This window comes from Pan troglodytes, chromosome 3 (genome assembly GCF_028858775.2).
Source record: "Pan troglodytes isolate AG18354 chromosome 3, NHGRI_mPanTro3-v2.0_pri, whole genome shotgun sequence".
NCBI lineage: Eukaryota > Metazoa > Chordata > Mammalia > Primates > Hominidae > Pan > Pan troglodytes.
Window position 1 is genome coordinate 110,166,499 of NC_072401.2, and position 72,089 is coordinate 110,238,587.

Consider the following 72,089-nt stretch of genomic DNA (forward strand, 5'->3'; position numbering starts at 1 on the left):
AGGACTGGCAAATTAGCTTTACTCAACATGCCCCGAGTCACAAAAACTAAAATACCTCTTAGTCTAAGTAGACACTTTCACTAGATAGGTAGAGGCCTTTCCTACAGGGTCTGAGAAGGCCACCGCAGTTATTTCTTCCCTTCTGTCAGATATAATTCCTCAGTTTAGCCTTCCCACCTCTATACAGTCTGATAACAGATCAGCCTTTATTAGTTAAATCAGCCAAGCAGTTTTTCATGCTCTTAGTATTCAGTGAAACCTTTATATCCCTTACAGTCCTCAGTCTTCAGGAAAAGTAGAGCAGACTAAAGGTCTTTTAAAAACACACCTCGCCAAGCTCAGCCACACACTTAAAAAGGAATAGACAATACTTTTACCACTTTCCCTTCTCAGAAGTCAGACCTGTCCTCAGACTGCTACAAGGTACAGCCCATTTGAGCTCCCGTATAGACGTTCCTTTTTATTAGGCCCCATTCTCATTCCAGACACCAGACCAACTTAGACTGTGCCCCAGAAAAACTTGTCATCCCTACTATCTTCTCTCTAGTCATACTCCTATTCACTGTTCTCAACTACTCATACATGCCCTGCTCTTGTTTACACTGCTGGTTTACACTGTTTCTCCAAGCCATCACAGCTGATATCTCCTGGTGCTATCCCCAAACTGCCACTCTTAACTCTTGAAGTAAATAAATAATCTTTGCTGGCAGGACTATGCTGAATCTCCTTAGGCACTCTCTAATCAGAAGTCCTGAGTTGTCCCAATTCTTAGACCTTTTATACCTGTTTTTCTCCTTCTCTTATTCCATTTAGTTTTTCAATTGATACAAAACTGTATCCAGGCCATCACCAATAATTCTAAATTACAAATGTTCCTTCTAACAACCCCACAATATCACCCCTTACCACAAAATCTTCCTTCAGCTTAATCTCTCCCACTCTAGGTTCCCACACCACCCCTAATCCCGCTCGAAGCAGCCCTGAGAAACATCGCCCATTATCTCTCCATACCATCCCCCAAAATTTTCGCTGTCTCAACACTTTACCACTATTTCGTTTTATTTTTCTTATTAATATAAGAAGACAGGAATGTCAGGCCTCTGAGCCCAAGCTGAGTCATCATATCCCCTGTGACCTGCACGTGCACATCCAGATCGCTGGTTCCTGCCTTAACTGATGACATTCCACCACGAAAGAAGGGAAAATGGCCTGTTCCTGCCTTAACTGATGACATTGTCTTGTGAAATTCCTTCTCCTGGCTCATCCTGGCTCAAAAGCTCCCCCACTGAGTACCTTATGACCCCCACTCCTGCCCGCCAGAGAACAACCCCCCTTTTTCCTTTACCTACCCAAATCCTATAAAACGGCCCCACCCCTATCTCCCTTCGCTGACTCTCTTTTTGGACTCAGCCCACCTGCACCCAGGTGAAATAAACAGCTTTATTGCTCACACAAAGCCTGTTTGGTGGTCTCTTCACACAGACGCGCATGAAACACCCGACAACAAATGTCTACTGTAGAATGTGTATCACTCTGTGGGAGATAAAAATATGAATCAGAGGACCTCCTGCTCTCAAGGGCCTCAAAGAGAGAAATAGTTAAGATATATTCCCTGAATATCTATACATCAATGTGCTTTCACTGCAGCATTTGCTAACTTCGAGATTGTAATCAAAGCCTCATGAAAGAGCATTGTTATGTTTTGCAGGACTCTGTGGGGCACTGCAACCCTGGATTTACAGCACTTACATAATTAAAGCAAACAAAAATTGTAGTGAAAACGTTGGATAAGAAGAGAAAAAAGCTACCACATTCACAATGTTAATTCCTATCACCTGAGTATATTTGTTGATGGTCTGCTCATTTGTAACACGTTTCTTTTTCTGCATATGGGAAAATAAAATCAAATGTTAAATTTTTCCTTCCTAGAGCTCCCTAATTCTAAGCTATTCCCTTGTATTTTGTGGCTTCATTTGACTTGTCACTTGGAAGCTACCACTGTGACAGGCTGAATAATGGTCCTGGGAGATGTTCTCATTAGAATCCCTGGAACTGTGAATGTTGCCTTATTTTGCAAAGAGATTTTGCAGATGTGACCAAGTTAAGGATCTCAAGATGGGGAGATTACTCTGGATTATCCAGCTGGATCTAGTGTAATCACAAGAATCCTCATAAAAGGGAGGGCTGTCATTGTGCTGTTTACCTCTGTTCTCCTGGTAGAAGCCAACACTGCTAGGCAGGAACATGGGAAAAATCCAAAAAGGAACTGCCGAAGGCATGGATGATCATGCCTTTGTCACCTCATCTTGTCTTCAGGTCTCTTGTGAACCATACCATCTCTCCTTTCCTCCTCTAGTTTAGTGTAGATGGGCTCTAAAATCGTTCCGCAGGGTTGACATTTACTAAACATGTCTACACTGCAGTCACAGGCTGGGGTTAGAGAGTCGGGGTATTGGATACTCTCAGCTTGAACGTAACCCTTGTACTTAGGGACACAAATACAGCAAGAGCAAGCCCAGCTTGGTAATATTTTTAGAAAGATATACAAAAATTCTAAATCATGGGGAGTTTGTTAAAATTAACATTTAACCTTTCATTAATGACCTTAAAGTACTTTTTAAAAAGACATAAAAATGAGAGAAAATAAGGTGCTTTGGCCTGTCACCTTGTAGACCCAGGACTTTGTCTATTGCCATTTTATTCTGACCCTTTTGTTCTTTAGTCTGAGGCACAAACGTGGTCCTCGCTACCACCCTTTCTTTGTCCCCATCTCCATGAAGACCTAGCAAATAATAGAAAGAGCCCGAGAGAGCAGGAAAGATTGAGAAAGAACAGGGAGGATAAAAATTAAGATCAGACAATCAAAAAGGAATAATAATTAAATCAAAGTTTGGAAATTGTCATGATGTAGTCCCAAATTATACAACCATGGATGTAGGTGCAAATCCAGGTTGTGTGGGTCCTAAAACTTATGCAGTCTCTGGCCCTCTTGAAGAAAAATACAAATGTCTGATCTGCTAATGTTATATAAACAAATGACCAAGTGAACCTATTGGCAGTGAACCATTTAAGGCCTTGGAAAGGGTCTGTGCAAGAGGGCCCCTGAAGCTTAAGCTTCATTTTACAGTAGATGCTCCTTTGCAGGGCCAAGGATCAGACTGCAGATGGCACTTGTGACACAGGTGCACATACCCTTCCATTTTCGTTGTCTGGTCCCAGGGCAGAAGCCTGATGCCTCCTGTTAGTGATAGCATTAGTGATGCTTGTTGGAGCATAAATTGGCTGTTGAGGACTCTGCAAAGGCTGGTGTCCTGGAAAAGTTGAAGGGATTTGGTTGGGTCTCAGGACTTGATCTAAGCAGGGTGGCTGTGCCAACAGCATCAGTCTCACTCAAAGATGAGGGCTCAGTTTCCTCAAAAATATAGCTTTTGGCTGGGCACAGTGGCTCACGCCTATAATCCCAGCACATTGGGAGACTGAGGTAGGTGGTTCACTTGAGGTCAGGGGTTTGAGACCAGCCTGGCCAACATGGTGAAACCCCGTCTCTACTAAAAATACAAAAATTATCTGGGTGTGGTGGAACACACTTGTAATCCCAGCTACTTGGGAGCCTGAGGCAGGAGAATCACTTGAACTTGGGTGGTGGACGTTGCAGTGAGCTGAGGTCGTGCCATTGCGCTCCAGTCTGGGCGATGGAGCGAGACCCTCTCTCTATACATATACATATACATATACATATACATATACATATACATATACATACACATATACATACACATATACATGTATATAAATATATGTATGTATTTCATTCTTTTCAAAATTCTGTTTGTATGTTTAGACAGGGCCCTCAGAAAACTTTCAGTGGGCCTCACTTCATCAAACACTGTTGATGTCCAGTCTCTTGGACTACTGAGTTCACCAGGATGGCATCTGTGGGCTTTGGGAGTTTGCTTCAATGCAAGCAGATGCAACCCAGAACAGTGCGGGCATTAACATCACTGGGGCAACCCTCAACCAATGGGGGAGTAAGTGAGTGGAAAAATGCTCCTCCACATTTCCCCTCCTGCAGTGGGACAATGCTAAAATGTGTCCCTCAAAACTTGTTAGACAGCCCTGTTCACCCAGGGTGGTGATTCACCCAGGGTGGGATGGGTGACTGCTTTTCTCCCATCCCAGTCAGTTCCCCACTTCCTCATTTCTGCTTCCTGGGATTATCTCCAGTGCAAGCTGTCTGCTTCCAGAAAAACCCAAAGTAAGGCCTTACTTAAAACCACATGGCTACTCATTAGGGAAAGTCGAGACTTTCTTTACTTAATTATAGGGATGGAGATAAGAACATTTTTCTACCTTTTATTTTGAAATCTCGCTACCAGTCCTAATAATCTGGTAACTTAGAGGATACTCTGCTTCTCTTTCCTTCAACTGGCAGCAACTTCCTCTTTAGGGGCCATGTCCATCTGCACTCCCAAATTATAACACCCAGAATCAAGCCGGATCAGATACTACACTAATGCGGGAATATCTAATGCAAACATGACATTAAAAAAAAGAGACCGTTTTATATCAGTCTTGGACTTTACTTGCAAGGCTTTCAAAAAGTCACATGGAAACAATTGCAATGAAAGGATTTTATGCATTTTTTGGTGCAAAGTTTATTTATTCAGATTGTCTTTATAGTTGGATTTCATCATGTTAGAGGATTTTGCAGAAACTCTTCAGTTTCATTTTCAAAGCTATAGATGTCTTATTTGTATAATTATTACTTTTTGGTGGAGACAAAGTGACCCAGTTTGAGAGTTCAGTTAGAATTTTGTATTCTTCGCGGATTTTCCTATTGAATACACAAATTAATTCTTTTGTTTGACGATTTCCAAAGCAGTTCTTGGCAACAATAACTTTTCACATTTTCATGTAAAACCAAACCTTATGTAAATAACCAACTGCAGAATCTTTGGGCTTCATTCTAATCCATCAGAGTCAACTTGACTTTTCTGAGTTTTATTTTTAAAACTTTAAGTATCAGAGAAAATTCATTATCTTGACTCTCTTTTAAAATCAGACTAATCAGGGCCTCATTGGTTAGGATAAAGAGGATTAAATTAAACTCAAGTTGTCAGGCATCTGATTATGGACTTCAAGAGCTGGGAAGAGGCCAGGCACAGGTGGCTCACACCTGTAATTCCAGCACTTTGGGAGGCTGAGGTGGGCAGATCACCTGAGGTCAGGAGTTCAAGACCAGCCTGGCCAACATAGTAAAACCCCATCTCTACTAAAAATACAAAAATTAGCTGGGTGTGGCGGTACCTGCCTATAATCCCAGCTACCTGGGAGGCTGAGGCAGGAGAATTGCCAGAACCCAGGAGGCAGAGGCTGCAGTGAGCCAAGATTGGGCCACTGCACTCCAGCCTGGGTGACAGAGTGAGACTCCATCTCAAAAAAAAAAAAAAATTAGCCGGGTGTGGTGGTGGGCTTCTGTAAGTCCAGCTACTCAAGAGGCTGAGGCTGGAGAATCACCTGAAACCAGGAGGCGGAGATTGCAGTGAGCCAAGATCACGCCACTGCATTCCAGCTTGGGAGACAGAGTAAGACAGAGTAAGACTCCATCTCAGAAAAAAAAAAAAAAAAAAAAAAAGAGCTGGGGAAGACACTGATTTCCCTGAAAGCCAGAACTTCAACTCTTGAGTCACAAGCGATGACACTGAGGAGTAGTAATCTAGAGTCTCATCCTGACATCCTTTGACCTGAACAGGGCATAAGAAAACACCCTGCTCTTGTGTTGCCCACAGAAACAGTTGACCCTCACATTTCCCCATTAAGACTTGACAACAGGAGAATCTCTCAGTGCTTCTGTAGAAGTTGAGATTCTTTATTCCTACGCATGTCTAAGTCTGGAGCTCTGATCCTGAAATATGCTCTATGAGAATGCTATGAGTATGAGTATGCTATGGACTGAATTGTGTCTCCCAAAATTTATATGTTGTGCCCTAACCCCTAATGTAATGGTATTTGGGGACAAGGGCTTTCAAAGATAATTGGGTCTAAATGAAATCATGAAGGTAGGGCCCTCGTGATGAGATCAGCGCTCTTAGAAGAAGAGACACCAGAGAGCTTGCTGTCTCTCTCTGCCATGTGAAGACAGGGTGAGAAGGCAGTCAGGAAGAGAGCCCTCAGCAGAACTTGACCATGTTGGCACCCCAATCTTGGACTTCCAGCCTCCAGAACTGTGAGAAAATAAACTTTGGCTGGTGAAGTCTCCCAGCCTGTGGTATTTTGTTGCGGCAGCCTGAGCTGACTAACACAGTATATAAACTCTACAAGCACCATTCGGGTATATGGAAGACTCAAATATTCTCCTTGCCTCTCCCTTGGAGCTGTTTAATTTAACCTATAATTCTTCTCATAACTGTATTTCCTAGAATCACACATTGACTGTAGACCAGAAAGAAGGAGGTTTGGTTGCATCCTGACTTTTCATATATATATAGTCAAATATGAAATATACTGTTATCTATCTGTACACCTAAGAAGGGCAGATTTACTGTGCATAATTTTATACTTTAATAAATCTGAACTTAAAAAAGATCAGTGCTTGGGAAAATGGTTTCTATGAAGAAAGCCTTTAGCCAAAGATGAGAGATTGGGGGTTGGGGGTAGAAAACCTGAAATAACTGGGTTTAGTTAATTTAGAAAAAGCAAATTTAGCAGTGGTTTAATAATATCTGAAATCCAAATGTCAGTTTTTCTTCTCCACCTTGAGGGTCACTTTGCAACATTCTATTTGAAGAAAAAAAAAAAAACAGATTTAACTATGAGTAGCTGACTTGGTTGCACTACAGTGTACAGTGAGCTTTGACATATCATTCCAGAAGGCCCACGCTGGGTGGTTGTTGGTCTGCCCAAGTTCAATCCTTTTCACAGACTCCCTGCCTGAGTGAGTTTGCAGAAATACTTGTTTATTTTTCTAAGTGTCCAGGAGGTACGTGTTGGAAAAGAAATACACACACATACATATAATGCACACACACTCATTCCTATCTCCAAAGGACTAATATAAATCCTTAAAAGAAACAGACTAAACTGATAAAAAGAGAATCATTTTCCTAATGAACTCATAACTTATAAGGTTTACTCTGCCCACAATAAAATTGGGTGATAGTTGGAACTCTTAATTGTTCCATTACTGAGTCACTACCCCAATGGGAGCTTTCTAGTTTCAAACACCTCTCTTGCTTCAAGTCTTTAGCCCAGTATTTCTCAAAATATGTCCTCAAATTGCCGCTATCAGAATTATCTGGAATGATGGTTCAAAATCCAGATACTTGAAAAAGAATTTCTAAGGGTGGGCCTCAGAAATCTGCATATGAAAAAAGTCCCCTGGTAATTCATTTAGCACCAAAAGTTGAGAACACTTCTTTTAATTGCTATGATGAAAAGGTTTATTTATTTATTTTTCTCTTGCTCTTGGATATAAAACAAGAGCAAACTCTTTCTGCCACATTCTTAGTTTGGAGGTTGGTTAGTCTTAAAAATGGGTCGGAAAATTGGGTAGTTCATGTGTTCTACAGATTTTTAATGAAGGTTGATACTCAACATTTTGAAATGGCATGAAGGGGCAAAGAACTAAGAGAGGTGAAGAAATAGAAACCCAACCAACCTACTATGCATAAAGTACTGGTATAAGTGTTAAACGATTTGTGTTTCAAGTTCCCCAATGTTAGTGATTTCTTCCTTTCATCTAGCTTTCCATCTTTTCTTCCAATTTTCTTCCATTAAAAAAATTTATTTGTATATATGCACAGAATTGAATTCATCAAAATTGTTGGTCATATTATATCCTCATCATTGGTTCATGCATGGTCTTTTCTTAATTCATTATTTAATTAGATATTTTAACTAATGCAATAAATACCTGAGAAAGCAACACCTAAATCAAATGCTAGTACCTTGACAATAACTATAAGCAGAACACCAAAACCACTCTGTTCTTCTGGAAACCATAGTCAAGGGAACTCAGGACCTGACAAGCCAGCAGAAGGTTAAGAAGTTCTTACCAGCCAGGCTCCTGGCCTCTCTTTCTGTGGAATCTGGTCAAGCAGATGGTAAAATCACCATTTGTCCCCTTTTCCTCTCCAAAATCTTGATTCATGAGAGAAAAGGACTTATGTGACTAGTCTTGGGGGTATAAACTCTGGTGTACTTTTGGTATGAGTATTCACAATTGTCTAATCATTTTCCTCCCAGAAGTAGACTTTCCCTTTGTCTTTGTTTTTCTGTGTTTTTCTATCATAAAGAGGGGTACCACAGGGTAGAACATAGGCCCAAAACTTCCGAAAGCCCGTTGTTTGAACTGGTCCTGCCAATTGGTCAGTTTTTTGGTTCTGATGAGACAAATGTCTATTTAGACAAACTTTGCTGTAGGTGCCTGAAGTAAAAACTGGATGAGGTTCCCCCTCATCCTGTTTGACATCCTTGACAGCTTAACTTGTGACCGAGTGGGAGCACTTTCTCTTGGTCTCTGCCATCCAGGGGATGTGATTTTCAGCTCATGTCTGGTAGCCAGTCAGAAAATGGCTGGGAACCCGAGACAAAAGATTTTAAGCAGCACACTCTGTTCCAAACATGTCAAGCTCTCAGGGGAGTTTGTTTTAAGGGGTCCCATCCTTAGAGACTTTTTTCATCTTAACAGTCTTTGGCTGGTTAGTCCTGGAAAAGTCCAATACCAGGAGGGGCTACCTGGCATCACAGACCCAGGGGTTTGTGACTAGTGACTGCCCCCACCTCCCAAATCTGTGGGATACCAGGACAACATAAGCACAAACGCCACCCTTAACCATCTGTGGCAACAAGAGTTTTTTGCTATCTTAGCCTATTCCTGGAATGAATTTTTGGGGATTATGGGGACTGACTCTTCTATGTCCTCTCCATATAACACCCTTTGCTTATATGGTAAAAACTTACTCTAAACCTGGAAAATTACCTCCTGGGCTTTCTATCAAGTAGCTTATTGGATTGAGCTGCTATTGGAGTAAGTACACCATTGGAAAGTATTTGTGTGACTCTTGACTTTTTGGAATAACCATTTGTTACTGACCCTTTTCCCTTCCATGAAGAGCTTTCGATTTCCTATCTTCTTCTATCTATGGGCACACCGGGCTTTTAAGTCTTTGCGTGTAGATGGTTAGCTGAGAAGCTGAGACCCTACAGAATGTGGCTGAAAGAACTGTAAGTTATACTTCATTTGCAACTAGCAAAGCTTTTTTTGTTGTTGTTGTCTTTGGGGGTGGTTTTGGGTCTTGGGAGGATTACTTTGAACCACTTGGGAGGTCTCATGCATCCTTATTTAAGCCATAACCTTGGTGAAGGCTTACTGGTTTCGGTGAGTGACTTGGGAAGGTACTTTTGTTTTAACAAAACAAAGCTCAAGCTAGGATGGCTGTTTTTCCTGGCTGAAATCTGACAAGAGATTTGAGAAAATATGTATATATTTCTTAAGAGCTTTATAGTCAAAAGTCAGCTTAACTAAAAGCTGATATTCAGGCTTTTTTTTTTTTAATCTTTCTGCATTCTCTTTTGGATCCTGTTTCTGGGAATGTTTTTCAATTGACTGAAAGCTCTTTTAATATGTTTGGTGTCTGTTTTCTCTCTTTCTTTTTAGCATGATTTTTGCCTAGAAAAATGTAAAGCTTTATTGGCCTTTTACAAAGCTTAAAATCTCCACAGATTGTTTCCTCTAAGGCTTATTCTTCCATTTCCTTCCACTTCTTCTCCTCCTTCCTTTTGCCGTCTTTGATAGCACATGAAGAAACCTAGAAGAAATTTCTAGCAGCCTTGAGACCCCTTGAAGAACACAAAAAAGGCACTATACACCCCCTTTTTGGAGTCTTTTTTCTTTATTTTTTTAAAATTGGAGACAGGTTTTTGTCTTGTTGCCCAGGCTGGTCTTAAACTTCTATGCTCAAATGAACTGCCCACCTTGGCCTCTCAAAGTGTGGGGATTACAGGTGTGAACCACCACACCTGGACTATATTCATAAATTATTGGTACATGACTGATAATTAAAAACTGCTTACTTCATAGGTTGTCACTGTGAATTAAAGTTACTCAGGTTTAAAATTGTAGGTAATATGTATAATTAAAACTACTAGATATAAGAAAAATAATTCTATGTACAAATATTATAATATATAATTCTAATTAAAAATAATTCTATATGCAAATATTAAAGTCTTGTGTCTTCAAGGAGGTTAAGGGAAAGGATAAAAAGACTCTGCTAGGTAATCTGAAATACAGACCTTTGCTTATGACCTTGACATCAAGGAAAGTAGGATGTGTTTTGGAAAGGAAGGTTATGAGAAAATCATGAAAATGTAGTTTTGTTAAATAAAAAGTAATTTTGTCTAGTTTAAAGGTTGTTTACAAGGTGTTTTAAATTCGAGGAATAAAGTAAGAATAATAGATAAAACTGAATGAATATAGAAAGTTGGGGAAAGAAATAGAATGGGAAAAATTGTGAGAGGTTATAAAAGATTTATGAAAATCTTATCTTTGTGGTTAAACATGATTGAGATTAGACAGATCTGCTTATAAGGTTTTATTAAAATTATGTTTAATATTAATAATACACTGATTGATAGAAGGGTAGAGTTTGGTTTTCTCTTTTAAACAAGATTTTCATTTGCTATTAATAAGAGATAGTAAAAGATTTTCATTTGCCTTTTGAGTAAACTTCATAAAAAGAAAGAGACGAAGAGACAGACTTTGTTAGTCTCATGCTGTCTATATCAGGTGTTTTGATTGTTTGAAAAATAGTGTCTTCTCTCTATCAAAGAGTAAAATTTTTGCTTTTTGAAATCTTTAAATTATCATTTTGGCTAAATTAGTGACTATTATTTTATAGTGACCTATGATCCTCATGACCTATGATTAAGTGTCTTCAATCTTTCATATTTTGATAACAAAATAAACCTTAGGTATTCAACAAACTTCCCAAATCAAAGTTTCATGTTCTAAATTAAGCCTTTTTTTTTTTTTTTTTTTTTTTACCTTGAACTGGTTTTGGACATTCAAAAAGGGCCCCTGGATATCTAAGACAGACATATTAGGCTTATTTGTTATGTTAAAATCACATAGGAAGCATTGTCAAATGAGAAATGATATTTAACTCTGAGTTACATTTGTATGGATGTGTTATTAATATGTGTTTCAAAATTATATGAGAATCTTAAAAATCTGATGTCTTGGTGTATGTGGTAAATTGCTTTATTCTGATCTTTTTCTAAAAGCTCTTTGCAAATATTAAAGCCTTGTGTCTTCAAGAAGGTTAAGAGAAAGGATAAGAAGACTCTGCTAGATAATCTGAAATCCAGACCTTTGCTTATGACCTTGAGATCATACAGTTGAACTGGGTAGGAATTTCAATAACACCATTGGGGAAAAACTGGACTCATAAAACTGCTAACTTAATATCAGACAGAATAACAATTAATTACATAGGACTGAACTGATGGAGGACTGAAATAATTTTTTTGTTTAAAACATTACTGATTCTTTTTGTTTTGTTTTCCAGAGTTAATAACACTTTTTTAAAAAGCTATTTATAGTTTTCAGCACTTGAGTAAAGTATACTTTCTTTTTTTTCACTCAAGACTTGTTCTGTCGCCCAGGCAGGAGTGCAGTAGCATGATCTCAGCTCACTGCAGCCTCCACCTCCTGGGTTCAATCAATTCTCCTGCCTCAGCCTCCCAAATAGCTGGGACTATGGGACTACAGGTGTGCGCCACCATGCCTGGATAGTTTTTTTTTTTTTGTATTTTTAGTAGAGATGGGGTTTCACCATGTTGTTCAGGCTGGTCTTGAATTCCTGACATCGTGATCCACCCACCTTGGCCTCCCAAAGTACTGGGATTACAGGCGTGAGCCACTGCACCCAGCCATGCCTTCCTATAATCTTTTACCAAAACACATTCTACTTTCCTTATACACCTTGCATGTAAAACTGTTTTTCCAGTAGTCTCGAGTACATGTTACACTGCTAACCCTTACCAACTTTTACTTTTGGTAAGTAAGTAATTCTAATTATGTACTAGGTGTGGAGCCTAGGACACCAGACAGAAGTGCAGATAATGTTTGAGTCTTCTCAGCATAGCTAGGGTACATGGCTAACTCTGTGTGTCCTCTGGCCTTACCTAGCTTTAAAGAAGGCGAATTGTACAGTTAAGAGTCATAGTAGCAGTTTATGAAGCATTTAGTAGGCCTAATAACCTTTAAACTATACAACATTTATTTCATAAATTTTTTCAGACTTACACAGACTATCTATGACATGCCTGGACTTTCTGACTTGCAGTAAACATCCCTCTTTTTTTAACAACTATTTTACTTTAGGACAATAATTTATCATACAAGGTCTTTTTTTTATATACAAAATCTCTTTTCTCTATAACATTCCTTACCAAAAATACCTCTTTACCTTTATAACCTTTAAGTTAGACAAAAGTCATTTTCCTTCTGTTAGGAAGTTAAGGTTTGTACTGCACGTTGCTGTGTGAGTCCTGTGAAGAGGGAGCAGATAAGGAGGTTATCTGCAACTGAAGAAGTTATTCCCCTTCAAGAAATTGTTTGGGGCCGGGCGCAGTGGCTCATGCCTGTAATCCCAGCACTTTGGGAGGCTGAGGCGGGCGGATCACAAGGTCAGGAGATCGAGACCATCCTGGCTAACACAGTGAAACCCCGTCTCTACTAAAAATACAAAAAAAAATTAGCCGGGCGTGGTGGCGGGCGCCTGTAGTCCCAGCTGGAGGCTGAGGCAGGAGAATGGCATGAACCCAGAAGGCGGAGCTTTCAGTGAGCCGAGATCGCACCACTGCACTCCAACCTGGGTGACAGAGCGAGACTCCATCTCAAAAAAAAAAAAAATAGAAATTGTTTGGTTAGATTTTTGCTAGAGCTTGTCTGAATAAGTGTGGGCCACTTCTAAACTCCTGAGGTAGGACGGTCCAGGTTGAAGTTATTGGTTAAAGATTTAGGTAACTTTCCTAGGAGAAATAGGGCTATAGGGAAACATGAATTTAGAGGTTGATTAAATATTAAGCAAGCAAGCACCTATCTTGAAAAGTATATTTTTGTCAAAAGCCATGTGAATATTTTCTTCTGGAGGGAGGAGGTGCCATTTGTCCCTACTACCTGACAGGATTTGGAGGAGAGTTGCTCAGATAATAAGATGAGCACAGAGTAGGCAGCTCTTGAAACCTAAAGGGAAATATATAATTTTACTTACTTTATTCTTATAAATAGTTCTAGTTTTGCTTTTACCTTAGCTAGTTTTTATGACAAGGTCAAACTTTTCCAAGGAATTTAATCCTCTTCACTTCATGTCTCTTGGAGCATCTTATACATCTATTTCCTGTTATTTAAACATTTCATCTAATACTGTCTTCAAAGTGGATTTTTGTATGCACAAACCAGCTAAAGTTCATGTATGCCTGAGAAAATGTTTATGATGCCTTCATATTTGAATGTTAGTTTGGCTTGGTATAAAATTGTAACTGCATTTCTTTCAAAATTTGAAAATATTATCTCATGTGTCTTGCTTATCATATTGCTGTTGAAAAAACTTGGTGTTACTCGAATTTTAATTTTGGTTGGTGATCTATTTTTCTGTACAGTGTATTTTAGAATTTTCTCTTCTTATTCTAGGAGTGGATTTTTATCTTGTTCCCTATGTTTAGTCCTCTATGAAGCCTTTCATTCTGAGGTCTTTTATTGTTTTCCCCCCTTTATTTTTGAAAATTTATCTCCTTTATTTTTTTAAACATTTTTATCATCATTATTATTATTTTCTGTATTTTTTTTTTTCAGACAGAGTCTTGCTCTGTTGCCCAGACTGGAGTGCAGTGGTGTGATCTCGGCTCACTGCAACCTCTGCCTCCTGGGTTCAAACAATTGTCCTGCCTCAGCCTCCCAAGTAATGGGGATTACAGGCTTGTGACACCACACCTGGCTAATTTTTGTATTTTAGTAGAGATGAAGTTTCACCTTATTGGCCAGGCTGGTCTCAAACTCCTGACCTCAGATGATTCACCCACCTCGGCCCCTCAAAGAGCTGGGATTACAGGTGTGAGCCACCATGCCTGGACTTAAATATTATTTTAATTTCTTTTTAGGACTTCCATTATCTGGCATACATCTTTGTCTTATCATTTATCCTTGTTTATATATTAGTTGTTCTCAAAGCATGGTCTTCAGATTAGCAGCACTGGCACCACTTGTGAGCTTATTAGAAATGAAAACTCATGTCCCTTCCCACACCTAATGAATTAGAATCTCTGGGATTGAGGGTCAAGAAACTGGTTATCAATCTCTCCAGGTGATTCTTATATATAAGTTAAGATTTAAGGCTGGGCGTGGTGGCTCATGCCTGTAATTCCAGCACTTTGGGAGGCCGAGGTGGGCAGATCACGAGGTCAGGAGATCGAGACCATCCTGACTAACACGGTGAAACCCTGTCTCTACTAAAAACACACAAAAAATTAGCTGGGCACGGTGGCGGACGCCTGTAGTCCCAGCTACTTGGGAGGCTGAGGCAGGAGAATGGCGTGAACTTGGGAGGCAGAGCTTGCAGTGAGCTGAGATCACGCCACTGAACTCCAGCCTGGGCGACAGAGCGAGGCTCCATCTCAAAAAGAAAAAAAAAGATTTAAGAACAGGACCCAGCCAGGCCCAGTGGCTCACACCTGCAATCCCAGCACTTTGAGAGGCTGAGGTGGGTGGATCACATGAGGTCAGGAGTTCGAGACCAGCCTGGCCAACATGGTGAAACCCCATCTCTACTAAAAATACAAAAGTTAGCCGGATGTGGTGGCAGGTGCCTGTAATCCCAGCTACTCGGGAGGCTGAGACAGGAGAATCACTTGAATCTGGGAGATGGAGGTTGCAGTGAGCAGAGGTCGTGACTCTGCACTCCAGCCTAGGTGACAGAGCGAGACTCTGTCTCAAAAAAAAAAAAAAAAGAACAGGGTCAGGTGGCTCACGCCTGTAATCCTAGCACTTTGGGAGGGTGAGGCTGGTGGATCACTTGAGGTTAGGAGTTTGAGACCAGCCTGAAGAACATGGTGAAACCCCGTCTCTACTAAAAATATAAAAATTAGCTGGGTGCAGTGGCATATGCCTATAATCCCAACTACTTGGGAGGCTGAGGCACAAGAATCACTTGAACTCGGGAGATGGATGTTGCAGTGAGCCGAGATCACTTGTACTCCAGCCTGGGCGACAGAGGAAGGTTCTGTCTCAAAAATAATAATAATAATAAATTTAAGAACAATTGTTTTATTTTTGTATTTTCTTCTTTTCTATGGGAGGGTTTCTCAGTCTTCTAATTTGCTGACTTTTCCCCCTCAGTTGCATATATTCTTTCAATTATCCCAACTATGTGTCCCATTCTTCTTTAATTTAACCTTAAATTGGGTTCAGTAGACCAGCAGCCTCACTATCACCTGGGAACTTGTTAGAAATGCAAAATCCTAAACCGGGTGTAGTGGCTAATGCCTGTAATTCCAGCGCTTTGGGAGGCCGAGGCGGGTGGATCACTTGAGGTCAAGAGTTTGAGACCAGCCTGGCCAACACGGCAAAACCCTGTCTCTACTAAAAATATTAAAAAATTAGGTGGGTGAGGTGGTGGTATGCACCTGTAACCCCAGCTACTCGGGAGGTTGAGGGAGAAGAATCGCTTGAACCTGGGAGGTGGAGGTTGCAGTGAGCTGAGATCACGCCATTGTACTCCAGCCTGGGTGACAGAATGAGACTCTGTCTCAAAAAAAAAAAAAAAAAAAAGAAAGAAAGAAATGCACAATCCCAGGTTCTCATGTGACACCTACTGAATCAGAAACTCTAAAGGCAAGGCCCAGCTATTTATTTTAACAAGCCTTCCATGGATTTTCTTCTGATCCATGCTTAATTTTCAGAACTATTGCCAGGTGCGGTAGCTCACTCCTGTAATCCCAGCACTTTGGGAGGCCAAGGCGGGTGGATCACCTGAGGTCAGGAGTTCGAGACCAGCCTGACCAACATAGTGAAACCCCGTCTCTGCTAAAAACACAAAACTTAGCTGGGCGTGGTGGAGCATGCCTGTAATCCCAGCTATTCGGGAGGCTGAGGTACAAGAGTCGCTTGAACCCAGGAGGCAGTGGTTGCAGTGAGCTGAGATCGCACCATTGTACTCCAGACTGGGAAACAAGAACGAAACTACATCTCAAAAAAAAAAAAAAAAATTTCAGAACTATTGCTCTTGTATTTTTTAATGAAAATATTCCTGGTTTTTTAATGTCTTCTTGTCCTTGCTTCAAGTCATATCTTCCCTTAGTTCTGTTAATATGTTTATTAAGCTAATTTAAAACTCTTGATTTATTTTTTTCTAATAATTTGGCCAATTTTGCTACTTGTAATCTTTTGTGTTTGTTTCCATTTTTGAAATGCTTGTGCTTCTCAAATGTCTTGCTATTTTGGCCTGTGACTGTGCTCACCCTGTGGGTTATTGGTTACTGGGTGGGGCAATGCATATGGAGGAAGGCCAGAATCCCCAAGCTCAGGCACCAGGGTGCAGCAGGTGGAAAACACTGGGCTTCAGAAATCTAGTCAAGCACACCCCACCTCACACAGCCACTATTCCAGGCTTTACACCTAGGAGAAGAGGCTTAGGACAGAGAGACCCAGTTTAGATCACCATTCTTGGCCAGAAGGCTTGGAGCAGGAGGGGTGGGAAAGCAACAACCTGAGGTCAGTTAGTCCTTACACACATTCCTCCCACAGACGTTACACTACAATATTACTCCTGAGAGCACCTGGACCTGAGTTCTGAAGACACTGTATCCCAAGGCAATGGCAGGGATGGAACCAGGGCAGAAGCCAGCAATTGCTCCTCCTGTTCTCTCTTAACACCAAGCTGGGCTGCCTCTTTCCCAGATGCACCCTTCCCCAACTTTCAGACACCAAGTTCAAAACACCCCCACCCAAGGATGTCAGACAGTATCCTCTGTTTTCCCTTGGTAGTTTCTGCTACCTTAATCTTTGGGGCAGAAACCAGGAGTTGTTCAGTATCCTGGTCAGATGTGTTGAGTTTTCAAAGTTGGTACTAAGAGCTTCCATTAGTACAGCCCTGGTTTCTAAGCACTCTCAAATGTAGTATTTCATTCTCGCAATCACCTATGCAGTAGCTTGCACGTGTGTTATTATTCTTATTTACAGAAGAAGAAATGGATTCCAAAAAGCAGTGACTCACTGAGGTCACACAGTAGTTGAGTGGCAGAGCTAGGAGAGAACTCTGGTCTCCTGCCTGGTTGAACAGATCTTGCTGTGACCTCTGACCTGTCAGCTAATGTGCTTGTGGTCTGGGAACAGGGACCTTGAGCCCTGCCCTGCGCCTGTGATTCTCTGGACTTGCCTCACTCATGCAGATGAAAGTTGACACTGTGGAGCGCATCTTACTGTTTCCTGCCTATGAGTAGATTTGTCTCTAATGGAAAGAGGGGTTTCTTGTTGTTCCGGGCCCACTGGACCTACTGCTAGGACACCATTGATTTTTTAAAAAGGATGTTTTTAAAATGTTTTCCACATGCTCAGACACCTTAGTGTCTCAAAAAATAAGAAAATATGTTAGAGATGTCAAAACAAATAAATGATGTTTAAAGTCTCTTCTGTGCTTAAAAGAATAAACCTTTTTTCACGGATGCTGTTGGTGCCCCACCCAGATCCCTTCTGTCAGGTGGTGCACTCAGTCCCCATTTGCTGTAAGCTGCTGATGGCCCACAGCTGCCCCTTTCTCTGGAGAATGGCCTTCTGCCCAATGGGGCTGGCTTCCCAGAGATGTCTGGAAATAGCCTCATCCTTCATTTGCAGCAACGACTGCCTAATACAATAAAGGCTCGGCTCCTTGTTAAGGAAGGTTAATTGTGTGATGTAATTTTTGTTCCAAAGATCCTTCTGAGGCCAAATAAATTCTTACACATGAATTCCTGTCTTAGGCTTTGCTTCTAGAAAACCCAAACGAAGATACTCTTTAATCAACAAAGAATGTATTAATGCACTCCAGGCGCTATAGGGCAACATTGAAACTTGGTATATTTAATGTTTGACATTTACCATTTCTAATGTCCCTTGAAACTGCCTCTTTGACCCATGACTTGTAAGTGTGTTGCTTAACTTCCTAGTGTTCGTACATTTTCCTGTTATTATTCTGTTACTGAGTTTTAGATTAATTCCATTATGGTCAGAAAATACTTTGATTAATGTATCAGAGTTCAATAGTAAAAGAAGAACCTCTAGGATATCTGTAGCTATCTATATGAGACACACACATTTATGCTTATACATATTTACATTTATAGGGATTTATGGAGAATTGACTTCATGCAATAATTGTGGTGCCATCGCTGTAAAGCGGGGCAAGCTTTGGGAAAGGGAAGATGAGTGTAAGGTGGATAGGACAACAAACTGGGATCCAAAGCATAACATGAGCCATGAGGACAGATTGAACCCCAGGTGAGTTTTTGCTGCCTCTCACCCTAGTGGTATGGGTGTTCTGCATGGGCTGGGGCCCACTGTCATGAAGCTTAACACATACCTCAGGTCCAGGAGTTGGAGGAGCTAAGGGGGAAGCCATGGGAAGTGGAGGAGTTGCAGGCTCAGTCACTGCCTCACACCATGGAGGTAAGTCAGTGACAATGTGTGAAGGCCACAGAATGGCCACTGCTTCACTTCCTCCCTCAAAATGTTACACCAGAACCTCTCTGGTGGCCCACTCTAACCACCAAAAACATGCAGGAAAAGGAATTCTTGGAAATTACAAGAATCTAGAATTTAGTCCAAGGAAGTTGACACATTACAAAGTCACCACAGTCCTTCCCACTTCAAATAAGAACCTATGCATAGCTTGTAAACCATATTAATCTCCAAATAAAAACAATAACAACTTTATATTTTCACCTAACATGATGCATCTATACCACCTACAACCAAAAACACATTATTTCTTTTCCCAGAACAGGATACAGAGTTCCCACAGCCCCTTAAAAAAAAGGTGATGTTTACTTTTCTCTTGCATTCTAGCCATACTTTTCTTTACCCTAATTGTGTACTAGTAACAACAATCTCCCTTAATGATCAGGATCAGTCACCCCAATGAGATAAAGTAACCACCTTATATACGTGCTGGTTCAATGTCATGAAGAGCCCTAAGTGGTCAGGTGGCAGTCTCAGCTTCTATTCTTTTCCTTTCCTTTCCTTTTCCTTTTCTCCTTCCTTCCTTCCTTTTTCTTTCTTTCTTTTTTTTTTTTTAGACAGAGTTTCACCCTTGTTGCCCAAGCTGGAGTGCAATGGCGTGATCTCAGCTCACTGCAACCTCTGCCTCCCAGGTTCAAGCGGTTCTCCTGCCTCAGCCTCCCGAGTAGCCTGGATTACAAGTGCGCACCACCATGCCCAGCTAATTTTTTGTATTTTTAGTAGAAATGGGGGTTCACCATGTTAGCCAGGCTGGTCTCGAACTCCTGACCTCAGGTGATTTGCCCACCTCCATCCCCACCACCATAAGCCCATTTCCTCATAAGCCAAAGTGATAGGATGGGCAGTGATAGGAGTGACTGAGTGATTGATTCTAACCATCATGGGGAAATTGGTTCTAGATTGCTTCTAGAAAAGCAATCTGCTAATGAAAACTCTTTAGAAAGGAGGAATTAAATAAAGCAGCAGTTCAGAAAGGGAAAAAAATAATTGAAAATCCTAAGATAGACATCCTAGGTCAGGAATCTCAATTATATCCCAGAGCAATATTAGGAGACAGTGAAAAATAAAAGCAAATTATTGAGTATTTGAAAGGAATGAGTGATTAGTTTTATCCCTTAATCTTCTCCCTTTCCTTCTTTTTAAATTCTGATCACACCAAAAACATGAACTATGTGTGAGGCATGATAAGGGCATGGTTCACGTCAGGGGACTCCTCAATGTGTCCTGAATGAGCAATGTTAGAAGACCTTGGCTCTCTGCAAACCCTTCTTGCTTTCTAAATCTGTGCTTTCTACTCTCACAATTCCATTTCCACTTTAAATCCTGTGCTACTGTTGCTCTCTTCTTCTCTCCAGGGGATGGAAAATGAGCTCTGGATTTCTACTTGCTTGTGGTAGCTATTTATTTCAGTTCACAGATGAGATTGCTATTGATATAAAAAGTAGCAAGGATGCATAACTCAGCATTTGGTGGCCAATGTTTCATTACGTTCAAGTCAATATTACCTGGTAGAATTATAGTGTATTTGTTACTGTGTTACTCGGGTGAGTTTTCCTAATTAACATTTTCATGTCTGTCACTGATTGATAAACAGTTTTGCTTCTTGCTTGCTAGTAATTGAGAATCAATTCATCAAAATAACTGGTTTGACTGCGTTTCATTAGGAGAGTCAACCATCCATGCCAGTTGATGACTCTTTCATGTGTCTAATACTAACATTTTTAAGTGATGTGACTGGCCTGGGAGTCAGAGTCCTCTGGGTGCCAGTCCCAGCTCTGCCTCTGAGGCTGTGGGGGCACTTCAACCGAAAAAAAAGCAATTGTGATATATGTAAATCTAATATAATACTGAGCATATAAAATAACACAGATAGAGATACAATACAGATATGGCAAAAACCATGATTACTTTTACATCAACCTATAGATTTACAAAATCTTAAAAGATACAAAAGTAACATTCCAGTTAGGGTGTGATAAGTGAAGTCAAAGCATTCTAAAGTCTTTGCATTAATCAGGAAGAGGACAAAAATCTCAGTCAATATTGGATTGTAATGAGTCAAGGATGTATGTGCTCTAATTTCTGGGGTAACCACTTAAAAATGTTAAAATGGCAAATAACTTCCAGATTCATGATGAGTAAGAAACAAATGGAATGATAAAAAAATACTCAATTTATCCAGACAAATTGGATAAGTAAAAGAAATACTCAAATATATTCCAAAGAAAGCAAGAAAGGAGAGAAAAAGGAGAAAGGAACAAATAGAACAAATGATCATTAATAAAAAAGATATATTTAAATTCACATGTATCAGAATTACATTACATAGAAATGCTCAAATTAAAAGACAAAGATTGTCAGATGGAATAAAAAAATACAACTCTATATGCTATTTGTAAGATGCCCATCTGGCCAGGTGCGGCGGCTCATGCCTGTAATCCCAGCACTTTGGGAGGCCGAGGCGGGCAGATCACGTGGTCAGGAGTTCAAGACCAGCCTGACCAACATGGTGAAACCCCATCTCTACTAAAAATACAAAAATTAGCCAGGCTTGGTGGCACGTGCCTGTAATCCCAGCTACTCAGGAGGCTGAGGCAGGATAATCGCTCGAAACTGGGAGGCGGAGTTTGCAGTGAGCTGAGATAGCACCACTGCACTCCAGCCTGGTGACAGAGCGAGACTCCGTCTAAAAAAAAAAAAAAAAAAAAAGATGCCTATCTAAACTCATGGATATAGAAAAGTTGGCAATAAAAGAGTAAAAAGTCTCTTCTTTGGGAATATTTAATAATCATACATTTGTATGCATGTAGTAATATACTCTGAATCCTATAAAGCAAAAATTAATGGTACTACAGAGAAATAAAAAAGTCATGCGTATTATGGGAGACTTTTACACTTATCTCTCTGTAACTTATAGACAAGCAAACAAATATTCCAATAAAGATATATAGAAGGTTTGCACATGATCGAAAACTTAATGACACACATAGAACAGAGAATTCATACTCTTTTCAAGTACACATAACACACTTAACAAAATTGACCACATGCTGAGTCACAAAATAAGTTTCAACAAATTTCAAAGGAATGATAGCACACAGAGTATGTTCTCTGACCAGAATGCAGTAAGAAATCAATTAAATTGATAATTTAAGACCTCCTCACAAAGAAAATACCAGCCTCAAATGACCACTCAGTAAATTCTACCTAACATCTAAGGAATAAACAATGCTAATATTCACAAATACTTTCAGAGACTAGAAAAGTAGAATTTGTTTTTTGAGGCCAGCCTAACCCTGGTACTAAAAATTGAAAAGGACATTATCAGAGAGAAAATTTTCAGGCTAGTCTCACTCGGGAGCACAGACGTGTAAATCCTAAACAAAATCCTTGCATACCACATGTATATGTAATAATGCATCATGACCAAGTGGGTTAATTTCGGGCTAGTTTAGCATTTGAAAATCCATTTGTGTACATCATTAATGTAATTTTCCTGCCCAAAATGTTTAATCTGAATTTAATCATGAGAAAAATTAAATTCACACTGGCATTTTTCAGAACAACTATCTTAGACTCCTAAAAAATGTCTATGTGATGAAAGAAAAAAAGATAGAAAAATATTCTGGATTAAAGGAGAATGAACAGAAGCAACAACTAAATACTATGCGGGATCCTAGAGAGGATTCTGAATTTTTAAAAAAGACTACAAAGGACATTATTGACACAATTTAGGAAATTTAATATAAATTATACATTAAATAATATAACTTAATGTTAAATGTTCCAAATATAATCATTGATTTGTAGGAGAATGCCCTTGTTTTTAGGGGAGACAAAGAGGAATACTCCTTGTTTTGGGGAGAGACAAAGACCGTGCTCTCCCCTGTGCTGTCCCCTCTGCCATGTTGTCCTGTCTGTCTCCTTTTGTAGAGACAGGGTCTCATTATGCTGCCCAGCCTGGCCTTGAACTCCTGACTCAAGCAATCCTCTCCCCTTCGCCTTCCAAAGTGCTGGGATTACAGGTGTCAGTCATCACACCTGATCCCAAAGAGAAATATTTAGGGATAAATTGCCTTGATGTCTGCAACTAAATCTCAAATAGCTCAGCCAAAAACAAATCTCAAATGGCTCTAATGGCTGAGCCAAAACCCAAACTGTGTGCGTGTGTGTGTGTGTGTGTGCGTGCACATGTGTGTGTACATAGATAGTAAAGCAAGTGGGGCAAAATATGAACAATTGGTGAATTCAGGTGAAGGATATGATGTGAAACTTCACTGAAGCTTTGAAATTTTTTAGCATAAAAACTTGGAGAAAAATATATAGAAAAAAATTTATAAGGATTTTCCTGGAGAAGGAAAAATTTAAATAACAAAATGTAAAATGGCTACTGATGTGAAGGAAATTAACAATTAAAATAAGGTGATAATGTAAAGTGACTTTAAGAGAATGCACAATGAAAAGGAATTCCTCAAAGAGGACCGAAAGCATTGATGGTCAGAAAAAGATCACGTGCTTTAAAAAGAAGAAAGAGAAAATCAATATAGTCACCACATGTACAGAAGAAAGAAGAAATCATACCATCCTTTAAACAGATACACATATCCTTTGATAAAATTTATCATTCACAGTCTGACCAACATGGTGAAACCCTGTCTCTACCAAAAATACAAAAATTAGACTGGTGTGGTGACATGTGCCTGTAATCTCAGCTACTCAGGAGGATGAGGCAGGAAAATCGCTTGAACCCGGGAGGAGGAGATTGCAGTGAGCCAAGATGACACCATTGCATCCAACCTGGGCAACAAGAGTGAAACTCTGTCTCAAAATAAATAAAATAAAATAAAATCACTTTCTAAATACCAAGAACAGTCAGAAAATGGAATTTTTAAAAGGATACCATTTGCAATGGTACCATAATCTATCAAGTACCTCTAAATAAAACTAACCAAATGTAGACCCATCAAGGCATAGATTCTTTGTTTCAGAAAATTGGAGAGCATCCTGGATTTTCCTTGCCTCTACTTCAGCTTGATGTCCTATCTTGGATATTGAGAATATTTTTTTTCTTGCTCTCCCTGAAAAAATATCCCTCCACCCTCTTCACAAAGTGCCCTGTTTAAAGCCTGCTTATGTGCTTGCCTGTACCGCCCCAAAGAGAGCCTTATCATCTTAGTCAAGTGAATGCGTGCCTTGTTGGAGGACGTGAGCAGGAAAATTCACTGCTCCTCAAGGCTTCACTAATCAAGACCACCTGTGTCATTTCCGCAGCCCCTGAATGCATGATTGGGATGGACATACAGACACTCCCTAACATACCATTGTTCGCTTGGAATTCTTTCACTTTACAGTGGTATGAAAGCGATACTCAATTCAGTACAAATTGTACTTCAAATTTTGAATTTTGATCTTTTCCTGGGCTAGTGCTATGTCATAGGATACTTTCTTGTGATGCTGGGCAGTGGCAACGAGCCACAGCTCCCAGAGAGCCATGGCATCACAAGGATAAACAAGTGAGATCTACAGTGTATTGTGCTGCCTGATGACTGTGCCCAGCTGCAGGCTAATGGAAGTCTTCCGAGTATGGTTAAGGGAGGCTGAACTAAGCTATGATGTTCAGTAGGTTAGGTGTATTAAGTGCATTTTTGACTTAGAATATTTTCAACTTACTATGGGTTTATTGGGAGGTCACACCATCATAAGTTGAGGAGCATCTGTACTTGGCAGTTGGAGTAACCCCCAAGTCCTTGGCCTGTGGAATAAGAGCTATCATGGTCGGGTAGGCAAGGTTGGAGCACCTGAAGCTACCTCTCCACATTCCTGTTCCCCCATCAACCAAGATGATAAATCAAAGACAACATCACATTCTAGGGAGTTGATGGGGGAGACTAGTGCCACTCTTAAAATTCTAAAGAATGCAGGAGTGGTGGTTTCTATTCCTCATCACATCTCTCCATTAGCCAGTAGGGCACAGAGACTAGATGACAGTTATGGAGAATGACTGCATATTATTGCAAATTCAGCCAAGCAGTAGCCCCAATTACAGCTGCAGTGCCAGGCGCAGTATTGTTGCCAGGGCAAATTAGTAAGACCTCACCTACACGATATATGGCTGTTAAATGGGGGGAATTTACTTATTTTTAAGCTAATCACAAAAGAAAATCAGAAATAATTTGCATTCCTATGGAATGGACAATATTATTTACACTTTTGTCTTAGAGCTATGCTAATTCTCCTGCCCTCTGTCATAACAATCTGAACAGATTCAAACTATCTGAGCATCCTGCAGAGTATCACAGTGATCCATTATGCTGATGACATCATGCTGACTCAGCAGGAGGAGTAAGAGGTGCTCCTCAGTATGACCCAGTACACTGGAGGCCTGGGTAAAACAAGCATGCTGGAGAGGGTGGGAGATAAACCCTATGAAGATGCAGAGTCCTTCCATTTTGGTAAAATAGATGGTGGCTGCTTTCTAGCCACACTCAGTGGTGGCCTTGAAAGAGCAGCAATGAAAAATCTTCCCATTGGCAGCACTTTGAGTAGCACACTTGGTCATCCACCTTGTGTGGAAGGAGGAGTAAGGTGCATATATATATGGAGTTATGAGCAGTGGTGAATGGCCTGGCTAGCTAGCCAGGACTCTGAATGTACTAGAATACCTGAGACAAAGGAGATATGGGATAGAGGCATATAAATCGGTATAGGGAGTAAATACTACTTGTTATTTTTGTATCACATGTAATGTCCATTAAGAAGTGTCCACCCCGGAAGAGAGACTGAACAACAAAGTAGGCAAAATGACTTGACTGGTTGACATTAGCCAGTTTTTGTCACCAGCCACCCCACAACAGGCACAATGGACTCATGAACAAAGTGGACACAGTGGCAGAGATAGAGGCCATGCAAGGAACAACAGCATGGACTCCCACTTACCAAGACAGTTTTAAATATTGGCCCCTGGCATAGCTAATCTACTCACAGCAGAGAACAACACTGAGCCTCCAATATGACACTATTCCTTGAGGAAACCGATCAGCCACTCGGTGGCAAGTTGACTTTATTGAGCCCCTTTCATCCTGGAGGAGCCAGAGATTTGTTCCCACAGGAACAGAGTGCCTGATGCACAGGCACAGAATCCCATAAATCAGATTGTCCAAAGAGCAATAGTGAAGATGTGCAGGAGTGGGCCCGTGCCCATGAGATTGACTGGTTGTATTACACTCTCACCCTCCAGAGGCAGCCAGGTTGGTAGAATTGAAGTATACTACTGGAGGTGCAGTTGAGGCACCAGCTCAGGGGCAATTGTCTGCAAGCATGGGGTGCCATCCTTCAGGATGCAGTAGCTGCACTGAATCAGAGATTTCCATGTGTCACTGGGTCTCCAATATGATCCTGGATCCAAGAGGCAAAATCTGGCAGTGGCCCCACTTACCTTCAGTGACTCACTGGAGAATTTTATTCTCTTCATCCCTGCAACTTTGGGGGGGTTGGAGGCCCTGGTCCGGTAAGGGGGTGCACTTTTGCCAAAGGAAAAAGCAAGGGTATTGTTAAACTATAAGCTAGGACTGACACCTGAGCACCTTTGACTCCTTATGTCTAGGGAGCAGCAGGAGCCCCTGTGTTGGCAGGGTTAATTGACCATGATCAGCAGGTAGGTAGTGCTGCTGTTCCACAGTAGGGGCAGGAAGGATATGTGTGGAACCCAGAGGACATATTTTTGGTGTCCTTGGTGCCTCTTGTCTAATTGTAGCTGTGAATGGACAAATATAGCAGCCCTGGCCCAAGAAGGGCATGGTCACCAGGGCTCAGACTCCTTAGGAATGAAGATTGGTGCATGTCCAGATGAGCAGAACTGTTAGCTGAGGGTGAGTGGAATTTCAATCATGGACAAGGGACATGATGAGTCCAGTTGTGGCCCTGGGATTATTTGCATGTCTGGGGTCCGAGAGGACCACGCTGACACAGCCTTGATTTTGACACCATGGAAACGAGGCAGCTACCTGAAACCTCACTCACAAGTGGTATGTCTGTTGTATTCAGGAAGGAGTCATTTCTTTCTATATCTTCCTTCCTTGTTATAAAAACCTAAATTATAGGTAATAAAGAAGAGTGGAGTATGTCAAAAAGTAAAGCCTTAGTTTTCAATTATTTTCTACTTGGAGAACTCATAACACAGGTATGAGGCTTTCTCCTTCCTCCCTCTCTCTTGCATATAATAACAACTCCGATAAGAGGCGGTGGGCACTCTCTGAGCATGCTAACAAAATATGCTCACAGGAGTGTCAATCTGTGAAAGGTGTGATTATCTCAAAATGCTCTTGCTCCCTGGAAGCAAACCATAGAGACCTCTCTTCCATCTCCTCCTCACCAGTTCCTGGCAACCAACCTCAGCATTATCCAACCGGGATCCAGAGTCACAAGTGTAGTTTTAGGAGCAAAAAGTGTTTAACAATAAGACCCTGCATTTTTATGATGAACTCAGGAAGGAAGCTTTTTACAATGAATTTTCCTCTCAACCTCCCCCTTAGCTATCATTAAACAGCTGTAGCAAAATTATTATCTTTTCTTTATGGAATAAAACATAAAACACAGGCTGGGCATGGTGGCTCACGCCTGTAATCCTAGCACTTTGGGAGGCTGAGGCAGGTGGATCACATGAGGTCAGGAGTATGAGACCAGCCTGGCCAACATGGTGAAACCCCCATCTCTACTAAAAATACAAAAGTTAGCCAGGCATGGTAGCGCGTGCCTGTAATCCCAGCTACTTGGGAGGCTGAGGCAGGAAAATCCCTTGAACCTGGGAGGCACAGGTTGCAGTGAGCCGAGATTGTGCCACCACACTCCAGCCTGGGCAACAGAGCGAGACTCCGTCTCAAAAATAAAATAAAATAAAAATAAATCACAAAGTTTAATAATTATTAGAAAGGCAATAGAGAGATAATGAGAAAAATCAACACTGAAATTCAAATTTCTTCCAGTTCGGTCTATTAGCCTCCGAATGAACCTCTCATGACAGCATCATGTAACTAAGGGATCCTTGATGTCCTACTTTCCTCCAACTTCCTTTTGCCAGTGCCGGGCTAGAGATTGTGTGTGTGTGTGTGTGTGCGCGCGCGCGCACGCGTGCACGTGCACTCATGTGCTCCTGCTTGAGTACATGCAGGGGGTGGGCATAAGTGATGATAAACTCGATGGTAAGAGGAAGATGATTGGTTAAAAGAAGATTTCTTGGCCAGGTGCAGTGGCTCATGCCTGTAATCCCAGCACTAGGAGGCTGAGGCGGACGGATTGCCTGAGCCCAGGAGTTCAAGACCAGCCTCCTGGGCAACATGATGAAACCCTGTCTTTACAGAAAATACAAAAATTAGCCAGGTGCAGTGGTGTGCACCTGCAATCCCAGCTACTCAGGAGGCTGAGGTGGAAGGATTGCTTCAGCTTGGGAGGTCGAGGCTGCAGTGAGCCAGGATAGTGCCACTGCACTCCAACCTGGGCAACTACCCTGTCTCAAAAGATAATTTCTTACCTGACAGGTAAATGACTTGGTTTGGGTGATACAATCCGTGAATAGACAAAGCAGAAGTCTCCTGACTCTGAATGCCCTGCTTCAGCTACTGCTGCTGTTCCAGAAACGTCTTTATGCGTGTATTTCTGTGTATATTCCTTGTTCCCTTCTCAATCCCCACGGGATGGTGATTAACCAAGTTCCTTGCTAGAGGCCTGAATTATTCTATCACTTTTTAATATTTGCTGTTTGTGATTTTTTTCTGAATGACTTTGCTTTTACCATCCCAACCCTTAATATTCCCTGCAAAGGGTAGGTAAACACTTTTCTAGTAATTTTTTTTGTTTACATCATATTTTATTTTATTACAGTCAATAAATACACTTTTATATATGAAATCACTATAGAATACATATTTTAAGGCACTAAGTCTCAAAAGTGAAGGCACCTGTTATACTTTGCTCTCTAATTTGACACATTAAAACATGAGAGGTAAATCTGCCAATTTATTTTGAGTTTGCAAGCTTACATTTAATAGAATAAATCAGGTAGCTTCAGAAATCAAATAAGAAAATTAACAGGCTAGAGTCTGAACTAATAATCTTGACATGGTTTGATTATCACTTGGTTTATTCTGATTACTCATTTACCTTTTCATTTATGAATCTAAACTGACAATTCCACCTTTAGAGGTATAATAGAGCTATTAACCGATGAGACACATCTACTAATTCTCTGTAACTCTGGACATCGCATCTTGCTTTAAAATGCAAATCAGTCATGTCTTGAGCCTCTTACTGAGCAGTGAATGTGTATCCGTGCACATTCCATTTCTCTTTCTGCTGGGATTTTCTTTGGAGTCAGTGGTGCTGTCCCTAAGCAGTTCTATGTGGGCTTCTTTCAGCATCTGCAAGACAGGCACACAAAGCTCCAGTGGGCATCCACCTCTAATCCAGCCTCCACAGGACTGACTTAACAAGCCCACACACAAACAAAGGACACAGAAAAACCAAACAAAACAACACTGCTTGCTCCTTTCTAACCCTCTCCTCAGTATCTTCAATAGACATTTGAAATGTAATGTCAACAGAAAATCCGGGACTCCGAGTCAACTTTTCATAAAATGTGTGCCAACTTTGCTAACCCTAAAGTGGGATTTCTTGTGCTGAACACTTCTTTTGTTTTGTTTTGTTTCATTTGCAGGACTCTTTTTAATGCTTGGGGAGCCAGTGGTTACAGCTGTGATTCTGTCTTAGACTTGATAAACTATTCTTGACATCAAAGAATAATTGATTCCTATAATTGGTTTGTGTTGTTAGACGAAACAGAAGCCATGCTGTTAGCGAATCACTTGCTCTCATTCAAACAGCCTGATGATTTTAATCATGAAAAAAGACTTTGCTGACTCCACTGGATGCGCAGGCGGGCTCGAGGCACTGAGTGTTCCTTTATGCATCGAACTCATAAACAAATAACAAATTATGCAACAAAGCCTCTCAAGTTTTTGCCTTTCTGTTTCCCAGCCCAGGGTGCTCTTTCTCACACCCTGGGCAGCTCAGGAGAGAATGGCAAGGCCCTCTGCTGGAAGCACATCAAATGCAGAAACTAGGCCAGGCAATGCCAGACAGTTCCCAGGCCCCACTGCCATTCGAAGCTTACGCTTTAGTTCGTTTTAGAACCAAACTCTGGCACTTCAGAACCTCCCTACTAATGCTTCTGCTGATTGTAAAGTCAGTGTGTGAGAATCGGAGGCAGTGTCAGGCAGCCCTCAGGAAAAGCAGGAAGGAGGTTAGGCCGTTTTAATTCTCTCTCTATATATTTTATAGGCCCTCTTTGCAGGCCCACGAGGCTGTTTTTGGAATGGGAATGATCCTGTAAGAATGGTTCTTCGGCTTTTGATGTGTCAAATGATGTGACACTTGCTGTGGAAATTTAATTGTGCACTCAAAATTGCAACAATAAGCCAACCTAATACAGGCTGGTATTGTTCTAATGGTCACTGCACAATTTTTTGAAAATTTGTATTCCTTTTTTAAACATTCCCCAAATTTTAAACATTCCCCCTAAAAATAAAGTAGCCAACCCTTACCTTTGTTTTGCATGGAGTATTCTCCAAGGTCACACTTTCGGTTTTGGTTCCCATGGCTTCTTCCAAAACTAAATCAAGGAAGGTATTATGGAGAAGACAAAATAACATAAAAACCTTAAGAAAAAAACTTTTTGGTATCTTAGCAATACCTTTAATGAAGAATGGAAGGAAATGTTATGTGTTAAAAGAATGGGCCGGGCGCTGTGGCTCATGCCTGTCATCCCAGCACTTCGGGAGGCCGAAGAGGGCGGATCACAAGGTCAGGAGTTTGAGACCAGCCTGGCCAATATGGTGAAACCCCGTCTTTACTAAAAATACAAAAATTAGCCGGATGTGGTGGCACACGCCTGTAGTCCCAGCTACTCGGAAGGCTGAGGCAGAAGAATCACTTGAACCTGGGACACAGAAGTTGCAGCGAGCCGAGATCACGCCACTGCACTCCAGCCTGGGCGACAGAGTGAGACTCTGTCTCAAAAAGAAAAAAAAAATCACTATTAAAATTACTTTAAGATTCTTTTGTAGTATTTTATCATTATCATTTATAAGTGGCACTAAGCCTATTTTACCTACTCCTCATTCACTTTATTCAAAGGAAATTCTTCTGGCCCACTATTAATAACACTCAAGCTCTGAGTTGATGCAGACATAGAGTGACAGATTGCCCCAAGCCACAAGCCACACTCTCTCCTCTACCCTGCCCTATGGGATCAAAGGACACATCTGCTTGTGAGGAATGCTTGCCAGGTCTGGGTGTGAGCATGCTCTCTGAGTCCAAAGACAGTGACCCTATTATTAATAACTTATGTGGACTCTCAAGTTTCCAAACATTCACTATTCATATCTATTTTGTATGCTATATTGATTCCTAGCTTCTTGGCTTCATCCTAACCCCAAAAGGCTGAGAAGCAAGTAGAGAAGTTGAAATTTTTTTTTTTTTGGAGACAGGGTCTTACTCTGTCACCCAGGCTGAAGTGTAGTGGCGCGGCTCACTGCAACCTCTGCCTTGCAGTCTCAAGTAATACTCCCACCTCAGCCAAGTCCCAAGTAGTTGGAACTACAGGCGCACGCACCACCATGTCCGGCTAATTTTTGTATTTTATTTTTTGTAGAGACAACCTTTCACCGTGTTGCCCAGGCTAGTCTCCAGCTCCTGAGCTATCCTGATCTCAAGTCAAGCAATTTGCTTACCTTGGCCTCTGGGATATTATAGGCATGTGCTGCCATGCTGGCCTGAATTGTAAAAATATAACTAAAGCAAAAACGACAATATCTATCATTTTTATCATGCTTTATGCTCTTCAACATGGTTTTACAGTGCTAATTTACTTTCTAATCCAATGTATGTTCATAACAAAAAAATAAATTAACCTAGTTGCATAATATAGGTAAACGAGATATATTTTTATGATAGACTATAATTCTGAATAACAAAAGTCCTCAAAAGTTAAATAGTAAAAGATATTTCAATATTTTAAATATTTTTAAAGAAAAAAGCAAAAGAAAAAAATAAAAATTAAGGCCGGGTGCAGTGGCTCATGCATGTAATCTCAGCACTTTGGGAGGCTGAGGTGAGCAGATCACGAGGTCAGGAGTTCGAGACCAGCCTGGCCCACATGGTGAAACCTGTCTCCACTAAAAATACAAACATTAGCTGGGTGTGGTGGCATGCTCCTGTAGTCCCAGCTACTCAGGTGGCTGAGACAGGAGAATTGCTTGAATCTGGGAGGCGGAGGTTGCAGTGAGCCGAGATCCCACCACTGCACTCCAGCCTGGGTGACACAGCAAGGCTCTGTCTCAGAAAATAAATAAATAAATAAAAATTAAAAAATAAAAGTTAAAAATGCAAAGTTAGGCTGGATGCGGTGACTTACGTCTATAATCCTAGCACTTTGGGAGGTCGAGGTGGGTGGATCACCTGAGGTCAGGAATTCGATACCAGCCTGGCCAACATAGTGAAACCCCATCTCTACTAAAAATGCAGAAATTAGCCCGGCATGGTGGCGGGTGCCTGTAATCCCGGATACCTGGGAGGCTGAGGCAGGAGAATCGCTGAAACCTGGGAGGCGGAGGCTGCAGTGAGCCGAGATCACAGCACTACACTCCAGCCTGGATGACAGAGTGAGACTCCGTCTCAAAAAAAAAAAACCACGCAAAGTTAAGCGATTCAGCATATAGCAAAGAACTGTCACACTGTAGCCTATATAATTTTTTTATTAGAAATGTTTCATGTATTAATCACACAATGCTGAAATACTATATACTGTAGTATTTGTGGTGCATGGCACAATGCAGACATGCACTTTTAAATATGTTAGTCTAAAGTAAAAATAAATGACAAAACTATGTTCTTTCAGCAAAAACTTATATTTGGAGTTATATGAATACAAACTGAAAATTTCAATTTAAGAGTCCATGTAGTTACTTTTCAGCTATCTTTTTCTAGTCCTAAATGGAAAGTTACACATTTATTTCTGCCCTGCCTCACTTCCATCATGAATAACAAGATGCATATGCTCATTATGACTAGACCAGGGTTTGAGGGGTGGGTTTGGGAGAGGGAACAAGAAGACATCTTAAAGATCCATGGACCCACCTGTTAGAATCCTATCAAGTTGGTCCACCATGAACTTTGCATCTTCTTCAGTGAAGCACATAGGTGGTTTTATTTTAAGTACATTTCTATGAGGTCCATCGGCACTGAGAAGCACTCGTTTTTCTTTCATCCTAATTTGTGTAGGAAATACATGTGAGTGTATGCAAAGGATAACTACGATTACTGAAGAATTATGTGAACATAGAGCAGTTTAAGTATTCTGCATTTAAGAAGCCCACATTATAAATAGGATGTATTTAAACTTTCCTTTTTCAGAGGGATGGGAGGAAGTCAAGCAAGCTTTCAAGTGGGTAGGCATCCTGCAGCCAAGATAACAAACAGGTGGGTGTGGGGGTGAATTACTTGTAGATGATGTGCTGAGCTTCAGCTGTGGCAGGGGTCCTTTTCAGATGGTCCTTCACTAAATCAATTCCAATAAATAGGCCAATGCCCCTGCGAGAGGTGAAGAAAAACTTGACCCACAATCTGTCCAACTCTTCACTGTCACAAAAAGTTAACACTATCACCAAACTTCCATTTAATTTCCAAGTTTAATTCTAACTAAATCAAGATACCAATCTATGTTCACAGTTGTTTCTACTTTTGGAAATAAATTAGTTTTTGTCATCCAGTTTTCTTTTCTCAATTATAAAAGAAAATGGCTTAAAAACAACCCTTTCATGCTATTTAGTTTCTCAGGATGTTAATGATGATAAATGTTAACATTATATATATATATATGTCAGTATTTCATACATATATATGAAAAATATCCAGCTTTTCAGAATAGCATTTTAAATAATTTTCAATAAATTATTTAGAGCTACATTAAGTTCCTTCTTTTCATCTTTTGGGTGCTGACATTATCCTAACTTTATTAAAAAAGTATAAAAGCCAGGAAAGACATATACCCAAATGTTTTTTGTTGTTGTTGGTTTATTTATTTATTTTATAGAAACAAGGTTTCTTGTTATGTTGCCCAGGCTGGTCTCAAACTCCTGGGCTCAAGCAATATTCCTGCCTCTGCCTCCCAAGGTGCTGGGATTACAGATGTGAACCACCACATCCGGCCCCACCCAAATGTTAACAGTGGTGATATCTGGATTCTGGAATAAGAATAATTTTTGCTATCTCTGTTTTTTGGTGTTTTCCAGATTTAGTTTTATGTACTTTATTATAAACTTACAAGATAAAATATAAGCTATTATTATTATTGTTAGAGACAGGATTTCACCCTATCACCCAGGCTGGAATGCAGCGGCACAATCTCGGCTCACTGCAACCTCTGCCTCCCAGGCTCAAGTGATTCTCATGCCTCAGCCTCCCAAGTAGCTGGGACTATTGGTGTGTGCCACCACACCTGGCTAATTTTTTGTAGTTTTAATAGAGACGGGGTTTCACCATGTTGCCCAGCCTATAAACTATTATTATTTTGAAAAAAATGAGTAACTACATGACAACTTCATAATGAACATACCTAATATCTCCTATCAAAGTGTGTTTAGCCTTCTGTTTTTTCAGTAACTCAGTGAGATAATTCCCTACTCTCTTGGCATTTCCTTGAAGGTCTTCATTTTCAATTATATCCAGGACAGCCAAACCAACAGCACAAGATACTGGATTTCCTCCATACTGTAAAAAAAAAAAAGACAAATGAGAAAATATACCAGTTGAATGAGTGGTATTCCCTCATCCATGAGAAATTTGGCTCATACATACATAAGTGAAGATGTAATTTGAATAAAATGTTCTCTTATAATATTAGTTTCTCATATTTAGAATAGAGCATGATTCTATTTATTCAGGATTGAGTGAAAATTCATTCTAAATTATATTATCCAAGCTGCATAACTGGTATGAAGGACTACCAGTGATTTTATTTGCTCATCCAAACAAAAGCAGACATTATGTTGGGAGTTCAGGATTTCATAGTGTTGCCCAGTGAGGGAAATAGGGGTTTCTGCCCTTGAAGAGCTGAGTAAAAGTAGCTAAGCAATGACATTTTCCCCAAGCAATTTATGTCCTCAGATTTGAATCTTACTTTTAGCTGTAACAAGTCATATTATATATACTGAACAAACTACAATAATTTTTCCAAGCTTAAAGCTTATGGGGATAAGTCAAAAAAATATAATATCCCAAAGATAAAAATTTAGTATCTCTTATGACAGCTGTATAACATTTACAGTACTGAGTCATAAAAATACTTTAAAAGTGTTTTGGAAACTTAAGTATGATATGAAACAAAGAAATGAAAATATCATAACCTGTAGAATTTAGCAGGGCAACCATCTATCATTGGAAAAATTAATAAGACTGTTTTAGGATGGGTAAAGATACACAAGCAGAAATACAAGGAGCATTTTGTCAGACAGAATAAAATCTGGTTAGATAAAAGTTTGGCCATATCTAATGCATGTGGGACTTAAAATCTAGATGACGGGTTGACAGGTGCAGCAAACCACCATGGCACATGTGTACCTATGTAACAAACCTGCACATTCTACTCATGTATCCCAGAACTTAAAGTATAATTTTATATATATATGTAAGTATTTAAGATGTTTTATTAAAATAAGAAAAACTTTGGCCAGAGTTCTGGGTGGTTAGCCGGCAATACTGAGCTTTATTCTTTACTACATTGGCAAAAAATATAAGAACATGCATTATTTTTCCTTCTTAGCATTGAAGTTGGAGACCAAAATGTACCGTATTAAAATATTCCATCCCAGAGCTGCTGAAGGCTTCTGCAATTTCTTTGGTTGTTACCACACATGCCACCGGGTGGCCATTGCCCATCGGTTTTCCCATTGTGACGATGTCTGGAACAAAGTCTTCACCATACATCTGGAAGCTCCAGAAATGTTTCCCAACTCTGCCAAAGCCCACTTGAACTTCATCAGCTATAAACACACCCCCTGCACCATGTACATATCTGAAAAGCAAAGCGGCAGTCTAATGCCTTCAGGTCACTGAGATCCCCAAACCCACCCACAAAGATGCAAATTATTGAAGACAAAAAAAAAAAAAAAGTTGTTAACCTGAAGCCTTAATTTTTCTTAAAAAACATTTCGGTACTCTAAACCCCACATAAATGTCATTGACTTTACAATATAATCACGTAATTTTTAGATTAGATATATTCCATACCAGTTGGGTTTGTGCTACTTAAAGTAAGGTATATTGCAGTATTTTTTTTTTAGGAGACGGGGTCTCACTCTGTTGCCCAGGCTGGAGTGCAGTGGTATGATCAAACTCCCTGTAACCTCAAACTCCTGGGCTCAAGCCATCCTCCCACCTCAGCCTCCCGAGTAGCTGGAACTACAAACGTGTGCCACCATGCCCAGATAATATTTTTAAAAAGGTTTTGTAGAGAGGGGGTCTTGCTATGTTGCCCAGCTGGTATTGAATTCCTGGCCTCAGGTGATCCTTCTGCTTTGGCCTCCCAAAGTGCTGGGATTATAGGCATGAGCCACAGCACCCAGTCCTATTACCATATTACCTTTTAAGTGGGAAGAGAAAGAATCAAACAAGTAGTTGTTAACAGGGTTAGTCTTCAAATATTTACTAATTGGGAAGCCTTGCGTAATGGTTAATACTGAGTGTCAACTTGATTGAATTGAAGGACACAAAGTATTAATCCTGGGTTCCTGGGTATGTCTGTGAGGGTGTTCCCAAAAGAGATTAACATTTGAGTCAGTGGGCTGGGGAAAGCAGATCCATGCTTAATCTGGTGGGCACAATCTAATCAGCTGCCAGCGAATAGAAAGCAGGCAGAAAAATGTGAAGAGGAGAGACTGGCCTAGCCTCCCAGCCTACATCTTTCTCCCATGCTGGATGCTTCCTGCCCTCAAACATCAGACTCCAGGTTCTTCAGCTTTGGGACTTAAACTGGTTGTCCTTTCTCCTCAGCTTGCAGACAGCCTATTGTGGGACCTTGTGATCATGTAAGTTAATACTTAATACCGCCGTGTGTGTGTGTGTGTGTGTGTGTGTGTATGATATGTGATATATATACGATATATATGATATGTGATATATCATATAGATATATATGATATATATATGTATATGATATATATATACACACACACATATCCTATTAGTTCGGTCCCTCTAGAGAACCCTGACTAATACAGATTTGGCACTAGCCAATCAGAGAGGATGCAGGCTGGAGGCTGGAGCAGAGTTCTGAACCCCCGCTGTTGGACCATGTGTAAACCTTGTACTTGCTGGATCTTGGGGAAGGCTGAGAGAGCATCCAGGAGTCCTGGGTTGGCAGGCACTCAGGTGTGGCTATTTACCAGCTAATCAGGAATTATTTTAATATCTTAGCAACTAGTATGGCCCTACAGAATTGTCACAGTGCTCTCAGTTTGACCAAGGAGGCCCAAGTCAAGTACATACTCTGCCACTTTCTGGAAGTAGCCTGCTGGAGGAATTATTTGTCCGCCACAACTCTGCATGGATTCAGCAATAAAGGCAGCAATCTATACAAGAGAAGATGGTGTCAAAGTCCATTAGGTCCCCCTACAACCCCCCTAAAAAGAGTATATCTTATAGAGCAGGTTATTTTTAAAATGGCTAGGAATAGACCTGTAGCAAGTGGCAAATTAGCCATTTGATTAAAGAAAAAGGAAAAGGTGTCTATGCAGGAAAAGCAATTGATTTAAAGCATTAACTTCTGAAAATCTAGGGTACCAATAAAGCTACCATGAGAAATAGAGGAGATGAGAGGGCAACTTCCATTTCTCCATCATTACATGCAGCAGTTTCATTAGGATGAACTGAATAGACTGCTATTTTTATTAGTCTTTGGTTATGAACCTGTAAAAAGTTACCTAGGTCCAAAGGCATTGTCGTGATGCCTGTTTCTTAAGCTTGGTGAAGCAGGGCTGCTTGAGGCTGGAATTTGCACCATGAAAATGGCAGGGTGGTTTGTGGCCACACACTGTAGTTCCTGTGCCGTATTTCTAGGTTTTGCCCTAAACCACGCTTAACTCAACAGTGGGCAGTTAACAATAGGAACTACAGATGAATCATTCTAGAGACTAAGAAAAGAGAAGTAGGAAATAGATAATGTTGAAGAGAAAGCACAAAGAATGTGAGATAAGAAATCAAGAGAACCCAGGTTCTAGTTCAGACTACCCCTTAGTAATTGTATGACCTTGGGTTAAATCCTTCACTTTTTAGATATTTGGTTTCTTAGTTGTAAAATGAGGCTGTTGGACTCAAGCTTTTTGCTGTACAATTCCATGACTTTGCAAGCACATCTCATATTCTGAAGCACTGATCTTATATTTGTTCATTGCTTTCAGCACTGCTAATATGATAGCAACAATCCAATAAATGTTGAATGCTAATGTTCTCAAAAAATTATTCAAACCCTCTTTTAGCAGCAAAGAGTCCGTAAGATCTTGTTAATGTAAATTTTTTCCTAAAAGTGTTGTTTGCCATTTGTTTAAACAGGTACAGACCACATTTGAAGAGGAAGAGTATGAAGCTTCCCACAACACGTAGAGCTTTAGGTCTACCTGCACAGATGTTTCACATAAGAAGATAAAAACAAATGGGTTGGGGGAAAAAAAGAAGAAGCAGTTAAGAAATGTGAATGGCTCTCTAGTCATGAAGACAAAAATATTTGAGTTAATTAGAAAAAGAAAAGGCCTCATTTTTATTTCAGTTAAGGTTTTTTTTAAAATAGCCAAGTCTATGCCATAAGCCAATTTTAAGGCAAAGTACTGTCAGGTTGCATTAAAATCCACATAAGTAACCTACAGATGGGCTGAGAATTGAACATTAAGCTGAAGACAGTAGGGTGAAGACCAAGAAAGTGAAAACACTTTTTTCCTGCTCTCAAGGATTTTGTTTCTGTCTTAGAAGTCCAGGCCCACATCGGAAGAACATTTTCTGCCTTGGCTTACCCAGGTGCAAACCAGCCCCAGGCTCCATGGCTTCAAGAAGGTCGAAGTTCAAGGGAAGCACCAAGGCTCCCTTGTGGGTCTGGAAATCTGCATTGGTCCTCAGGTCCCAGGGCTACTTTGTCTCTTCTCTTCCCTTCACCATATAATGACCCCTACCCCTCTAGACTAGACCCTGCATACCACTGAAAAGGTCAGAATTAGGCAATCAGTTCTGGAACCAGATAATGGTTGTATTTCCAGGATAAATACAAGTAGACAGTCTTAGAGGCATGATTGTAATAACGCATTTTTGAAATTTGAATCAAGTGAAAACGTAACTAGAGAAGAACAGAAAGGGACATTAGATATAATCCTTTTCCATCTCTTCAGTAAATCCCAACAGTTTTAATCCCTTTTATAAAAGATGTTGAGATGTTTCCAAAGCTATAAATACAAACCTTCCTTCCACTGTTATGAGCATCTTCAATGATTTTCTTCACTTCATCTGCATAAGCACTGGCTGGGTCTGCATGGTCTTCTCTATATTTTCCTCTGTAAGTATCTGGAGTTGGTGCCTGAAAACGTCAAATAATGCAGTTGCTTGTAATTTGCCTTTTCGACAAACCTTAAAAAAAAGGCATTTCCCCACAAGAACATGTTAGAATGGTGATCATGTGAACTTAAGATACTTTGGTTTTTTTTGTTCTTTTTTTCCCTTAACATTTCTAAATTCTGTGAAGAACTGACATCTTTGAATTGTGAACAGAAGTTTGGATTTGCTTCCAGACTGTTATAAATCAAGACTATATCCCTCCTCACATAAATAGAACATTCAAATCAACAAATGTGATGATAGTATTTTAAAATGTCAGTGAATGGAAACTGTATTAACTAGTCTGTATTTAAAATGAGCCAACACCGATCAACTATATTACAAATCGTAATCATTCAGAAAACTAGAGTGTGTTAGCACTCACTCCAGATCTTAAAATCTTGAAAATATTGATGATTCTCAAGAAATTTGGCCAGGCGCGGTGGCTCACGTCTGTAATCCCAGCACTTTGGGAGGCTGAGGTGTGCAGGTCTCTTAAGGTCAGGAGTTTGAGACCAGCCTGGCCTACATGATGAAACCCTGTCTCTACAAAAAATACAAAAATGAGCAGGGCTTGGTAGTGTATGCCTGTAATCCCAGCTGCTCGGGAGGCTGAGGCTGAAGAATCGCTTGAACACTGTAAGCGGAGGTTTCAGTGAGCCAAGATCGTGCCACTGCACTCCAGCCTAGGTAGCAAAATGAGACTCCGTCTCAAATAAATAAATAAATAAATAAATAAATAAATAAATAAATAAATAAAAAGAAAAGAAAAAAGAAATTATACTGTTCCTCAGTTAAGACAAACACACCAAATAAATTTCACCTTTTCAACAACTTGGTTGGTTTCTTTATTTTACTTAATAAAGCTATATAATAATTTAGCATTATTATACAGAGCAATTTACTTTTTTCTTTTCTTTCTTTTTTTTTTTTGAGATGGAGTCTCACTCTGTCACCCAGGCTGGAGTGCAGTGGCACGATCTTGGCTCACTGCAACCTCCACCTCCCAGGTTCAAGCGATTCTCCTGTCTCAGCCTCCCAAGTTGCTGGGACTGCAGGCACCTGCCACCACACCTGGCTAATTTTTGTACTTTTTTTAAGTAGAGACAGGATTTCGCCATGTTGTCCAGGCTGGTCTTGAATTCCTGACCTCCAGTGATCCGCCCACCTCGGCCTCCCAAAGCCCTAGAACTACAGGCATGAGCCACTGTGCCCGGCCAAGAGCAATTTAAAAACACACTTAGTTCAACTCTGAATTTTGAGTTGGCATTTGTGATAGAAAATGTAACTGAAGATTAAGGAGCAAGAAAAATAAAATGATAGCTCTGAACAACTACTAAACTAATTTGCCTATTGTAATACTCATCAATGTATTTTAAATAGATAAATAAATTTTAAATAACATTCTGTCATTATTTAGCCCTTTGACCTTAGCAAGCCACATAACTGCTCTTGATTTTAGTTTCTCTTTCATGGTTCATCTAGATGAAAGCATTGGCTGGATTATCATTAAGCATTCCTCCAATACAAACATTCTGATTTAGGATTTTAAGACACTTACCACATGTACAAATTCTTTTTTGACATCTTTTCCTTTCTGAAACTTATATGGGCTAATCTCAATTAAGGATGATAGGTGACCATGGTAAGCACTGAAGAGAGAAAGAAAAAAAAACAGTAATCAAAATAATTCCAAGAGAGATGTTTTCAAGTATATGAAAACCAGTGTTGCATTTCATCCGTATGCATCCATCCAGGGAGAATCTCAACACTGGTGCCAGATTTGACTATATGGGATCTAATTTTTCATGGCAAGACTGGCCCTTAATGTGTCCAATTCTTCTTTTACATGTAATAAAACTCATAGAAAGCCAAGCATGTGTCCTCATTGACAATTTATTTTTAGTTGGGAAAAACTGATGTATTTGGATTATATTGCTAAATTAGATTGTCTAAATGTGAAAAATTGTTTTCTATATCCTCATGCAATACTTTACGTGTATGTATTCTTTAAATGTGTTAAAAGAATATGTGTTACATTCTAGTAAATTTAAAAACAACTTTATATCATAGAATGGGCATCTGTTTCTGTTCAGGATGATTTCTAAAGCATGTCCACTTGCAAATATTAGGCAAATATTACTTGAGAAGGAAAAGGAGATCTTTTTAAGAACTAAGATTGAGGCTAGCCATATGCAGAAGAATGAAACTAGACTCCTGCCTTTTATCATATACAAGAATTAACTCAACATGGATTAAAGACTTAAATTTAAGACATAAAACTGTAAAAATCCTAGAAGAAACCCCAGGAAATACCATTCTGGACATCAGCCTTGGCAAAGAATTTATGAATAAGTTCCCAAAAGCAATTGGGAAGGGCATGAAATGAGGTGCATATTTAACTTCACCCTCTACATCTGAAGTTAGTGAGTGGGGTGGAGGAGTAGACAAAAATTTAAAAGAAAAAATATCCGTAGGCTAGCCTCGGTGGCTCACGCCTGTAATCCTAGCACTTTGGGGGGCTGAGGCGGGTGGATCACTTAAGGTCAGGAGTTTGAAACCAGCCTGGCCAACATGGTGAAAACCTGTCTCTACTAAAAATACAAAAAAAGTTAGTTGGGCATGGCAGCGGGCACCTATAATACCAGCTAATTCCAGAGGCTGAGGCAGGAGAATTGCTTGAACCCAGGAGGCGGAGGTTGCAATGAGTGGAGATCGCGCCACTGCACTCCAGCCTGGATGACAGAGCGAGACTCCGTCTCAAAACAAACAGACAAACAAACAAACAAACTCTAATAAAGATGGAAGTTGCCAGATTTCTGGTTTAAAATGTAATAAATTCATGTTTGACAGGTAAGATTAGATAGTGACTGTTAATAATTACAGGCTAATGAAAAAGTTTTAAATTTTACCTGGCTGCCGGTTTTCTTTAAAATTTGCTGTAAATTGTTATCTTTAAAATTAGTGACTGCGAATAATCACAATAGTGAAGTGAATGCTTGAACTTTTTTTGAAATTAATTGTATTCTTATTTGGAAAACAATTTAATTACTTACATGTTAATAGTGGCTCAATGAATAATGTGTGAAAAGTAATCCATGATTCATGCAAACTCCATGAAGCTACATCCCCCACAGTAACCAAGAGAGCCTCTCCTACTTCCTGGTACTTAGAAGGAATTAAGTATCCCTCTGGATTTAAGCTGGCCTTGATAGCTTAATACATAATTTTTAAAAACATTAAAACATTGCTCCATATATCTGTCCTCTTTCACATGCGTTCATGGTATTAGTAGGGATAGGATCAATACAATTTTGTCTCTGAAGAAGCTTCTTGCTTAAAAATCTTGTGTCCAAGACTTACTGGTCAAGAGTGATCACATCCTGGTGGCCTCTGAACTGCCGAGCCAGGCGTAAGGCTAAGTCGTTGGCTTCGGATCTATTAAGATAACATAGAGAGAGAGGACACTGTGACAGTCTCTTTTTAAAACATTTAGGATGTGCCAGGCACGGTAGCTCACGCCTGTAATCCTAGCTCTTTGGGAGGCCAAGGAGGGCCGATTGCCTGAGCTCAGAAGGTAGAGACCAGATTAGGCAACCCGTCTCTACTAAAATACAAAAAATTAGCCAGGCGCAGCAGCGTGCGCCTATAGTCTCAGCTACTTGGGAGGCCGAGGCAAGAGAATTGCTTCAACCTGGGAGGTGGAGATTGCAGTGAGTGGAGATTGCCCCACTGCACTCCAGCCTGGGTAACAGACTGAGACTCCATCTCCAGAACAACAACAACAAAAAACATTTAGGATGTTAATTACAAAAGTTGTAAGATTACATTTATTCAGAAACTTATAAAATAATAAGTTGAAATCCTCTCCTTCCTCTATCTTGCCTGCCCACTTTACCCTTCTAATATAAGGTTCCTTAGATGTTTTCAGTAAAGAATGAGACATATAGAAGAAACCCAATAAAAATTAAGGATATGCTGCCCATTCCAGACTTTAGTCTAGTTCAGCCACATAGTGACTGAGGACATGAAGAAGCCTTCATTAAATCTGATCTCCACAGGAGGAATGGGAGACTGAGGGCCCATTAGCTTGGCTGCCAACCCTATGTCATATTTACCCAACATTTGACTATCTTCCTTCTCTATAAAATGAGTATCAAATTTTTTCCTATATATTTCAATCTAAATATACTACCCAAAAAAAGGAAGAAAATAATAATAAGTGGAATGTTTACTATCTGCTAAACATCATGCTGAGGATTTTACTTGTATTTTTTCTCATAACAGCATTACAAGTATTGCCATCTCCTTTATATGGATAAAACAGCCTCAGAGAGGTAAAGTAATCAGAATAAGGTCTCATAGCTAATATGAGGTAGAGCAGGATTCAGACTGAAGACTTTTTTACTTTTAAGAGTATTTTGTTGGCCAGACATGGTGGCGGTGGCTCACGCCTGTAATCTTAGCAATTTGGTAGGCCAAGGCGGGAAGATTTCTTGAGGTCAGGAGTTCAAGACCAACCTGACCAATCTAGCAATACCTTGTCTCTAAAAATAATAAAGTAATTTTTTAAATTAAAAAAATAGAATATTAGTCTTGGCTGGGTGCAGTGACTCATGTCTGTAATCCCAGCACTTTGGGAGGCTGAGGCGGGCAGATTGCTTGAGCCCATGAGTTTGAGACCAGTCTGGGCAACATGGTGAAACCCCATCTCCATGAAAAATACAAAAATTAGCCCAGGCATAGCGGGCTATGTAACTCCTATGGGTTACAGGGGCTCACCCTGTAACCCCAACACTTTGGGAAGCCGAGCCAGGCACAGTAGTGTGACCACCACGCTGGACATAAATTGGTTTTAAAATATCTTAATGGAAAGTGAATCACAGAGAGTCATATAATCAAATATTCACGGAATGTCTAATAGTTAATTTTCATATATATTTCTTTTTTTTTGACGGAGTCTCACTCTGTCGCCAGGCTGGAGTGCAATGGTGTGATCTCGGCTCACTGCAACCTGACTGCAATTCTCCTGCCTCAGCCTCCCAAGTAGCTGGGACTACAGGCACACACCATCACGTGCAGCTAATTTTTGTATTTTTAGTAGAGACAGGGTTTCACCATGTTGGCCAGGATGGTCTTGATCTCTTGACCTCGTGATCCACCCTCCTTGGCCTCCCAAAGTGCTGGGATTACAGGCATGAGCCACCACGCCGAACCATATTTCGTTTTTAAAATGGGAGTTTCTACTATATATCTATAAAGCTTTCCCCAATATAATATTGCACTTTAAGCACATATTTAGACATGCGTTTGCAAAAACATACTTCTAAATATCTGCATAATAGTCTATAGAATGGATATATAATGATTTGAATTTACAGAATTTAAAAGTTGGGGCCAGGCACGGTGGCTCACACCTGTAATCCCTGCACTTTGGAAGGCTGAGGTGGGCAGATTGCTTGAGTTCAGGAGTTCAAGAGCAGCCTGGGCAACATAATGAGACACTGTCACTAAAAATCAAACAAAACAAAACAAAAAACTAAGTTAAAAAGTTGAGGCAGCCCGAGGTGCCTGCATGGAGATGGCCAGCCTGTGGGTGTTGGTGCTGGCCCCAGGGTCCCCACGCTGACCCCGAGGCGCTGCTGGTGGCCCTGTGCATGGCCTTCCAGACCAGCCCGCATCTCTTGGGGCTCCTTCTGGCTGGGCACGGTTGCTCATGCTTGCAATCCCAGCACTGGGAGGCCGAGGCGGGTGGATCACCTGAGGTCGGGAGTTTGAGACCATCCTGACCAACATGGAGAAACTCCATCTCTACTAGAATACAAAATTAGCTGGGTGTGGTGGTGCATGCCTGTAAATCCCAGCTACTCAGGAGGCTGAGGCAGGAGAATCACTCAAACCCGGGAGGTAGAGGTTGCAGTGACCAGAGATAGTGCCATTACACTCCAGCCTGGGGAACAAGAGCGAAATGCCATCTCAAAAAAAAAAAATAAATAAATGAAAGTTGAAATGTATCTATTTGAGTTTCCTTCTTTTTTCTTTTCTTGTGTTTGTATTGGGGAAATATGCTCAATTTTCAACAATCAAAAATCTTTAAAAAGTCTAGCTTGTTGCCAGGTGCAGTGGCTCATGCCTGTAATCCCAGCACTTTGGGAGGCTGAGGTGGGTGGATCACAAAAAATTAGCTGGGCGTTGTGGCGGGTGCCTGTAATCCCAGCTACTTGGGAGCCTGAGGCAGGAGAATAGCGTGAACCTGGGAAGCGGAGCTTGCAGTAAGCTGAGATCACACCACTGCACTCCAGCCTGGGCGATAGAGCAAGGCTCCATCTCAAAAAAAAAAAAAAAAAAAAAAAAAAAGTTTTAGCTTGTTTACTAGAGTTATTTCTTGGCTAAAGTTCCTCATACACTCATTGAAAGAATATCTTGGCCTATCAATCCTTCAGCTACTTATTGCACTGCCTGAGGAGGTGAGCATCATTTGATCAGTTAGATTCACAGTCGTAGAATAAAGTGGGAGAACCAGAAAGGCTGGCTAGGTCCCTAATGTGTGATCACTTAGTGAATGGCAAGAAACTCAGCAAACCCTTTTGGACAAGCTCCACCATGAATCAAAAGGAAAGATTTGTGTGCAAGAGTAGACAAAGTTTAGTGGGAATGGGGAGGGGTGGGAAACCATGAAACATACCCTGAATTTGTAAAATAACAAACAGAGAGTTTCTCCGGCAGAGTTGCTGAAAGGCGTTTGGCATACTCAACAATGTTGTCGTGGAGGAATCGAGAATTTGTATTTAGCAGTTCCATCTGTTTCAGGGCAGCTTTGACCACTCCTGGGTGACAGTGTCCCACTAAAATTTATGAAACAAAAGCCCAAGAAATAAGTTAGAATTCTAAGTGCCTGGGAATAAGAGGAATTATGAAGCAAGCAAGCAAGCAAACAAACAAACAAACAAAAGTTGAGTTCCTTTCTCTTCCATATTTTGCTGCGATTTTCCCCACTAGGACTACTGGCCCACTCAGCAAAGGAACTGCAGCCACTGCAATTCCCCAGACAAAGATTAAGTGTTCCAAGTCAGCTTTACTCCATGAACATTTCCTCCAAAGCACTGCAAGGACAGGACATTTACCATGGGCAACATTGTTGATGCAGTCCAAGTACTGTTCACCGTTCTCATCAAACATGTACTGCCTCTGGGCTCTCACTATTTTGATGGGATCCGACGCAAAGAAAACTTTGCATGAGGGCCTAGAAATAATCAAAGGAAACACTTTGGTCTGGTAGGACTACTCTCAGTATTTTTCCTTCTCAATGAAGGTCCCCATCAGTGGAAAAGTACAGTTACATAAAGGAAAGGGAAAACACAACCTGGATGACATACATTTCTTTTCATTTCATGTAAACCTGGAAACTTTTATGTTAATCCCCCATTCATGACATTGTTCACATTCCTTATGCTTGTTATATTAAATATGCCATGATTTGACAATTTATTAGAGGCACAGGAATCCACTCTCTGATGGTTCTAATCACACAGACCAATAACTAATTTTCCTTTGAGAAATTTTGTTCTATCAGAAAAAAAATAACCAAGTGTTTTTGGGGGGCTTAATGTGTCAGAAGCTGTTATATATTTTGTAAATATTATTTAATCCTGTCAACAATCCTATGAAAGAGAGGTTATTATCTTTCTCACTCTTATAGATGAGGAGGCCAAGGCACAGAGAAATTAAGAAACTGGTTTAAGGTTACACAGACAGTAAATGAGAAAACCAGAATTTGCAAGTAGGCTGTGTGGTGCTGTAGCCCAAGGTAGACATCTCTGTTTCCCCTTCAATCTAATGTATAAAGACATGAATAGCACTGAAAGCTAAATGCAAATAACCTAGAGTTAAATACTACGCAGGAAGTTTTATAGATTATTTTCATTTTCATGTATTTTGAGTGGTACTTGTCCTGTATCAAATGGATTTTCCATTATTAAATAGTGAAATTCAATTATTCTTCTAAGCATTTAATATGTTTTTTTGAGCATAATAAGGTCATCCATACTTTTATTTGGATGAATGGCTGGATTATACATTTTAGCACATAGAAATTTCACAAAGGCTTCTAATCTTGGCTTTATGAACATTTAAGAACTAAAGTTAAATATATTTATTTATTTTGGTGATTTTGCATACATACAAAAAAACCCTCACACACATTGGAGGTAGTTCTAGTAGTAGAAATATACTAAATTGATATGTAACTGTTTAGAAGGAATTTTGATTATTACAAACAGTAGGTAACCTCAAATTTTAAAATTGCATAAGGTTGTGTTATATATTGATTTTTTTAAGCATCATCAGCTGAAATGAAAATAGTATTTTATAAGAATTTCTTATTGGTTCAAACTCAGCTGTTAGTTTATACCTACAAGCTAAAATCCAAAAAAAAACTTTGTTAAGGATGTGAGCTGAAAGCTGCAGACTTCACATTGCCTTTTTAATACACTTTCCACCTTGCCCGTCAGACTTCAGGTAAAATTCTCCTTTTTCCAGTCAGCCCATGGCTACACTCGTGCTTTTAGAAAATTTGTTCTGCTCATGTCAGAAACCATTAGGCATTTACCGGAATCTAACTAAGATTGAAAACTAACGCAGTGAGTGATTAGAAAAAGTAGGGTAGTGATTGATTAATGGGGAAAGAACTGGATTATTTTGATCCCACTTCGCGGCTGAGAGAGATGGAACTAGTCTTCCAAACCACCCAGAAACCCCTCCAGTTGGGGTGAGGAGCTTCAGTCTGAGAAACTGTCCAGCATTCCTCCGAAGAGAATGCGGATTGTTTTCTTCCTTGTAACCCCAAGTGCTCTCTCATGCCCACTGGCCCGGCTGCAGTCGTTCATTTCAAGTGAATATTGCAGACAGTTGACTTTACAGTATTCGGGGTCATTAATCATCATTTATATTTACACGTATCTTTTTAAAAACCACGCACAAAACACTAACATATTAATCTCATCTTCTTGCTCCTGTGAAGTAGAATGTTATTCCTACTTTCATAGAAGAGACAATTAGAGTAATTTGACAGAGGTCACACAGGGAATATGACACCCAACGAGGGCCAGAGCCCCTGTCGGTCTTATATACTCACCATTATATTACTAAGTCGTTTGTGACGGGGGCAAGACAAGCAGGCTGGGGAGAACACAGCTTGGGAGACCAAGTTGGGTAAGAGGGATCTAAATAAAGTCTCTGCTTTTCTAACAGAAGGTGGTTTCAAGCTTTTCTATTGGCTAGATAAACCCTTCATCGCTTAACCAAGCATGCAAGAAGACAAAGCTCACTTTAAGTAAAAATTGTCAGAATTGGTTTGTTTGCGGAGCCATCATGAAAAAATATTTCTCAGTTCACAGTTTCCAAAAACTTTCGAGTTGTGTGGGGGTGGCGGAGCGCTATCCTTCTTCCACCCATCTCCCATCCCTGGAATGGTGTCTGCTAGGGCTACTGGCCGTCATCCACCAACCCCTCTAGCCGGCCGGCAGCCCCCGCTAGTCCGCCGGCTGCAGAGCGAGCCGGGGACTTTCGAGCGGGCAGGAAGCCCAGCGTTCCAGGTTCCAGGAGCGTTTCTGGGAGCCCGCGCGGCCCCTGCAGGTGGAGGCGCGCGGGGCGCGTGCACAGGCGCGGCGGGCACGGAGTGCGGCTGCAACGCATCGCTTGTTCCCTAGCCGGCTTTCTCTCTCCACCTTCTGCGCTCGTTATTGCCCCCTCTCTGCACTTTCTTCCGGGCCAGGGTGCCCTTACCCGATGTGCTTCTTCCTCAGCGCCAGAGTGTCCCGCTTACTGTACAGCTCGCACATAGTGGCGGGGTGCAGGGCGCTGCGAAGTTGCAAGATGCCCCTGTCTGGTCTGCGCGCCTCCTACGCGAGCCTGGGACTGCCTTGACGGCCCCGGCCGGCCTTCCTCCCGTTATCCCTCGTGGCGTTCTCTTGCCTGGGGCGTCGGAGGTCACTGGTGGCATCAACTAGCTAGGATCATCTCCCTTTTAAGTCTGGCTCTGGCGTTGCCCTTTGCCAAGCCCCTCCTCCTCCCCCGCCGGGGCCGCGGGCAGGTCGCCGGGCTAGCAGCTCATTCGCCACCACCCTGTCCTGCCAGGCCGGCTCGGCCCTACCCGCCCCTATCATTCCTCTGAATTCGCCTTTCATTCTCCTAACTTTGCCTCGTCTTTGCTTTTCCTCCTCCTCTGCCTGCGAATTCCCTCCTTCCCACGTTCTTTCTGGTTTCTTTTTAGTGTAGTCCTTTATTTTCTGGTAAAAATTCAGGAGTTAGGCGCTTCCCGGATCAAGAGTCACTGCGCAGTCCGATAAGGTAACCTACCATTTACTCAGCACAAGGACGCGTCCTAACGAGAAATAACGCGGACTCAGCCTGTTATCTCCATTGGCAGTGATGATATATGCAGTGTTTCAAACATCTCCTTTAACAATGATTACACTTCTAATTCCTCTAACTATACAACTTACAAAACACATTCACATGACTTATCTTGTTCAGTCTTCAAAACAACCCTGAGAGATGACCACGAGTGTTACCCCATTTAATAAACGGGGAAAGTGAGGTTATTCCCTGTTCTAATGATTACACATCCACTTGATGCTGAAAACGGGACTCATTCTTAGATTTCTTGACTTCCTTCAAGATGGTCTTCTCACACTGATCATATCTGAAGCTAAATATGTGCACAGGTAGAAACTTTTTTTGGGGGGGGAGGGGGGATGGAGTCTGGCTCTGTCACCCAGGCTGGAGTGCAGTGGCGCAATCTCGGCTCACTGCAAGCTCCGCCTCCCGCCCGGGTTCACGCCATTCTCCTGCCTCAGCCTCCCGAGTCGCTGGGACTACAGGCGCCCGTCACTACGCCTGGCTAATTTTTGTATTTTTAGTAGAGATGGGGTTTCACCATATTAGCCAGGATAGTCTCGATCTCCTGACCTCGTGATCCCCCCGCCTCGGCCTCCCAATAGAATCTTAATTAACTGTATCATTAAATCATACATTATTTTAACTAGAAGTCATCTGGTTTAACTTCTCTGCTCTGTAGATAAGAACAGTGAGGCACAGGAAAGGTGAAGGTTTATTCAAGTTCACACAAACACTTAGTCATTGGGTTAAGGATAGGTCATTTTATTCTCTCTGTGTTTTGAAAGGGCAGCAGGGAAAGCCTAATTTGCATGTATCAACACATTTGATAAATATTTGCAACTGATCTTTCTCTTGAAAAAAGTTATTAATATATATTCATGCACTGCAGGAGGAGTAGAATTGGATTGCCTAAGGTAGAAAGAGAAATGGAGTCCTATGAGGAACAGTGTGTTAATTCCAGATTTTAGGCCAGGCGCCGTGACTCACGCCTGTAATCCCAACATTTTGGAGTCCAAACTGGGCAAATCCCCTGAGGTCTGGAGTTCCAGACCAGCCTGGCCAACATAGCAAAACCCCATCTCTACTAAAAAAATACAAAAATTAGCTGGGCGTGGTGGTGGGCACCTGTAATCCCAGCTACCCAGGAGGCTGAGGCAGGGAGAATTGCTTGAACCTGGGAGACAGAGGTTGCAGTGGGTCAAGATCATGCCACTGCACTCCAGCCTGGGCAATAGAGTGAGACTCCATCCCCCTCCACAAAAAAAAGAAAAAAAAAAAAAAAGAATTCCATGTTTTATAAATGAAGAGCAGGAAGCACTTTGGAGACTTGCAAGAAATCCCAGTTACGTAATCTTGGTCTAGTTCTGTGCCTGAAAGATATTGCCAACTTTATATCTACTCTCAAACTACCTTGACCTGGTGAAGTCGTAGTCACACTTCCTTCATAAAACTTTATGGATTCTTGTTGTTAATATTCCCAGTGCCTTAAGAAACTCTGAATTAAGAGTCTTGGGTTCTAGATCTGGTTCTTCCATAAACCAGCTGGGCTTCTTAACCTTTCTGAGGCCAAATTTCTTTGTATTGAAAACTGAGCTCTGTGGCTGGTGGGGAGCTACACAGCTGTAATCCCAACACTTTGGGAGGCTGAGGCAGGTGCATCACTTGAGCTCAGGAGTTTGAGACCAGCCTGGGCAACCTGGTGAAATTCTGTCTGTACAAAAAATTAAAAAATGAGCCAGAGATGGTGGCGTGTACCTGTAATCCCAGTTACTCAGCAGGCTGAGGTGGGAGGATCCCTTGAGCCTAGGAGGAAGAGTCTGCAGTGAGCTAAGATTGTGCCACTGCACTCTAGCCTGGATGACACAGTGAGACCCTGTCTCATAAAAAGAAGAAACTCTCTGACTCAAAGCATTACAAGTAGGGCTTGAATGAGATCATGATTTGGTCTTTATAAGGGTAGAGTCCTGAACCCTCTTCTTTTCTCTTCACTCTTTCCCAAGAGTGCTACCTTATGTTTTAACCATTTATTTAGGAGAAGGCTTCTTAGATTCATTATCTTTTATGGGAGAGCAAGTCACTGTTACATAAAAGATAATTTCCCCATTATTTAACTTTTTTCACAATAGAATATATAATATTGACTGAGTACCAAGGACAGTCTTTAAATAAAGAACTGACACATAATGGATCAAAATAAGGATGGATGAAAGTCGACAGACATCCACACTACACAAAGCTTTATCAAAAAACAAATCCCAAGGTATTTTGGGGTATGTTTTCTCATGTACTTCTCAAATGTAGAATTATTTTGTAGGAATGTATGCTGTAGTGCCTTTTCTCTCCAGAAGTTGACACTTGGGCCAGGCGTGGTGGCTCACACCTGCAATCCCAGCACTTTGGGAGGCAGAAGTGGGCAGATCTCTTGAGATCAGGAGTTCAAGACCAGCCTGGCCAACATGGTGAACCCCATCTCTACTAAAAATGCAAAAAATTAGCCAGCTGTGGTGGCATGTGCCTGTAGTCCCAGCTACTCAGGAGGCTGAGGCAAGACAATCACTTGAACTTGGGAGGTGCAGGTTGCAATGAGCTGAGATCGTGCCACTCCAGCTCCAGCCTAGGTGACAGAGCAAGATTCTGTCTCAAAAAAAGAAAAGAAAAGAAAAGAAAAAAACAAGTTGACGTTCTTTCAGTTTTGGTCCTGACATTATTGATTGGCTCACTCTATTAAGTGAGTCCTGATCCAAAGGTCATAGATTTCTCAACAACCTAGGCTTGGCCAAACAAACCATACTTGTGCATGACTGAAATGAGGAGGTACAGCCCACACAAGCTTGGGAAAATAAGAATTCCATTCAATAGTCCAATGAGAAGAGTCTGAATGGCAAGTTTTAATTTTCTTTTTGGTAAAAACCCTGTAAAAATGGGTGGGTGAACTGTATGTTCCCAAGAACAGAGATTATTCAGCTTATTAGACATTACTCAAGATGGAACATGGGCATTTGAAACTTTTCACTCTTTCCTGTTACCCTGTCATGCCCTAATCTACCCTACCCTTCATAGGGATTTGTATTTTCTGAAAATCATACATCATCTGGGACAAATGCTGGGTGTGGTGCTTTTCTGACCTGACACACGGTATCCAAAGAGGGCATCCTTGACCCCAGACAGAACTTTGCATGAGCAATATAGTTCACGTGTCTAAACTTCACCTGAGAAGTCTACACTGCTGTCAACGTGTGCATATAACTGTGCACACAGCTCCTAGTTCAGATTAGAAGGAGGCTGACAGGTTAAAACAGATGTCCATCTCTGGGAGTTCAAAACCACTTCAAAGAAGCCATTTGACCCCAAACAATATGTGTGGGCTGGGTGCAGTGGCTCACACCTATAATCCCAGCACCTTGGGAGGTCAAGGCGGGTGGATAACTTGGGGTCAGGAGTTTGAAAACAGCCTGGCCAACGTGGTGAAACCCCATCTCTACTAAAAATACAAAAATTAGCCTGGCGTGGTGGCGTGCACCTGTAGTCCCAGCTACTTGAGAGGCTGAGGCAGGAGAATTGCTTGAACCCAGGAGGTGGAGGTTGCAGTGATCTGAGATCACACCACTGAACTCCAGCCTGGGTGACAGAGTGAGACTGTGTCTCAAACAAAACAAAACAATATGTGTGAATGTGTGCCTCTACTGTGTATCAATGGCACATCAAGATTGTGTAAACTGGCTGGGTACAATGGCTCACACCTCTAATCCCAGCACTTTGGGAGGCTGAGGTGGGAGGATTGGTTGAGCCTAGGAGTTCGAGACCAGCCCAGGCAAAATAGTGAGATTCCATCTTTATTTTCTCTAAATAAATTAATTAAATTTAAAAATTGTATAAACCTTTTTCTCTACTCCCTTCATCCTGAAGTTCCCTTCCAAACTAAGTCCAGAGGAGTCTTCCAGACTTGTGTTTGTGTGTGGTGGAGGAGACTTCTGGAGAGGGGGCAGTAAGGTTATATTTTAAATACCCCAGGCTCATCTTAGTTCTTACTGAAACCTCTAGCCAACCTAGGAGCCACATACAAAACTCAAGAAGCTGATGACTGGTACTTGTACTTCATGGTGCTCCAGATGGAGACAGGGATCTAGAATACGGCTTCAGTTTATTTCTCGTGAGTTCATCTCCAGTGGTGAAGTGGAGCAGAATATGCCACTGTAGAATAAAAGTTAATTTGAGCTGAAGGCATTTGAGAATCAACAGATGACAGAGAGGCTTGTTTTCTCGACTCCCTTATCTACCTAAAAGCAGAGTCTCCCAAAGGAACTCAATCATCTTAAGTCCCCTCCCTAGGAGTTTCACAAAGAGGGAAGATTGACTCTTGTCGCCAGAGCCAAGAAGCCAGCTTCAGGATAAGAGATCGCCTAAGCAGATATTGCCACAAAGCTATCTTATCTCCCAAGTATTTTCCTAAGGACCCATTTATTCTTCCTAAATGTCCCATTATTATTCCTAAATGTTATTATTTTTTCTTTTTTGTTTTTGTTTTTTTTTTTTGAGATGGAGTTTCACTCTTGTTACCCAGGCTGGAGTGCAGTGGTGTGATCTCAGCTCACTGCAACCTCTGCCTCCTGGGTTCAAGCGATTCTCCTGCCTCAGCCTCCCAAGTAGCTGGGATTACAGGTACCTGCCACCATGCCTGGCTGATTTTTTTGTATTTTTAGTAGAGACGGGGGTTTCACCATGTTGGCCAGGCTGGTCTCAAACTCCTGACCTCAGATGATCCGCCTGCCTTAGCCTCCCAAAGTGCTGGGATTACAGGCATAAGCCACTGCGCCCGGCCCATTTGTTTTTTTCGTAAGTGCTCTTCCTCTCTTCCTCTCCCTTCTTTTCTTCTCTTAAGTTGGTTTATAAGCTCCCAACTCTTTTTTTTTTTTTTTTTTTTTACATGGATTTTTGTTCTTGTTGCCCAGGCTGTAGTGCAATGGCGCAGTCTCAGGTCACTGCAACCACCACCTCCTGGATTCAAGTGATTCTCCTGCCTCAGCCTCCCAAGTTGCTGGGATTACAGATGCCCACCACCATGCCTGGCTAATTTTTTGTATTTTTAATAGAGACGGGGTTTCACCATGTTGGCCAGGCTGGTCTCAAACTCCTGGCCTCGAGAGATCTGCCTGCCTTGTCCTCCTAAAGTGCTGGGATTACAGGCTTGAGCCACCGTGCCTGGCCACTAACTGTTCTTTTAAGCCACGCTTTTCTTTGTGCTCCCACATACACACATGAATAAAAATTTGTCTTTTCTTTCATCAGTCTGTCTTCTGTCAAGTTTAGTTCACAAGCCTCAGCACTGAATCTAAGTGGGTAAAGTTTTTCATCTCTGCCAGGGTCAACTTCCTAGAGCAAAGGTTGGCAAACTAAGACCTAGGGACCAAATCAGCCCCACTGACTGTTTTTGTGTGACCCATGAGCTAAGAACAGTTTTAATATGTTTAAATAATTAAATCAAAAGAAGAAGGGTATTTCATAACACTTGAAAACTATATGACATTTAAATGTGTGGTCAGGTGTAGTGGCTTACACCTGTAATCCCAGCACTTTGGGAGGCCGAGGCAGGTGGATGACCTGAGGTCAGGAGTTCTAGACCAGCCTGGTGAACTTGGTGAAACTCTGTCTGTACTAAAAATACAAAAAATTAGCCAGGTGTGCCATGTGCCTGTATTCCCAGTTACTCCGGAAGCTGAGGCAGGAGAATAGCTTGAACCCAAGAGGTGGAGGTTGCAGTGAGCTGAAATTGTGCCCCTCCACTCCAACATGGGTGACGGTGAGAGACTCTGTCTTTAAAAAAAGAAAGAAAGAAAGAAAGAAAACAGAAATTTAAATTTGTGTCCATGAATAAAGTTTTATTGGAATATAGCCATGGTCATTTGCTTATGTATTGTGTATGACTGCTTTTGCTTTAGAACAGCAGAGTTGAGTAGATGTGGCCTACAAAGCTGAAAATATTTGCTATCTGGTTCTTTAGAGATAAAGTATGCCCCTCTCTGCCCTGTTACATTACCGCTCTATCCTATTACTATGTTTTAGTCTCCTCATAGCACTTCTCACTGTGTCCATTTTTGTTTACCTGTTTTGCCTGCCCCACTAGAACATGAACTCCCCAGGGGCAGAGACGTTAGAAGCTTTTTCTTCACCGCACCCCCAGCACTTTAAGCACAGTACCTCACACATAACAGGTGCTCAGTATGAATGAGTGGATAACAATAGAGAGCATTTTTTTTTCTTTTCTTTTCTTTTTCTTTTTTGAGACAGAGCCAGGCTCTGCCACCCAGCCTGGAGTGCAGTGGGACAATCTCAGCTCACTGCAACCTCCACTGCTTGGGCTCAAGCAATCCTCCCATCTCAGTCCCCCAAATAGCTGGGACTACTGGTATGCACCACCACACCCAGCTAACTTTTGTATTTTTTTGTAGAGACAGGGTTTCACCATGTCGCCCAGGTTGGTCTCAAACTTTTGAGCTCAAGCAATTTTCTTAAGCGATCCGCCTGCCTCGGCCTCTCAAAGTGCTGGGATTACAGGTGTGAGCCACTGCGCCCATCCAATAGACAGCATTTATTGGGCACTTACTATATGTCAGGCACATGCAGTATGTCTTTTAATTCTGGAGATAACCTTGTTGGATGGATACCATTTGTTATGGCCTGACTAGTGTCCCCCCCAAAATTCTGTGTTGAAGTCTCCACCCCCAATACCTCAGAACATGACTCTATTGGGGACACAGACTTTAATGAGGTAAAATGAGGTCACTGGTGAGGGGCCCTAATCCCCTATGACTAGTGTCCTTATAAGAAAAAAGAGATTGCCCAGGTGTGGTGGCTCACGCCTGTAATCCCAGCTACTCGGGAGGCTGAGGCAAGAGAATTGCTTGAACCCAGGAGGCGGAGGTTGCGGTGAGCCAAGATCACGCCATTGCACCCCAGCCTGGGCAACAAGAGCGAAATTCCATCTCAAAAAAAAAAAAAGAAATGAAAAAAAACATTAAGACACAGATATACACAGAGAAAAAGACCATTCGAAGACACTGAAAGACAGCAGCCATCTATAAGCCAAGGGGAGAGGTCTCAGAAGAAACCGACCTGCCAATATCTTGGTTTTGAACCTCTAGACTTCAGAACTGTGAGTCAATACATTTCTGTTGTTTAAGCCCCCCAGCCTGTAGTATTTTGTTACAGCAGCCCTAACAAATTAATATACTATTACTGTTACCTTTTTCAGATGACAAAAATGAAGAACATAGAGATTAGGTACTTCTGCCATTAGAAAGTAAAAGAGCCAGGATGTGGACACTGGGAGTCTGATTCTTATGCTCGTTCTCTTAACTACTATGCTATGCTACCTCTCTGTGGGTGAACAGACAGAAAAGATAACAGGAGAGTTTACTGCAAAAAGTTTTCTTCTTCCAACTGGATAATACATAAGAATTTTCCGAGGACACTATCCACTTAAGGTCTCGATGTTTTCTTTTGGAACAACTGGCAGAGTTTGGGAGGTGAGTAACAAAGTCCCAAATTCGACGACTTGGCAGAGAAGTACTGTATCCTTATGGTGAACTGGGGAGGTGCCATTCAGCTCTGCAGGACTTTCATAGAATGTAGAAAAAGACGGTTGCTTTATTCTATAACTCTTCATCCTGGCTGCTCCACACAGTTTTGGCAGACACGAAGTATCTGCTTCATGCCTATCTTGCCAGCCGTACCTCCATTAATACTCTGAAAAATTCATATTTCAAGGACACATTTCAAAAAACATGGATCTAGGTGATCTGAACATTGGAAATATGATAGCTGAAGTGCTTTTAGTTCTAAATAGAGAAGGCATAATGTGAACTAAAAGTTTACACTTGCAACCTGGCTTGGTTAGGGCCATGAAAAGCACAATTTCTAAAAGTATGGATTTATTTTGCAAGGAAAAGGAAAGTGTATTTCTCAGTGTACATGGCAGGTTAGCACTAGACAAACTTGCCTAATAACAAGAATCACCCAGGAAGCTTGTGGAAAGTACAAATCCCCAGTCCCATCCTGGACCCACTAAAACTGAATCTCCACAGTGGAGTACTGGTAACCAATATTTTTAACATGTTTCATAGATTCTTATTATCAGGCAAGTTTGAGAAGCATTGTAACAGGAGATAGCAAAGAGCCGTGTGTCCATTTCAACGTATTCCTAGTCTCAGATACCACTGTCTCTTGCCTGATTTATTATTATTATTTTCAGGGCCTCGCTCTGTTGCCCAGGCTGGAGTACAGTAGCACAATCATGGATTACTGCAGCCTCGACCTCCCGGGCTCAAGTGATCCTCTCACTTCAGCCTCAGCTGGGACTACAGGTGTGTGCCACCACTTCTGGCCAGTTTTTGTATTTTTGTAGAGACAGTTTCTCATTGTGCTGCCCGGGCCAGTCTCAAATTTCTGGGCTTAAGTGATCCTCTCACCTTGGCCTCCCAAAGTGGTGGGATTACAGGCGTGAGCCACTGCACCCAGCCCACTTGCCTGAATCACAATGACAGCCTCAGAATTGTCGCTGTAGGTTTCTTCTTGGGTACCCTTCCAGTGTCTCATCCTCAGAGCATCAGGAGTGACACATTTACTACAAAAGCTGGGGCACCACTCTCCTCTGCTAATACTTCTTTTTCTTTTCTTTTCTTTTCTTTTCTTTTTTTTTTTTTTTTTTTTTTTTGAGACCGAGTCTCACTCTGTTGCCCAGGCTGGAGTGCAGTGGCACGATCTCGGCTCACTGCAACTTCCACCTCCCAGGTTCAAGCGATTCTCCTGCCTCAGCCTCCCGAGTAGCTGGGACTACAGGCACATGCCACCACGCCCAGCTAATTTTTGTATTTTTAGTAGAGACGGGGTTTCACCATATTTGTCAGGCTCGTCTGGATCACCTGACCTCAGGTGACCCACCTGCCTCGGCCTCCCAAAGTGCTGGGATTACAGATGTGAGCCACCGCACCCAGCCTTCTGCTAATCTTTCTTAATGGTTTCCCATTCTCCTTAAAAATAAAATCTGGGAGCCTGCAAGTCCTGTGTCCTCCAGCCTCACCTTGGGCTCTCTCCCTATTGCTTGTTCAACTCTCGCCACACTGGCCCTCATCCAAGTTCTCAGCCGTGAAGCTCTCCTGGCACCTGCCCACTGTCACCTCCCACCTCTCTCCATTCACTCCACGGCTGTTGGCCTCAGCCTCAACGAGGCGTGCTCATGGTGGCTTCATGACCCCATTACCCTTCTCTCCCGCTTAGGAAACCAAGTCTAGCTAGTCTATCTCTGTTTAGTAGTTTCATGGTATCCCATTTTTCTTTCGCAGCACTTGTCACAATTGTAATTAATAAATTAGAAGCTGGGCGCAGTGGCTCATGCCTGTAATCCCAGCACTTTGGGAGGCCAAGGGGCAGATCACCTGAGGTCAGGAGTTTGAGACCAGCCTGGCCAAACCTAGCTGGTGAAACCTCGTCTCTACTAAAATATAAAAATTAACTGGGCATGGTGGCAGGTGCCTGTAACCTCAGCTACTTTGGAGGCTGAGGCAGGAGAATTGCTTAAACCCAGGAGGCGGAGGTTGCGGTGAGCCAAGACCGCATCATCGCACTCCAGCTTGGGCAACAAGAGAGAAACTCCATCTCAAAAGTAAATAAATAAATTAGGAGATTCCCAGCAGCTGAACATGTGGAGGTTCCTGGAGGCTGGTGCCCCAGGTAGTGCATGGAAGCTCCACGCCCCTTCCCTCATACCTCTCCTTATGCATCTCTTCATCTGTATCCTTTGTAATATCCTTTTTTTTTTTTTTTTTCTGAGACAGGGTCTCACTCTGTTACCTAGGCTTGAGCACAGTGGTGTGATCTCAGCTCACTGCAGCTCCCACCTCCTGGGGTCAAGTGATTCTTGTGCCTCAGCCTCCCGTGTAGTTGGGATTACAGTAGTGCACCTGTGTTTTTTGTATTGTTAGTAGAGACAAGGTTTCACCATGTTGTCCAGGCTGGTCTCAAACTCCTGACCTCAAATGATCCACCCACCTCGGCCTCCCAAAGTGATGGGATTACAGGTGTGAGCCACCACACCTGGCCTCCCTTGTAATATCCTTTATAATAAACCAGTCAATGGGCCTAGTAGAGAAAAAAAGAGATGAAATTCATTTTAAGTAAGTTAGAAGAGCACAGTAATACTTGGCACAGAAGTATTGGGCATGTTCGAAAAGCATTACATGTGCTGTGGAAAGGAGAAAATGTCAGATACACAGAAAGACTGGAAACTCTTTTGAGTCCTTTTACTTTCTGTACATACATGCCTTGGATTGTTTTCCAAAGTCAACACTTGACAGAGATTGAGGAAGAAGTAGGAAGGCTCTTTTGTACCAATATGTTCAACATTCCTCAAAGGAAGTGTAAAGATAAAGAATCAGGAGGAGAAAAGACAGCTTGACTTCTGTACCATTCAGGAGAATGATGGCAAAACACCTAGCAATGAAAAAAGCCATTAGCATGTGCTTTTCAGTCATGTTCACTCTGCTGCCACCTCTCAGAAAAAGCTCAGGATGGCATTGTGTTCGAAGTAAACTGTTTGAATTAATTACTTAAAAAATTAGATGTGTCATTTTATATATATAAAATACGCTTGCTTAAAATATATATATATATATATATATATATATATATTTTAAGCAAGCTTATTAGGAAAGTAAAGGAATAAAAGAATGGCTGCTCCATGGGCAGAGCATTATATCCTTAAGGCCTATTTTTTCTCCCTAGAATCAAAGTTCAAAGTTCTATAAGCTAGGGACTGTATCTGACCTTATCCCACTTATCCTAGCATCTAGTCCAGGGTCTGGCATACAATAGAGTCTCAATAAATACTTAACAAATAGATGTCAATTTTAGTAATTAGTGGATAGCAATCACAGCTACAAATTATTGCCTCTTCCCACCATGTGGTTGGCATATGCTGGGTACTTGGATTTACATCTCTCCTATCTTCATATCAGCAGGGTAGATATTATCTCCATTTTCACAGAAGAAAACTGAGACTCAGAAGGTTGTATGATTTGCCCAAGTCCCCAAAGCTGCTTTGGGGTAGAACCAGGACAAGTTTCCCGTCTGTTTCTGTTTTACTCTAAAATCCGTGCCCCTTCCATTCTGAGTGACTGCTTTGAGGGCTACCTGATGTGCCATTGTTTTCTACCCTCTTCTCAAAGGGTAGAAAGGCACTACCAAGACAGTCTCTGCTAACATAGAGTTAAGACAAAGCTCCTTGCACATTTGACTGAGAATGACAGCATCAGCTGATTTTCCTGGAGAAAGTCTATGTTTGAAAATCATAGTGAAATGAAACAATCTTTTAAAAAAGCCATCTATGCAGCAGCATTCAGCTGACATATTATAGTTCCTTTTTATGTGGAAGAAGTCCAGAAATGTCAATAAGTCTCTAGGTAAGTAGGTACAGAAATAATGGGTGACACTGCAATAACAGACATGGCACACAGGGGTGCCCACGCCTCCAGGCAGCTTTCCAGGAAACAGCTTCACTGGGAACTGGCAGGCCTTAGGAGCCATGCGGCTGCCAAGTTCTTGCCCAGTGAGAGACCTTTCTTCCTGGCTTGTCCCTGAGACTGCAGGGACATGGAAGCAGACCAGAAGCAGCAAAAGTTGTACAGTATGTGTGTTCAACTTTTAAAAATGGAAGTAAAGTGGGTATTTAATTTAATATTATAAATTAGGTATTATAAACTTTTTGTTTGAAATTTTTACTTATTTATTTATTTTTGAGATAGGATCTCACTCTGTCACCCAAGCTGGAGTGCAGTGGCATGATCACAGCTCACTGCAGCCTTGACCTCCCTGGCTTCAGCTGATCCTCACACTTCAGCCTCCTGAGTAGCTGGGACGACAGGCATGCGTCACCATGCTTGGCTAAATAATTTCTGTATTTTTTGTAGAGACAGGGTTTTGCCATGGTGTCCAGGCTCGTCTCTAACTTCTGTGCTCAAGTGATTCACCTGCCTCGGCCTCCCAAATTGCTCAAATTACAGATGGGAGCCACCACGCCTGGCCCTTATAAACTTTTTGTTTTTTTTCCCACCAAGACAGAGTCTTGCTCTGTCGCCCAGGCAAGAGTGCAATGGCGTGACCTTGGCTCACCACAACCTCCACCTCCTGGGTTCAAGCGATTCTCCTGCCTCAGCCTCCCGAGTAGCTAGCTGGGATTACAGGCATGCATCACCACACCCAGCTAATTTTTTTTTTTTTTTTTTTTTTTGTATTTTTAGTAGAGACAGGGTTTCACCATGTTGGCCAGGCTGATCTCGAACTCTTGACCTTGTGATCTGTCCGCCTCGGCCTCCCAATGTAAACTTTTTAAAAAGTTTAGTATACTGAGGTTTTCATGGCATTTAATATTTGTAGTCTTGAACCTTTAAATACCACTCCTTCCCCTTTAGTTTTCCTGATTATAAAGATACGTGGTATGATTTATAGCAAGGAGAAAATTGGTACTGTAAAAACCAGAATCACGCTTCCTTTGCGAAAGAGGGCTACTGTGGAAAGCAAAATGTCTAAGGCTTCTGGATATGAAATTGTAAGCTTCGGGGCAGTGTCTTAAATGGGCAGGGTGAGTGACTGAATTGCACCCCCTGGAAAAGAGGAAGAGCATTCTTGCTCTGGAGATGGAGGGCTCAAGGAGGAGAGACCAGGGGAAAGAAGAGAGAGATGAGATGAGCCTGCAGAGAAGAAAAGGTCAAGGAATCTTTCCATTATTCCATTCTGATTTGCTTGATTTGATACAGTCATGTAGACCCTTCATGCCACCAAGCCTTAGGCAAGTGTATCATACACACACACTGTATTTATCATGTCACCGTTTTGTGGAAATCGTGAGAACAGGGCTGAATTCCACACCTGTGTCCCCAGGAAGAGTGAAACTGGGATTTTGCAGGCATGGGAAAGTGAAGCAGAGATGGTAAGGAGAAAACAGCAACCTCAGCCATGCCTGGGAACCATTGGCTTCTGGATCCTGTGTAGGACTTCTCCCAAAATGCAGAAGGGGGTTTATAGACACTATTTCCTGGATTTTGAGGGGGCAAGATGACATTTGGGTTGCATCGGTGGAGTTTCCCAGGCCTGTCTCTTGTATTCATCATTGGTACCTCTTTTCTTTTTCAGGAAACTGTGGTAGAGGGAAGAGGAGTTTTGGAGACAGGCTAACCTGAATTTGCAACCAATCTCTGTTTCTATTGCTTAACCTATTTGAGCCACTTAGTTTTTCAGCCATAAAAAAAAGTCTCACAGGACACAGGATTGTGAAGAGGCTTAAATTAAAAGATATCTCATACACAGGTTAAAAATTCAGGTCTTAACGCCAAAGTGCTTGATTCAAGTCCTGGCTCTACCATCTGCTAGCCATGTGACTTTGGATAAGTTATTCAATTTCCTGTTATAAAAAATGGGGCAGCTCGGCATGGTGGCCCACACCTGTAATCCTAGCACTTTGGGAGGCCAAGGTGGGCCAGTTACTTGAGGTCAGGAGTTTGAGACCAGGCTGGCCAACATGGTAGAGAAATCCCGTGTCTACTAAAAATATAAAAATTAGCCAGTGTGGTGGCCTACGCCAGCAGGAGAATCACTCGAACCTGGGAGGCGGAGGTTGCAGTGAGCAGAGAGCACATCACTGCACTTCAGTCTGGGCAACAGAGTGAGACTGTGTCTCAAAAAAAAAAAAAAAAGAAAGAAAAGAAAATGGGGCAAATCAGTGCATCTAGCTTCCATGTTGTTGGTAGTGTCAAATGAGATAATATAGTAAAGCACTTTAGTGTAATTGCCAGACAAGTTCTTCTTGCTCGCTGCACAGATAAACCCAATTCACTGAGACACGTTATTGCAGTAGAGAAATAATTTAATTATTGCAAGGCAGCTGAACAGGAAGATGGGATTTATTATTCAAATTCACTTCCATGAAGGCTCAGAGGTTAGGATTTTTCAGGAATAGTTTGGTGGACATGGGGACATTAGGGAATGGGTGCTGTTGTTTCATTGGGGATGCAATCATAGGGGTGTGGAAAAACATGGAGTACTGCTCTGGGTGGAGTCCTGAGTCATAGGTTTGGGTGGAGTTGGTCAGTAGCCAGAAGGCAGGAGTCTGAAAAAGCATCTCAAAATATCAATCTTAGGTTCTACATTAATGATGTTATCTATAGGAGCATTTGGGGAAGTCTCAGATCTTGTGACCTCCAGCACAGTAAAGGATTATAGCAAGGCACGCTATGCCTTCATTTTAGCAGAACTCAGGCCCCTCCCATAAACCCTTGGGGGCTTTCATTAGTTTTACAAAGGTGGTTTCAGTTCCTGAGCAAGGAGGGGGTTAGTTTTAGGGAGGGACTGTTATCATCCTTGCTTCAAAGTTAAACTGTAAACTAAATTCTTCCTATGGTTAGTTTGCCCTATGCCCAGGAATGAGTGAGGACAGCCAGCTTGTGGGGCTAGAAGCAAGATGGAGTCAGCCATGCTAGACTTTTCCCATTATCATAATCTTTGCAAAGGCAGTTTCAATCATGTCTGGTATTACAGCAAGTGCTTAATAAGTGGCAGCTATTATTGTTATTATTATGTATGTAAATGTCTGGTTTGGTAAGACATTGATTAATGACTTTTGCACTTTCATTTTATCGAAATATAAGAGCTGTGAATTCCCATGCTACCCACACCTCTTTTTCCCAGAAGAATTAACTAAAAGAGACTCAACCGATCACTTCTGTTAGTTATGAAGGTTCATAGAAGCTTAAAAAACACCTCTGCATTTTTTAAAAATAAAGACTTCTGACCAAAGAAGTTTAAAATGTTGTTGAGCCTGGGCACGGTGGCTCACGCCTGTAATCCCAGCACTTTGGGAGGCCGAGGCGGGCAGATCACGAGATCAGGAGATCGAGACCATCCTGCAAGGTTAGGTTTCATCCTAACACGGTGAAACCCTGTCTCTACTAAAAATACAAAAAAATTAGCCGGGCGTGGTGGCGGGCGCCTGTGGTCCCAGCTACTTGGGAGGCTGAGGCAGGAGAATGGCGTGAACCCGGGAGGCAGAGCTTGCTTGCGGTAAGCTGAGATGGCGCCACTGCACTCCAGCCTGGGGGACAGAGCGAGACCCCGTCTCAAAAAAAAAAAAAATGTTGATACATACATATATTTTATTTGGAAAAAAAAAAGGTACTGTGAGTTCTAAGAGATATACTCCGTGTTTTTCTTTGCACTTCAACAATCTCCTTGTCATTTGTCCTCTAATGCAGAATCTTCGACCTGCCAGTGTGCATCCTCTCCCTGTGGACAGCACACTCTGCCTTTTCATGCTACTCAGTTTTCCTCACACTTCGTTCTGTTTTCCTAGTACTGCTTCAGGTTGATAGCATCTTTCTGTGGTATTTGAGGCATACACCCTAATGCCAAGATTTTGAATGTCATACTAAATAAAGAGGATTTTTTTTTTTTTTTTGGAGTCAGAGTCTCACTATTTCACCCAGGCTGGAGTGCAGTTGTGCAATCTTGGCTCACTGCAGCCTCGACCTCCCAGGCTCAAGCAATCCTTCTACCTCAGCCTCCCAAGTGGCTGAGACTACAGGCGCATGCCACCACACCCAGGTAATTTTTGTAGAGACAGGATTTTGCCATGTTGTCCAGGCTGGTCTCAATCTCCCAGGCTTAAGCGGTCCTCCCACCTTGACCTCCCGAAGTACTTGGATAAATAAAGAGGTTTTTTGTTTGTTTGTTTGTTTGTTTGTTTGTTTTTGAGACAGAGCCTCACTCTGTCACCCAGGCAGGAGTGCAATGGCACAATCTTGGCTCATTGGAACCTCCACCTCCTGGGTTCAAGTGATTCTCCTGCCTCAGTCTCCTGAGTAGCTGGGATTACAGGTGTACGCCACATTGCCTGGCTAATTTCTGCATTTTTAGTAGAGATGGGGTCTCGCCACTTTGGCCAGGCTAGCCTCTAACTCCTGGCCTCTGGTGATCCACCTGCCTCGACCTCCCAAAGTGCTGGGATTACAGGCATGAGCCACCATGCCCAGCAAAGAGTTTTTTAAAAGGAAGTTTTGGAAAAAGAAAGAAGCTTTCCTGCTTGCCCTTTGTCATGGTGGAGCCGAACTATTTAGTGCTCTGATTGTGAGGAGCTCTGCTGAGATATAGAATAGCTTGGTGTGAGAGTTCAGACTTTAGAGTTAGAGGGCTTGGGTTCAAGTCCTGACTCTGAGCTTACTTTTGTGGCCTTGGTCAAATCACTTAGTTTTTCTCTTTTTTGGTTTCCTTCGGTAAAATAGGGTAGCTGGCTCTGCAGGGAAGGAGGGTAAATAAATTAATAATCCTGACGAATGGTAAATATGTTGGTTCTTATTGGTAATGTGCTAGGCTATTTTAGTGAATTATTTCTGACCCAAACCAGTTTCCCACCTCCAGTTTCAGGAAGATAATAAACCTAATAGTGCTGAATTACCAGGACGTGTGTAGGGCTAGTGGTTGATTTTATTCCTTATCCCTGAATGTGCATCACCCTGCACTTTGCTGTAATCTTGAATTAAAGTGGCTCTGAGCCTCCTAATAGTAACTCATTATTGACAGCTTTAGCTTTCTTGAGAGGTCTCATGAGACATCTGAAACTCCTTCTGCCTGGAGCTGGAGCCAGGAAGCTTGGATTCTAGTCCCTACTCCTCACTTCCTATGGGGGATTGGCAGCAAGGCAATTCACTTTCCTGAGCTTGTTTTTATAGATTGGGTAAGATTCAGATGACATTTTACATGAAATGATTTTTAAGTTGGGGAATGTGCAAAAGATAAGCTATTGTGTGATATGTTGATAATAATGGTAACAGTAGTGAGTGCACTTATTTTATTAGTAGGTGTGACCTCAAGGCTTACCTAGAGTGTGTTTTCAGTTCTTTTAGTCCTCATAATGCTGAAGATCCTAGGCATAGGATTCTTTACCATTTACAGTGGAGGTAGTATTTGGGCAAGGTATTATATAGAAGAAAGATTATAAAATGTATGTTAGTCAAATGTTGCTAATTATTTGCCATGATATATAACTTGAAGAAGGAAGATAGAGTTTTGGGGAGATTATTATGTGGAGTTACACTAACCATGTGCTTTTTGGATAACTTTGGAGAGAGTAGAGGGGGCATATAGGCATTATATTTATAGATCATTTGTAAATTTTAAAATTTTTATTAGAGACAAGGTCTCACTTTGTTGCCCAGGCTGGAGTGTAGTGGCATGATCATAGCTCACTGCAGCCTCGACCTCTGGGCTCAAGTGATTCTCCCACCTCAGCCTCCTGAGTAGCTGGGACTACAGGTTCATGCCACAACACCTGGCTAATTTTTACAATTTTTTTTTGTAGAGATGGGGGTCTCACTTTGTTGCTCAGGCAGGTTTCAAACACCTGGGCTCAAGTGACCCTCCTGCCTTGGTCTCCCAAAGTGCTGGGATTACAGGCATGAGCCACTGTACCTGGCTCTACAGATTCTTTCATGCTCAAAAATAAATGAAAATACACTCTCCTTTATTTCCAGATGTACTTTTTTCTTGATCCTTGAACTACTTTCTTATTTTGTACCTCAGTAAACACACTTAGTGATTAGCAGAGGTTGAAGGAGAAATCACAAGCTGTTTTCCATAGTCTTAACTACATTCTGTCGTGGAATAAAAATGAGGATTGTCCTATGTGTTCCAGCAGAACTATTAGGTACACCATTTTCTGGGAACCCCTCCTTTTGAATTCCTCTCATTTTGAGGGTCACCATGGCCCAAAGCCACCACTGGTTTCAGGGGACAGTCCTAGGACTCCAGTCCACTCCCAGACAGGTCACTGCTCTGCCTGTCCATTGGTGATATATAAAAGATATGTATGTATGTATGTATGTACGTATGTATTTTTGAGATGGAGTTTCACTCTTGTTGCCCAGGCTGGAGTGCAATGGCATGATCTCAGCTCACTGCAACCTCCTCCTCCCAGGTTCAAGCGATTCTCCTGCCTTAGCCTCCCGAGTAGCTGGGATTACGGGCATGCACCACCACGCCCGGCTAATTTTTTTTTTTTTTTTTTTGTATTTTTAGTAGAGACAGGGTTTCTCCATGTTGGTCAGGCTAGTCTTGAACTCCTGGCCTCAGGTTGTCCTCCCACCTCAGCCTTCCAAAGTGCTGGGATTACAGGCATGAGCCACCATACCTGGCCAAAAGATGTTATATATTAAAGATCTACCAATGAAAAATAGTAAAATCTACCATTTATTCTATAGTTAAAATCTACCATTGAAAATGAATTTGTGCAGAAACAAATTAATTTTCAATTGTAACTGAACCTCTGTTAAACCCTAGTTGGAATGTAATTACTCACTAAGAAAACCTTGATTCAGGGCTTAAAAACCAGGTAGATAATATACAAGCACTTTTTCTTCACTTTCAGAACCATTAGTTCAAGAACTATTTAATGTTTCTTTTCAGTTTTCCCCATAACACTTTCTTTGTGCCACTAATATAGAATTTATTTTATGCTACTGGAACATTCCAATGCGTTGATTTTATATTGTCATATAGGTTGCACATACCTTGAAGGCAGAAACCTTGTTTTGTTTTTTCTTTTTCTTTTTTTTTTTTTTTTGAGACAGAGTCTCACTCTCTTGCCCAGGCTGGAGTGCAGTGGTGCAGTCTCGGCTCACTGCAACCTCCACCTCCTGGGTTCAAGCGATTCTCTTGCCTCAGCCTTCCAAGTAGCTGGGACTACAGGCATGCACCACCACTGCCAGCTAATTTTTGTATTTTTAATAGAGTGGGGTTTCGCCATGTTGGCCAGGCTGGTCTCGAACTCTTGACCTCAGGTGATCCGCCCGCCTCGGCCTCCCAAAGTGCTGGGATTATAGGTATGAGCCACCTGCCGGGCATGGTGCTCGGCAGAATTAAGATAAGAATGCTTAATCTTATTCTGGTGCTTTGTATATGCTGTGTGCTAAAGTGTTTTTGACTTAAAGTGTGAGGGTGGGAGAGATAGGTTGAGAAAGACAGAAGGAGAAAAATATTAAACAAATTTCACCTTTAGAATATAATGAAATAATTTTTTTTTTGAGATGGAATTTTGCTCTTGTTGCCCAGGCTGGAGTGCAATGGAACAATCTTGTCTCACAACAACTTCTGCCTCCCAGGTTCAAGCGATTCTCCTGCCTCAGCCTCCTGAGTAGCTGGGACTACAGGCATGCGCCACCACACCTGGCTAATTTTGTATTTTTAGTAGAGACAGGTTTTCTCCATGTTGGTCAGGCTGGTCTAGAACTCCCAACCTCAGGTGATCTGCTCGACTCGGCCTCCCAAAGTGCTGGGATTACAGACATGAGCCACCGCGCCTGGCCAATAATTTTATATTAATTGAATTTTTAGAACTTGCTCTCAATTTGACAGAAGTGACTTTATAGGATATAATATTACTATTTTTAAAAAGAACCTTAAAAATTCATTTAATTTTACATTTTAATTAAATTTTTAATTTAAAATTTTAAAAGTTAAGAATTCATTAACACTCAGGCAAGTCCCTTAGATGAGGCCACTGGAAGATCGAAGCCCAGCTCTGCTCAGGGCGGCTCCTGCAAAGGCTGTTTTCATTAAAGCCAGTTTTCATTAGATGAGTCTCCTGGGGCAATATATTTGTTTAGAGTTTATTATTTTAATTGAAATATAAATCTTTACATAGTTAGCACCTAGATTTCTGGATTTTTGTTTTGTTTTGTTTTTGAGATGGATTCTTGCTCTGTCGTCCAGGCTGGATGGAATGCAGTGGCGCGATCTCAGCATTCTGAAACCTCCATCCCCCGGGTTCAAGCGATTCTCCTGCCTCAGCCTCCTGAGTAGCTGGGACTACAGGAATGCGCCACCATGCCTGGCTAATTTTTGTTTTTAGTGAGATGAGATTTCACCCTGTTGGCCAGCCTGGTCTTGAACTCCTGACCTCAGGTGATCCGCCCGCCTCGGCCTCCCAAAGTGCTGGGATTACAGGCGTGAGCCACCGCACCCGGCCTTTGGATTTTATTAATACACATCTTTCCTTGGATTTACGGGAAAAACGTGCTAGTTGTGTATGTGAAGTCTTATTCTAATTCTTGCATTATTTGGATCTGGGACTTGTAGAAACATTTTGTTTGTTTATTTACTTGCTTTTTGATACATTTTCTTAAAAACAGAAAATTATTTGAAAGAAGATGTATGTGTAGAGAAGATATATTTCAAATAAGTGTGTTAGATTTGAGGTCACTGACATGAGTGGAAAGACTTGCAGCTGCAATTCTTTATTATGTGTGAGCTTATAAGGAAACTGGGCTCAAGGGCATTGAAGGATACATAACTTTCCTTGGCATTCAGGGTCTGCCCTCTGTCGGTGATATGTGCATAAAAATACCTTTATCCCTCAGAATTCTGCACTAGATTGAAATAAATTTTATCAATTAGGCATAGTGTATGGGAAGTCAGATGTCAATGAAGTAGAAAACCCTTTAAAAACTCAAACTTAAATTATAATTTTTCTCATTGTGGGATTTGCTGTTAATGCAGAAAGGATAGGGATAAAGTTAAAGAAAAACAGACAAATTACAGACATTTTTCAATTTCACAATTAGAAGAAGAAGTAATTTAAAAATCTTGAATCAAATGAGGGATTGGACATTTTCATTGATGCGGGAGTAAAGGCCACTCCATTTTCTCCATGCATTGAATACACTATTTGATTTTACATAAATGTGTCTTGATCCTTTTTGTAAACCAGTTACTCACTAATAGTAAACCCAGCGCTCTTGTTAATTATTAATGAGACTCTAAATATTCAGAGAGATAACTTTTTTAGTTCATTGCATAATACTGCCAATGTAAGGGTTTTTAATTTACAATGAAATTACAACTTCATGAAACAAAGTTATAATATAACTTTATTTAAAAATTAACATTAATGGGATTATTAAATAGTGTAAAAATACTAAAATTATATACTCTTTTGCATTGTTTTTATTTTTTATGTAATCTTTTCTTTGGCATTAAAAAACTAACATATGTGAGAAATCTTGGAGAAGAAAAATACATTTTTATATATTACTCTCTAGGTAGTAAATGCTACATCAGTGGGCTGTGGGATCTAACTGGATTTACACATTGACATTTTTGTAATTTAAAAACTGTCTTTGACAGTTTACAAGCATGAGCACAGTGGCTTATGCTTGTAATCCCAGCACTTTGGGAGGCTGAGGCGGGCAGATCACTTAAGGTTGGGAGTTTGAGACCAGCCTGGCCAACATGGTGAAACCCCATCTCTACTAAAAACATAAAAATTAGCCAGACATGGTGGTGCAGGCTTGTAGTCCCAGCTACTCAGGACGCTGAGGCAGGAGAACGACTTGAACCCGGGAGGCAGAGGTTTTAGTGAGCCAAGATCACACCACTGCACTCCAGTCTGGGCAACAGAGTGAGACTCTGTCTCAAAAAAAAAAAAAAAAAACATAAATACATAAATTTTAAAAAACTATCTTTGTTTTTAAAACTGACTTCAAAATATACTACAAAGCTATAGTAATAACCAAAACAGCATGGTATAGGCATAAAAGTAGGCACATCACCAGTGGAACAGAATAGAGGACAAAGAAATAAATTCATACACTTATAGCCAACTGATTTCCAATGAAGACATCACAAACATACATCGGGGAAAAGGCAGTCTTTTCAATAAATGGTGGTAGTCTCGACAATAAAGTCAGTCTCTTCAATAAAGGCAATCTCTTCAATAAATGGTGCATGCGAATATCCAATTTTCCTACTACCGTTTATTGAAGAGATCTCTATTTCTCAGCACATACAAAAGTCAACTCAAAATGGATTAAATATAAATGTAGGCCAAGCATGGTGGCTCACCCTTGTAATCCCAGCAGTTTGGGAGGCTTTGGTGGGAAGACTGCTTGAGGCCAGGAGTTCAAGACCAGCCTGAGTAATACAGCAAGACCACTTCTCTACAAAAAATTTAAAGAAATTAGCCAGGTATGGTGGCATGTGCCTGTAGTTCCAGCTACTCGGGAGGCTGAGTTGGGAGGATTGCTTCAGCCCTAGAGATTGAGGCTTCAGTGAACCGTGTTCACACCATTGCACTCTAGCCTAGGTTTTGAGACCCTATCACAAAAAAAAAAAGATTTAAATGTAAGTACTTAAACTATGA

The 72,089-nt window shown here is 41.3% G+C and overlaps 1 protein-coding gene across 7 annotated transcripts; it reads right to left on the bottom strand.

The window, feature by feature from the left end:
• Positions 1-28,773: 28,773 nt before the first annotated feature.
• Positions 28,774-49,458, bottom strand: ETNPPL (ethanolamine-phosphate phospho-lyase). Of its 7 annotated transcripts, none has more exons than XM_001137764.6 (13): positions 49,241-49,455; positions 46,582-46,700; positions 46,143-46,302; positions 42,821-42,895; positions 41,019-41,109; positions 39,324-39,440; positions 37,370-37,452; positions 35,672-35,897; positions 34,440-34,594; positions 33,326-33,415; positions 32,963-33,093; positions 30,370-30,437; positions 28,774-29,187 (listed from the first exon to the last, which is right to left on the bottom strand). In XM_001137764.6, the coding sequence occupies exons 1-13, from the start codon at positions 49,294-49,296 to the stop codon at positions 29,059-29,061; spliced, it is 1,500 nt and encodes a 499-aa protein (XP_001137764.1). In that variant the 5' UTR covers positions 49,297-49,455; the 3' UTR covers positions 28,774-29,058. The 7 variants fall into 7 exon arrangements, with proteins under 7 accessions (XP_001137764.1, XP_009446397.1, XP_009446395.1 ...); XM_009448122.5 differs by having other exon boundaries at positions 48,591-49,455; XM_009448120.5 differs by lacking the exon at positions 42,821-42,895 and having other exon boundaries at positions 49,241-49,458.
• Positions 49,459-72,089: the final 22,631 nt, after the last annotated feature.

Excerpts from the sequence above, each read along its gene's own strand:
- ETNPPL (XM_001137764.6), bottom strand. The coding sequence starts at position 49,296 with ATGTGCGAGCTGTACAGTAAGCGGGACACTCTGGCGCTGAGGAAGAAG. Across the intron at positions 34,595-35,671 it reads GGATGGAATATTTTAATACG|TATGGAGGAAATCCAGTATC; the intron begins GTACATTTTGGT and ends TTTTTTTTACAG. Across the intron at positions 33,094-33,325 it reads GCTCAGCACATCATCTACAA|GATGAAAGAAAAACGAGTGC; the intron begins GTAATTCACCCC and ends TACACAAATTAG.